The 72,089-nt window shown below is 42.4% G+C and overlaps 1 long non-coding RNA gene across 1 annotated transcript; it reads right to left on the reverse strand.

Annotated features, from left to right (window-relative positions):
* Positions 1-1,969: 1,969 nt before the first annotated feature.
* On the reverse strand, positions 1,970-41,405 carry LOC136009138 (uncharacterized). The gene is made up of 4 exons (XR_010610353.1): positions 41,254-41,405; positions 9,125-9,402; positions 4,255-4,361; positions 1,970-3,273 (listed from the first exon to the last, which is right to left on the reverse strand). It is a non-coding gene; the product is annotated as an uncharacterized LOC136009138 (long non-coding RNA).
* Positions 41,406-72,089: the final 30,684 nt, after the last annotated feature.

The raw sequence follows: 72,089 nt of genomic DNA on the forward strand, positions 1-72,089 counted from the left end.
AATATCGTGGACCTCTTGAAGGATGCCATTACAAGCACTCCAGAGGTGTATCTAATCTAGCAGGCTCCTGTCTCTGATTCAGGCTACCATTTTTGTCAAGGGGAGCTGAGACACCAAACGTTGAACACTGACATTGCTTATTATGTGTGGTTACTGTGCTCTGTACTTCGGCAAGCCTGGGGTTAAAAACACCCGGCGGCACACTTTAAAAGACCCAAAACAATCAAGCCCATCAACAATTTATCTACCTGTCCTGGCTTAAACCCAACCACACAGCTTGTTCACTCACTCCCCCACCTTTCTTGCCCTCCCCCTGCTCCTGGAGGGATGGGAAGGAGAATCGAAAGAATGCAACTCCCAAGGGTTGAGACAAGAACAGTCCAGTAAACTAAGGTGTAACACAAATCGCTACTGCTACCACCAACAATAATAATGATAAGGGAAATAACAAGGGAAGAGAATACAACACCCCAGCAGCAGCAGACCAATAACTCCCCCAACCCCACCCAACCGAGCACCAACAGATACCTACTCCAGCCCTGCAGTCCCTAGCCCTTCCGGGTCACTCTCCGTTACATCCTAGGCATGACGTGCGGTGGTATGGAATACCTCTTTGCTCAGTTTGGGTCAGGTGTCCTGTCTCTGCTTCCTCCCAGCTTTCCCTCCTCCTTGGCAGAGCATGAGGCTCAGAAAGTCCTTGGTCAGAGTAAAACATTTGTGTTACCAGCAGTGTTCTCAGGCTGAAAGTCAAAACACAGCGCTGCACCAGCTACTAAGAAGGAGAAAAAAATGACTGCTACTGCTAAACCCAGGATGCTACCTGTTTGTTAACACAATGGAACTTGATCCAAAATAGGGTACAGTGAAAGGATCATATGTATTCAAAAGAATTTCTTTGGACCACACACATAAATGTTAGATGATTCGATTACAGGAGTTGAGATTCTGCACTTAATTTATTCCTGGCCTACTGCAGGTCACATCACGGGCAAACGTTCAGGTCTTTTTGGGGGACAAAGGGAGAGGTTTTTGCTGTGTCATTCTACCCCCTATGTCCTTAAGCAAGTTGAAGAATCCTGTAGCTTTGCTGGGGCTTTGAATCAGGCTGCGCTAATCTGCTGATTTTATTGGGCAAATTGGGTGTTGCAACAATTTAAAATACGTAATAAAGTTGCCTCTCTTTGTCTTGCTACCATTGAGTGCTGCTCATATGGTACATTATGACATATATAATGCCCACGTCTGACCTGACAGCTCATGGCTGTAGGTGCAGCATTGTTTGGCTCTGGGGAAGGAGACTGCAGTGCACTCAGGAGCAGGGAACCCACAGCGAAGCTAGCTGAAAAACAAGCGTAGAGGTGGGGAGGATCAGGTTCATGGCATAAGCAAATACTCTACAAATCATCAAGAGACTAACTGGATGGCCACAAAGAGATTTTTGTCAAGGGTTTTATAACAGCTAAAATCAATTCATTCACTTGATCTATTTTGAACATACTTGGGATGCAGCTAAAGATGTCACAAATGGTTAGAGTTGCCTGGAAACCTTCAAGGTGTCAATTGACCATATTTCTAGGCTCAGGAATGTTACATGGACACTCCACAATTTCACCAGTGATTTCTTTAAAAAACGAATGGAGTCAGAAATCTACAAGGGAATAAAAATACCAGGAGAGTGAAGCTGAGTTGAAGCAGGGTAACTCAAAATCAATATTTTGCTTTTAAACTCTTAAGGGGAGGCCCAGGAGGGCTGCACTCACTTTGTCCTCCTTTCTTATTGTCCTGGGAGGATTGGCTGAGAAGTGACAAGGCTGCTCCGTACTTACTGCAGGACATTCCTCACTAACAAGCCACTTGTTAGAGTATCCGGCTGCTGCCTCCCTGCCCAGCACTAGGCTTTCACTGAGCAGCATCAGACAATGGTCAAGCCAAACTTGAAACCAGAAGTGGAAAAAGGGCTTTTGCCGTACGTATGCATCAAATGCTCCTCTGCCTGTAAGATCAGCTCTGTACATTAAAACAGGTCATCAAATCCCCAGCATCCCCAGCACAACCCCCAGGATCCAGGGGGTAAAATTCAAGCTGAGGTTGCTCTAAAGACCAAACCAGTGGTGAGAGAAAGAAGTGGTCACATAACCGTATCCTTTTATTTTTTATCCACATAACCCTTTTACTCGTGGTTATTTAGCTGTGGCTTTGCCTAAGACATCTGGGAAAAAAGGAGCCAAAAACTTGTTGGTGTTTTTCTAAGCAGAGGTGGACAAAAGGACAAGAAACTTCTGGGGTTCCATTTTCTGTAGTTGTTTACAGTGAAGAAAAATTTGGTCACAAAAGGTTATAAAGGCCTCAGGGTCTCGATTCCCAAAATGCCTTCTTAGGGCCATATGTTCTCAGAGAAAATTGAGCCACCCTGGGGTGTGGTTTTCCCCAGGTGAGAGGCACAGACAGTTCTCAGTGGTCTAACACAGACTTTGGTCAAGCCAAAGATTCTGCACTGAAATATGCAGAATCCATGCCCTCATGTGGTTGTTTGCTGGACTCAACTAGTCAAGAGTGAACTGCCCATTGCTGCACAAGGGTGAATGAAACAGGAGCAGAGTTTTATTTTCTCTTTAAACAGGACTATTTTAGAGGCCAGGTGAAGTTTTAGATGGGTTGTTACAGGCTGCAGTGTACCAGTATAAGCCTGTGCACTCCCCTCACCTCTGCAAGACACAAGTGGCTTGTGGTCCTGCAAGCTCTGATCTTGGCACCACAAAGGGGCTGTATCATGTCACTGCCTCTTCCCTGTCCTGTGAGGCAGCAAACACACCATGAACAGCACTACTGAGGATAACAGGAGGATGACAGGAGGATGACAGCAGGATAACAGAGCACATAAATCCACAAAGTGACCCAGCATCAAGCCTCAAAAACCATTTTATCCAAATCCTAAGGTGACGAGAGCCAAGGGCCTCAGGACTTTCAAAGCTCTGAACCTAAATCCCAATTAAAAAGTGGAGTAAGCCCTCAATCACTACTTCGGGCTCTTTGCAAGCCAATAAAGCAGAATCAGCACAAGGGCAGGGTAGAAGAGTCATGGTCCTTGTCCCTGCTCTGCTTGGTCCATAGGTATGCAGGTCAGTAGGAGCTCTGCCCTTGGGAAATATCTCCAGATACATCTGCTGCAGAAGGTACAAGCATTTGTGGACCTTGGGCCTTGAGATCAACACCAGAGCAGGGTGTGGAGGCTGGGCAGCATCCTGGAGAAGCCAAGTTTCTCATTTCCTTGCCCTGCAGGACAAAGACAGCTACAGAAAAACCCACCGGACTGAGTTCCTACAGACCTTCAGGCGATGTGTAAACTTCTTGGTACACCTGAAGCACAGAGCTATGCAGTCTTTTCGCACCCAAACCCTCCCCAGCTGTGTGTAGCTCAGTTGCCCTGCTGACAAGCCAGGCTGGGTCATGCAATGGAGCAGTCATTTCTCATTTGCCATGTCCTGGGGATGGGGGGGGGTGCCATGGGAGCTAGCTCCTGTCTACAACAAAGAAAATTCAACTCGGAGTGAGGATTTATGCTTTTCTAAAATAAGTGCTGCCCACTGGAGATCCTCAAAGGACCAGCCCAGGCAAGCCCCTCTGACCAGAGCTGCCAGCATCAGTGTCTGCAGGAGGACCTCACTGCTGCCTGGCAGAAAACTTGCACCAGCACACTGCTCTGAGCAGCACAGAGTGATCAGTCTTGCCCTGCTCTTTGTTCTCTTCCATGCACATTTCCACTCATTTTCTAAATGGTGCTTCTTCCCCTGGCTGCATACATCTGTAAAATACCAAATAACCTCAAAGCCTATAAAGTGCTACATAAAGCTTTGTTTTATTTATTCCAGTTTCATGCCTCTGCCAGTGACACTAAAACGGGCAATGCATTGGACTTCAGATATCCCAGAGAGGACAGATGGGTGCACCAGTGCCACCTCATTAAGTCGTTTGTTTAAAGCCCCCCAAACAATCCACTTCCATGCAGATGGAAATCCCAGCCTCCCTGTTTTCACTTAGATGTGGATTGTCCCGCTGCAGATATGTATTGATCTGCTCAGTTCAAAAACTTCAAACCCCTAAAATCCTGGTCTTTGACCCTACCCTAAAAACTAATTTCAGCTATTCTCAGCTGATCTGGAGTTGAAGGAGATCTCTTTTAACTGGAAATACCTTATCTTTAGACAAGTAATCGTTGTTAATTAGACTAGTAAAGAGACATTAGCCTTTGCTTACTTAAATTTTAGCCGCTGGATTAACAGGCAATCCACGATGTCCTTTTAAATGGGGATGTTCTCATGGAATTGGACAATCCCAGCACCAATACCTTCTTCCTGTGAGATCTGAAAAATAAACCTTGCAGCATTGGCTGAGAGTCAATGCTCCTGCACGAAGCACACATTTTCTAAAGCTTGCTTTCTCTGTGCAAAACAGACGTACAGATCCTACAATTAAAAAAATAATAATTAGCAGTAATGGCACAATAATCTGTAAGCAGTTGCTAATACAGGAGTTACCATCTGGAAACAGAAAGGGGTTGTGTTTGTACATGAAGCCTTCCCGCCCTGGCTCTCCTGAAATTCATGTGTAGCAACAATAGGGAGACTCTGCGGTAGTAACAGGGAGAGCTTGATAGAAAACAGAAAAGAAGCAGGCACAAAATTTAATAGCGCAAGAAAAACAATATGTATGTTAAAATATTTTACGCTGCCTAAAGCCCTCAGCTGCCCCACTGCTCACTTGTGGAAGGACAATGATAAGTGTGATAATTGCAAAAATGGTGATAATGCTCTGAGATAAATTGCTGGGGAGGTGGGAAATGGCTTGGAACAGCCCAGGTGAAATACACCCAGATGGGGCTGCCAAACACATTCATGCAACACAGGGAGTCCTTGAAGCACTCCTTGCTTGCAGTGTGGTGTGTATGCCGCTGCCAAAGAGGGGATGGATGGACCTTTGGACTGATCCAGCAATGTGCACACACATGTACCTATATAAAAATGAGGTTTGAACCCACCAAATCATGAGTCTGTGTTAGTCCACTATAGCTTCTCTATATTTAAAATTGCCATCCCCATGTCAAATGGTTCATTGTTGGATTTTTGTGAAACATGGAAAAAAATCCCCAATCTGTCTGCACAGAGGATTTTTCCTCCTCAGCCACTTTTCCTTTGTAACGAAGAAACAATGCATCATAGGTCAAGCTGAAAATTTACTACTTTATGGAAGTTAGCAAACTTGTTGGAGCTCTTCCCATCAAGTTTTTTTCCCATCAAGCTCTTTCACAAACAGTGTCAGTCTTTTTTCATTCTCCTCTCTCTCATATGCACACACACAATTCCTGTGATTAAATCAAGTTAGCAGAAGTACAGTATATTTTCTATGCCATAATAGATTTTAAAAGTGGCTTTTAAATTTCACATGTAACAAAAAACCTGAATGCTATGACTCCCCAGCTAGGATGTACTCTTCAAGAGCAGTCTGTGATTTGAGTTACTGAGGAAAAGCAAAGATTAAGAACACATATAAAGAGATAAAAGGATTTTTTTCCTCTGTCATTAAACCTCTTCTGTGTTTCTAGTAATGTTGCTACCGACTTTGAATGTCCCATCCTAGGTTCGCTAGAAGAAAGATACCAAACGTCTTTTTCTTCACATTTACCACCGTGGCAATTTTGGGTGGTCATGCTTAGGGGATGTCTGGGGAGGGAAAAGCTGGGGGGGGGGGAGTGGGGGGGGGGGCGGAAATCAAAGCTTTAAAGTGCACAGACTGGCAGCTGCAGTCGAGACCTTGACCTGTCACATCACACAGCTCCAGCCAGACAAGATGTGACAAGGAGATTGCACAGCACCCTTGAAGTGGGCACCTGCACCCAGGATCTGCCTCTCACTCTACTTAGGAGCCACTGCAGCATCAGGGTGAGAGCTGGGATGTAATATCAGCCCCCCAGATCCATCAAGTTCATACAGAAGAGAGGCATGTTGGCATTTAAAGGGGATCTGAAGCACGTTTGTTGGTTTTACATGTCTGGCTCCAATTATGATATCCTCACTCGTAACAAGCAATACCTTACTCCAGGGGAAATCTCTTTGATTTTTAATTTCACTTAAGTTGTCACATAGGTGTAAGAGACTAAGACTCAGAAGTTCCTGGAGAGTTAGAGAGTACTGGCATTTGCATTTGAATCTCAGCTGCTGGCTTCAAGTATGACAGAAGAGGGAGGGAGCAGAGTCTCCCCTCTTCCTACTTACACTTCTTGTGTATTTTATTTTAGCAAGAAAGATAATTCTGGAAGAAGAACAAACGCTGGGGTAGGTCCCAATGTTGTAAAGGCTGTTACATTAAAAACTAGCTTAAAATGTGTTCAGGTTTTCTTTTTTTAATTCACGCATTTACTTCTTCCACTGAAAGGCTTTAAAGAAGTGTAGTTACAATTTGTCATGAGTTACAGAACAGATCCCAGGTAGTTTCTGTGTCTATCAGCCAAAGTTCCTGCAGAGCCATTCAGTTTTACCATTTTAGCAAGTACAACTGAAAATTACAGATGGGAACTGGGTGCATATACAAAGTCTCACAACAGCCTGTACCAGTCAGCAATAACATCCAGAAGTCTGCCCTCACTCTGCTTCCTGCTCCACCCAACAGAGCCTTGGATGCAGAGAGAAGTTTTTTTGCTTCTCAAGTTTAACACAAAACCTCGATTTTCTGTTTTAATTCCAGCACTATGTACTTTTGCTCTGACTTGCAGCATGTCCTGCATTCACCCCTACCCTACCTGGGTATCCCTGCACAGGCACTGTTCATACCTCCTGCTGCTCAAAGGCCCAGCCGGTGACCTGGCTGCAGCGGAGCTGTAGGTGGATGGGGTGCCTGTCCGGCTGCCACTGCTGCTTTGTGTCCACCACATTGACCGTGGTGGCTCTGCAGACTGAATACAAAGCAGAGAACAAGGAAATCAGTGCAATTATTGGAGACTAGCATGACTGCATAAATGTTTAAGAGAGTGTGCTTGAATTTGGTGGCCAATTGGCCACCAAAGAAAGAGGGAGAATGGATAAACTCTAACCACACTGCATCACAGGCTGCAATAGCTACAGATAAGAGACTGATTTCTATTCCAGTTTTTCCAGAGGGTAATAAGGATTCACCTGTTTGAAAAGAGATAAGCAGGCTGGACCTTCAACTTTCCCATTTGGGAGCATTACAGTTTAAAGTGAAATGTTTATTGGCCTTAATGAGGTTAATGCAAAAGGGTGTTGGATATTTCCATACCAATTTCTGAACCTCCAAAAAAAAGGTATTGGTGTCTGAAAGCATAGAATGACGCCCAGCAGCAGGTCTCTGGTTTTGAAATACCACTGTTCAGAAAAGTGACATATCAGATGTTTGTTTTTTAAAGTAAAGAGCAAGGAAACTGTCAAAGAAATTAAGAAGCAAATAACTTTAAAAGCTTTTAAGAGTTAAAATGTTGTTCTAGGGTTCTCTCCTACAACCTACCACTAAAAAAAGAATTAGAAATTTACATAGTGGCAGGCAGTGTGAGTGCTTTCTTTCTTAGACAGCGAGATATAACAGGACACAAACACTTCGATGTTACACCATAAACAACTCTGTAAATGCTTAGCCCAAAAACCAAATCTGATCAATTGTTTGACTGTTCCTTAACCATCCACTGCAAAGTATACAGCTATTGTCTTCTGCTAACGGAGCAGGGTGGTACAATAGCAATAATAAAGATAACAGACACAAAACCCACTACGCTATGTGGGTTGTGCACTTGGTCTTGCAAATCAATTTACGCATACCTTGGTTCATTTGAAAGTGATGTAAGGAAGGTGAAGAGACAAAATAACAGACATCTAAAATAAATGGAATTAATCCAGAAAATAGGCTCAATTCCATTTTCTGATCCAGTGCTTGCCTAATTAAAAAATAGCTTGGGGTCACAGTACATATCTTAGTGTATTACATTTGTCTGCACACACATGCAAATGACTTGGGTTCAGTTAAGCACATGCCCAGCTTTAGACCTGCACTTAAGTCCCGTTTATCACAACTAAACACCACTTACAATACTTTGCTGAATCAGGGGCTAGGTTCAGTGTTCCCATGGATAGGCAGCCATATGCCATGTGTGCTGTGGTATACAATGCTTAATATCCCAGGGGAAAATAAATCTTGCAGAAATTGCTCTTCATCAAGCCTTTTATTAGACACTGCTAGATCTGAGTCCCAGGAGAGCATGACTTTCTTGGCTGCAATGGCATGTATACTCCTAGAAAATACAGAAACTGGCCGGGCACACTAAGTACCAGAACTGGTACTAATCCCAACAGCCAGCTAGACTCTTGCTGGCATGTTTATTAACAAACAATGAAGAAAAATACAAATATAAAGAGCATGGATCAACCTTGTTGTGCCACAAGCTCGTCTTTCCTAACTGCCCTCCAATCCCTTCATTTCCTGGCCACAGTTGTCCCCATGTGTTGGGATGCTGCGTAAGAAGCACCAGCTTGCTGCTTAAGTGGGGCTGGCTCCAGTGCCATACTGAGGACAGACTCATGCCGCTACCTTTCCCTCCCCTGCACACCCCAACCTCTCAGCACATATACAGATCACTCATGAATGTATCCGTGAGCTGAAGGCAAACTGGCATGTCCCTGAGGTGGAGAAAGTGGAGCCCACACCATACTACTGCCAGAGCAGGTAAGCAGCAGAGCACATGAAGGGAAAATGCTGCCAGCATCATTGGAGCAGGCTCAAAAGGATGTTTCTGGGTGGGTCACCAGGTAATTAGTGGGAGGAATAACAGCTTTGGCTGCTCAGTGAACCCACCCGAGCACCCCAGGAGGAAGGCTGCTGGGAAGGAAAACTGCTGCACTTTTACATTTCCTCCCTTGCCAGATTTGTTCCCCTCCCATTTTCACCTCTTTCAGATATGCTCTTAATGTTTTGGTGTCTGAGGAAATCAAGGACAAATTAAAATACATCGAACTGATGTACCAACTAATTTTCTGAACAACTTCCTTACTCTCCACCCCGGGAACACTATAATCCTATCTAGGCATTACTATTACTACTTTACACAAGGAACAGCCAGACTTACTCTTAAAAGATGTTGTCCATAATCTGCTTTCCTTGAAATGCCAGGCACTCTCCCCTTACCACTGGTAAACAAGCAGCTGCTGCTGGTGTAGGAAATACTGGATAGAAAATCTGCTGACTGTTGAGACCTAGGTGCTTGTTCCCCCTCAGCATCACCTTTTTCTTTTTTTCCACCTTCTGTAATACAAATGCAGCAAGAGTTTTTGATCCAAGATTTTTCTTGTCATATTCCTCTGTAGCAGCTATGCTGGGTCCTGATGACACGTGTGCACCGGTGCCCTGCGTTCCCAGAGACAAACAGAAACTAGTTTAGTCCATGATGGTTTATTTCTTATCCTAATATTCAAGGAATGATTTGTTTTCCTGCTTTACACCGTCCCTTATCTTTTGCTCCACACAACAGAGTCCCTCTCGCACATTGCAAACGAGGTCAATGTATTGGACAATAGTTTTCTTGCCCCCATATCTCAAATGTGTCTAAAATAAGACATTATAAAATATGAGACTGCTTTATCTCTATAAAACCAGTTTCCTTCAAAATGACAGAAAAGACTTTGCAAAAGAGTAACACATTATATATACTGCAGGAATTTATCAATCTATATCACCAAGGGAGAGGACTAAGACAGACAAGCTCTCTATGTCTAACATGCTATAGTGAGAGAACTGTCGTTGTCTTTGGGTTCTTTTATAAATAAATAAAAAATATAAAAAACCAAGCAATTTTCTCACCTAATTTTCTCGTAGAACTGATAATTAAGTGTTGTTGGATGCATCACCAGCACACATTTGCAATAGTTGATATAGTGCCTCTGCATATTTAGAAGCTAAAAATCTTCTTTCACTGAGTAAAGATACCTGTTTCATGGCCTTTTCTCTCCTTCAAGAGGCCAGCTTTTACTTTTTAAAACTTGTCAAAGTCTTACTTTTTTGAATCTTTCATGTATCCTGGACCTTACTGAAAAGCAATTATTGTGTATATTGTAGAATGAGTCTAAATATATTAACAAAGCTGTACAATGCTACTACATGTACTTTTAAAATATACATTACAAAAACTGGTTCTAATACAGGGTCAAAGTTTGGAAGGACAAAACTCTGCTTGGGGTAGAAGTCCTTACTTCAGCTGTTGGCTTTACCTTCACTGTGTGATGTTTTACACATCCATTAATTTATCTTCTTACATGTGAAGTGATGAAAATACAGCTAAGACAAAACTGGACGTGGAAAAAAAAAATCACCACACATGAAGAAGTATTCGAGGCTTTCCTCACAAGTATATATACCCTCTAAGTGCAGTACATTCTTCACACAGAGGCTCGGCAATATAGTATCACAGAGCCAGAACTTCATGGCCAAGAACTATGCAAAAGGAAAATGAACAGATTAGATACAAATATGAGGAGACTTCATTTAAGATGCACAAGTTGGAGATAAATAGTTGGAATCTTTGACTAAAAGCTTTTGAAAACCTTAGGAATTCAGTGTAGCTAAGTGAACTCTTCTGCTCTTGGCTCTTCCTCTCTCACTGGCCACGGCACTGGGTCCTGAGAACAAATCCCTCCCACTGTGATGTTATGGTGTGTCTGGGACTCACCTCTGACCACACTGACTGACAGGAATAAACAAAAAAACTCCACATCTCTGGAAATCAAGGGCCCCAGGACCCGTGCCAGGGCATCAAGCGCAGTGCTTGCAGGCCCACGCCTTTCACTTTGTTTCACTTATTTTGGTAAAAAACCCTAAAAACCAACCCTCCCAAGAGGTGACATTAAAATAAACAGTGTTTAAAGTGAAACCACGTAATTGTACAGTTTTCTCCAGTATGAAACTTGTTTTAAGTTAAACCATTGAAAGTTCCTTGAGTACATGAAGCTTTGAAGAGTGAGCATTTACTACCCTTGACACTGCAAATTTCTCGTGATAGCCCATAGTAACTCCCACTTCAACTTCTATATCATGCGCACAGTAGCACAGCATTAGCAAAATTGCTGTTGTTTATCACAGTCATCATGTCTAATCAAAACCTGTACACACATACAAAGCTGTGGCTGATGCTGATGTCATGCCCCAAAGTGTTTTTTGCCACCCTGAGTTAGCAAGAGACATTAGAGGAGACATTAGAAGAGGCTCCCTCAAAATTGTCATGTGAAAATAGGGTTTTCTTAGTAAAGTGAACAGGGTAGGACCGAAGTCCTAAGTTAACTCTTCTAACAGGATCAATGCTGCTTGTGCAAACTCTGGTGTCTGCCTACTGCACCATAAGTCCTTGAGAACCTGTTAGCTCCTGCAAGTCCCTCTTGGGTGATTTAGGAGCTTTGTTGTTGTCTGCCTTTATATGGAGGCATTAGAAGAGGTGGGAACTGTGGGCAAAGCTTTGTCACCACAATCTGCAATCTGGAAAATTAAATTGCTATTGAGCCTGCCTTATTTTAATATTCCTGCCCATAGTCAATGATATTTTGAGTAATCCAGCAATTACATACATATATATATGGTTTTCATTTTGGCAAGTAAGCATCAGGGATTGTGAATGGAAGCCCACATCTGCCTGCAAGGACAGAAGCTATCTTGCCAGCAGTGACCTGCATGGACTGAGCATGGGAGCACCTTCCTGCTTGCCCAGCCTTTACCTGTCTCTTGCCTGTTCGCCTGAGCATCACTGTGTGCAAAACCCTGGTAGCAAACCAATACCCACCGGCAATGTATCAAACCCCAGTATTTCCAGGACCAACCATGCCTTCTTTTAAATTCCAGATAACATTTTAAAAGCCATATCTAATGAAAGGCGTGTTATTTTCCCAAGCACTGACAGGCAGCCCCAGCTTTCTCCTTTCTGCGTTTTCCCTTTTTCCTCATCACTGTTGTGTAACAACCCACAAGATACATGACATTTATCACAACAGTTCTCATCCATTCACCTGACAATTAGACATGCCCAGTGGGTGGGCTGTAGGCCATATATTTGTGTTTGTATTTTTGAGTTTCATCATTTCCGTAACCCTTTGTTACCACTGGTATAGCCAAAAGTCAGACATTACTTTCACACAACAGACACATCCACATCAATAAAATACATGATCTTTTCAAAAGATTGAAAAAGGAGCTCGGCCACAAAGTGTCTTTTGTGTGAAGAAAGTGCCTCCATCAGTATTTTCTGCTCAGCTGTTTCATTACAACCAGTAGCACTTACCACCAGAAAAGGTTTATCAACCTCTGCTTCCTCTTGTAAGACAGACATCAGTTGTGGGACAGTGATGAAACCTGCTATTTCTTTGCCTATGGACACCCTTGCAGCAAAACCAGATTGAACTACTGTTTATGAAAACACATACTGACTCCACTTCTAAACAAATTATAATACTCTAGCTTTATTCATACCTGCATAATTTTACTGATTACAACACCATCCCATTGGTATTTGCACATTACCGTCACATCTTCTGAGGTACATTGCACGGGCACACCACGCCTAACTAAATCAGGATAACTAGAATTTAATTAAACAGTTATTTAAGGCAGAATCAAAATGAAATAACACAAATTATGATGGGTTTGTGTCCAGACCTAGTGCCAGTAGAACTACTAGGATTATCAGTCCTGAATTTATTTGCAGAATAAAGAAAAGCAAGTTCTGACTTGCTTAGACATGTCTGCAAACAATGAAACATCATTAATAGTGCAGGAAACTTGTTATATTTCAGTGCATTTAATTTTTGAATACCAAGCTTTGTTTCATGCTTCGCAGTCTCCATAGCTCTGCCATCACCACTAGTTGCAAGAAAGGAGGTTTCGCAGGCAGTGGCATTCCGCTGCAGAGGCTGTAACACCACACTGCCTGGAGGCATGGCGTGTTGATTGAAGCATGGTCTCTATGTGTCATGTGTCAAGGATGATATGTCACCAAATCATTCTTGCATCTCTACACAAGGTGTTGAGATAACACTATCAAATCATGGTCTCATGATTGTTTTTTAGTATCTAATATAATAAATCACTGTAAACTCACTCTGGATTAATGTCTGTGTCATGAACGTGTTTACTAATGCATAACAAAGCTGGGATCAATGCAAGGAAAGCATTTCAAGCACAAATTTACAATGAAGTTGAAACACAGAGCTGACTTTCCCCCTCCAGCACAAATTACAAGCGAGTTTACACTGCATTGTGTAGGGGCAGAGGGCAATATTCATGGTACATTATTAAGAAAACAAAACGTCTCTTTCTTTTTTTCTATTAAGGAACAACTTAATGTTGGCTGTATTGGTTTGTTACTTAAAACTGTTGGATAAATCATGTTGAGAGCAAATGTGACCTCTGGCTTTTCAGTGGACTGGTTACCACATGTACTTACAACTCACACTGGCTGAGCTGGTATCATCCAATTGGACATCTTAAGTTTTCACTCATGTCCCATGATTGGACATGTCTTCCCAGACTCTTCAAGATGGTCCATGACTGTGCCCAGTGCTGGTGCAGCAGATGCAGCAGTGCGTCAACATCCGTGCTCGCAGTAATTCTTACCCTTTCCCACCAGGCTCACGCAGATGGTGTTTCACAGGGGCCCAGGGTTCAGAAAGTCAACAGCAAAAGATGCAATCTGAGGGCAGCATGCTGTTACTTTCAGTTTTGATGCTTTGCATTGCTGCTTTGAATAGCTTTGTGAGCTTAATAAAGTGCTTTTCTTCATCAAATGGCAATATTTATTTCAAAAAAAGGGGTTTGGGGCAGATAGGTTAAATGGTTATTCCCCCCCCCATTTTAACTCCTGTTTCCTGGAGAGATGGAGAAGATGCCTGCTTCTGCATTCATACCTTACCTCTGCACGGGTCATTCCTGATCTGCTGGACATCACAACCTGCTGCACAGGGTCTTCATCCCACTCCTCAACAGGCAGTAACACTGTGGGGTGTTTCATGGGGTCAAGGCATACAAGAGAAAAAAGCCTGATGCAATCCCCTTCCTTCTTCATGCACCCTCTCTGCAGCTGGGCAGTACGTGCTTTTTGTACTGCCATGTGCTGGATCTGACCTGAAGTGTCTGGTATCCTCCTGCCCAGGAGCATTTGTTGGCAGCATGGCCATACACCATGTCAGGCTGCACACAGGTGAGCCAGTGCCTAAGCCTCACACATGCCTTCAGGAAGGTGAGCATTTATGTCTCACTTCAGCCTCACCATGGATATATGTTTGTGCACGTGTGCCTTTTCACAGCCTCACACACAAACAAAAAGTATGGTTATTTCAAGCAGTGATAGTCTCACAAGAAAGTGGTAGACTTGGGACATCAACACTGCAGCTTCAGTTTAGCTATTGGCCTGGGAAACCCCCACCCCTTTGCATCACTATATCCATCTGATCTTGGCAAGCACATCCTGCTCTCCTCTTTGGTCCTGACAGTTGCAGCAAGGCCAGGACAACATACGTAAGCGGGACTGCTGGGAATTATGGCATGCTGGAGGTTGAAGGTGTTACTGGTTCTGCCTTTCTGCACCAACCCCAAAAGCAGGCAGCAGGATGCTGGTGTGCACCTCATCAGCTCCCTGGTTAGAGCCACCGAGGGCAGAGAAAACCAGCTTGCAGAAAAGGGCCGGACTGTGAACTGTGGGTGCAGATGCTGGTCTCCACCTAGAGCTGCTGTGGCCAATGAGCTACCCAGAGCAGCAGAGCAGGGCAGCAGCAGCCTGCGAGACTTCGCACATGGCTGCAGGCAGCTCTCCAAGCCGCTATCTCTCAGCCAAGTGCCATAGCTGGGTCTGGAGCAAGCTTCAGGCTGGTTTAAAACAAGACAATGCAGCAACAACTGAAGGTCCTGGCTAGCAGTGCAGCCACACACTAAGCTATTGCCCAGCCTGACCAGGCTTCCTCACCTGCTGCTGAATGACATGTGGTTGCTCCTGCCACAGCCTTGGTGTCCCCATCTGCAACCCAGGGACCACAAGACCTCCTTTCCTTCGCGAGGCACTGCAAAATGTTTGGACACAAAACTCTAAGACCCAGTGTTACTGCTGTTCAGCTGATGACGCTGAAGGGAAAATGGCAACATCTTGGGACTTGCAGGAAGGACAGAAGAAAAAGAAGAAAACATTTTCATGTGGTCCCACAGAGCAGCAGCACAGATGAACGCATAAATGAAAAAGATCTTCATTTGGAAAGGGTGGGTGCACAGAGGCCAGCAGAGGCAAAGCAGAGGAACTGAGCTGTGACCAACACTGGCAGCCACAACTTCCCCACTCACAGCAAAGCATTGATTATTGAGAGAAGCCATCTGCTAAATGGCCTCAGAAGAATCCAACAAACAACTGAGCTTATACCCAGCTGCCTTTGCCCCCAGCCTGTGCCACAGGACCAGCCAATGGCTGATGGGCCCTGGTGTTGGATGCTTCCGCACTGGGCAAGGGGGATGCAGTGCACAGCCCTGGTTTGTGGGAATCTCCATGATTAGGAATGCTTGTCCAAAGGACTAAGATAACCACTTTAGCTGCTCCTCTCTGACATATCATGGTTTCTTTTTCCAGTACCTGAGCAAACCAAGCACAGAGAGCACCAGAGGCTGTGTGATGTTTTTATCTATTAATCTATCTCTGGGTAAATCAGAGAGAGCAACTAACCTTTTGATTTCCAACATAACCAGCAGCTTGTGAACCAAGACTGCCTGAATCAGATGAGTACAAAACTTTAGCTTCAACCCCCCCACTTTAATTTCCTTCAGCAATTTATCACCTCTTTGCAGCTCACACATACAGAACAACCAGGAAAATTTCTTAACACCCCTTTGGCAAGCCACATGGAAGCAACTGCCACAGTATTTTTTATTAGTGTTTTCAGGGCCCACGGCAAAGCAGACCTAAAAAAACCCACCGTCACCCAAAACCAAACTAAACAAGGGGAAAAAAATAAAGTACCTAACTTCCACAGGCAAGACACATGCAAAGAGCGTGAGAATCCACATGAAAGGGCAAATTAGTTTTTCTTCCAAAGAGAATTATTCTGGAAAACATATTGAGAACAGTGTAATCTCCAGATATCTACTTACACTACCTACATACCCACCCGTGTTTGTATGTGCATGTATTATATATTTATACAAATTATTTTAAACACATTAGAGCAGAGCGTTGCCTGAAGTTTCACACAGAGGCAGGAAAATGGGAAGTAAAATTCACTTCCTGCTCCAAATCCACTGGCACTGCATATTTATTTAATAATTTTTCTCTTCTATTGCTCTCCTTTTCCATTAAACTGACAGCCAGCTTGTATAATTCTAGCACAGATGGATTTGCTCTTGTTATTTCCCATTCATACAGCAACTGATTAATAAGTGAATACTTGGGGCTAGGCATTTTGCTGCTCCATAGCCTACATTCTCATTTTACAGTTGTGTGAAGTGGTGGTAAAATGTTGCCTTACTAATTGGTAGTATTTTACACCCACTAACCAAACTCTTGGAAGGCGTGTTGATGACTACACAGAGTGCAAAAGCAGAAGAATCAGAGCTTAGGGGTTTCACTACCAAGAGAGGTAAAAGCAAGCACAGCTTGCTGGCCTTGCAGTGCTGCAGCCTTACCTTGCAGGAGCTTGTGCCGCTCATTTAGTGCTCTACATGACCTGCTTGCAACCACGTGGACATGCAGCCTTCTCCAGAATAGGGCTGTAGCTATGCCTTCTCTAATTTGCAATTTCATTGACAGATTCCATGGCCAGAGTTTTATATAAAGGCAATGGCTGTTATTCAAGAATCATTTTCCCTCCCCATGTCCAGCGCAAAGGCACAGCTAAGCCACATTAAATACCAGAGACACATCCAGACCAGATATGAGACCACCACATGACAGGCATGTCACTGCCTGCCCTGGGTCTTGTAACCCTTTCACCACTGAGATTCATGCCTTTCATTCCACATGAGTGTGACTAGGTTAATTAAACCCCCAGAATTCACCCTTACCATTCTTAACTGTGCTTTGATGAGATGCATTTCCACAAAGCTACAGTAAAGAGCAACAATTTCATTTCCAACCCATAGGTGAGTAGGCAGCTAGACCACCGAGCACAAATGCCCCACAGTTTCTGACTGCTTGGTGTACCCAGGTCTATATTCAGAGCTTCTTGTGCTGCTGTAAGACTGTGAATTCTCCAAGATGATGAGTGTCTTTCTGTGAGCTGGGCATAGACCAATTGTTATCTGTCATACAGAGAGCATTTAGAAAAAGAGAATTCTGCCCAAATCCTTCCAATTGGTCTTCTCTGAAGTGTTCTGTTACACTACATTTCACATGGGGCAGGTAACAGTCTCTCTTTTCTTTTTCATGCAACATGTCTACAGCAGAGGAGAAAAGCATATTGTGTAGCTGCATTTTGCTCTCTCAGTAGGAGGCAAAATCCTCTCACTTCTTATCTCTGTCCTTGATGGACTTGCAAAGCCCACCGAGAAGCTGACATGCAATCCACTAAGTGCCAACCCTGTCTTCTGCATGGGCAGTAGATATTTGCATGCTTATGGGCAGTGGTGTATTGGCACTGGGGTATTAGCTTGCCCTTTTGGAAATGGGAAATAGAATGGTCTGGTTATGTTTCTTCCTGGGACCACCTACCTATTGGTAGTCCTATGGCATCATTAATGAAGGATCTAAACACTGACAAATTTGCTTACAGAAAAGTTTTATGCCCCATGTGCTTCATACCAGATATGTTTGAGTTTCTGTTGATAATACCAGAGATATTAACATAAATAGAATCACGACGCTTGCATAGTAAACCCTATGTAATCCATAACTGAATATGGTATCAGTCATCATGACTCTCTTGATTTGTCTTATACTACATACAGTATACTTCCAGAAGGAGTTCTTCCATTGCACACAGGATTTCCATGGAGAAGGAGGATTCATCTATTTGATGTTAGGTATCTTAATGAGAATTCTAAGCTTTCTTCATAGCCACGAGAGAGAGGTTAGGTCTCACCCCACCATGAGAAACATGACTGCTCTCCACTGACTGCAGAGACACTCTGAGATACTTGGCTTTCACTTGTCTCTAAACATCTAAGACACAGCTTGATGCTGGAAGCAAAGCTGATCCAAGAGCTGCCAAAACTCCTGCCCCATTCACCCTGTGCAGGGGATCTACCAATCCTGTGGCTGCTGGGGACCCCATCCAGTGCATTCATGTGGGACAGGTTGCAGAAAAGAGGCCTTACCTTTCAGCAGTACCCTGCATGTAGAGGTAAGGACAAACTGTGCCCTAGCACTTAGATGAAAGTAATTTTACCTTTACTTCTACTTTCCTGCTCTATGTAATTACTCTTAAATATCCTTAAGATCTGCTTCTTCTGTTTTCTTCTCCTGTGTCTAGCCTATCCCTTTATTTCCCCCTTCCCTTCCTGCTTCTTTTCTGCAGTTTTTCTTCCCTCAACCTACAGCAGTGTATTAGGAAGACAGCCAAATAAACATTCTTACATGTGGGATAGGGCATAGCTCTTAACCACACATCGCCCTGGAAATGGTCTCACAGCAAACTTTTACCTATACTGAAATCTAAAATCCAACTAGAATTTAAACAAATCAGAAAGCAGTTGGCTATGCTATGGCTGAAAGCAGCAAACCGCCTTACTGACATTAAAAAAAAAAAAGTTTAAACTTTCAAAAGTGTTTCTAATTTGAATATTTTAAAAGGAGACTCTGATCCAATTTTTAGACCATTTCTGAACAACACTATACCCATCCCAAAACAAAGACCAAGGCCCTGCACTGGGCTTAGGAATGGGGTTGAAGCACAGTTTGTTGAGATTGAGGAAGTCTTCCAGGAAAGGATCCATACAGGCTTTCCCTGGTCTCATATCCTTTCCCTAGGCATCTGCTGCTGGGAAGAAGGGAGAGTGGCCTGGATGGAGCTTTGGTCTGGGGCAGAGGGTGTATCATGTTACCAGCACTTCCAAGAAACACCTACACCAGAATCTCCATCAGCATCTACCATGAGTGAAAAGGTTGTTCTTTGGAGAAATAAAATAATTGAAAATTCCACATAGAGTGTTTTTTGCAGCTAAGACTATGTGGAAAATGCTAAATGAAATGACTTAACCAAGTCAGTAATTCACACCATTATTCTAATTCAAATAATTATGTAGCTCAGAAATCAGGTCATAGGCCCTTATTTATTTAACAAAGAACTCTTAATTTTGTTTACTTTGGTCTTCACTCCAGCCTGATCTCAGAACAACTTATATCTGAGTTTAGAGTGAAAAATTAAACAATGCAATTTTGCTGCAAGGCAAATAGAGTAAATAACCCTCTGGGGAAAGCCCAGTGAGAGATTTGAGCCTATCTGCCCAGGGAAAAGGGATGCTGCCATGTGGCCAAGTGGCAGTGGTCATGAGATGAGGTATGGGGAGGCAGGCAGCAGTCCTCAGCACCTCCCTGCACTGAGACCATACCCATCTCTGGGTTGGCGGGGAGGGCCACTGGGACTGACACTACTTTGGGAACAGACAACTCCTTACAACCACCCATGGATATTCATGCAAAAATGCCTTATAATGGAAAACTCAGTGGTCCTGCAAAGAGTGGATAAAACTAGGCTGGAAGGAGAAATCCAGGCAACATTGGCCAGTGTACCTATGCCCCATCATGTGAAGAGCTGCTTCTGCCTATACCACCAGGCTTTTGACAGTGCAGCTTACACACATACCCCAAACTAGGCAAGCTATGCTGGTCAAAGCTTTTACTTTCCCCTTAGTGTAACTGCATACACAAAGGGGTTTTGCTAGTATAGAAATGTTCTAAAAAAAAAAAAAAAAAAAAAAAGAAATCACACTTCCAATCAAGAGTATTTTTCTGGTAAGAGTTGCTGGAGTGTGATCTTAAAGCACTTTACACTTGTGATTCTCCTCTGTCATGCTCTTACCACACCACAGCACTGCAGGAATCAGGAGCACTCACACAACATCAGTAGGTAATCTTCCCTGGTCACAGCATGTGCCCAAAGTGTATATTAAATACCCATCAGCATTTGGCATGAGAAACTATTCATCATCCCACTGTCAACCTAAGACATTTCAAGCCTTAAAGCTGTACCTGTACAGCTTTAAATTAAACCTGCACCTGTACAACTTTAAATTAAACCTGCCAGGGACTGCTCTTGGCCACTGAGGCCAGCCAGCACAGTACGACCTGCATCTATGCTACCGGCCACTCTTCTCTTCCAAAACCATGTGGCTGCCTCCGGTCTGGTCACTGGCAACAGCCCACGCTGGTGCCCAAGCACTGCCTGCAACCCACTGGGAGGGCTGCTGCCTGCTTGGACCAGGTACCAGCACAGATGACCAAGTTCCCGTCCCAGGGATTTTCCCTGCCACTGTGTTTTGACTCAGACGGACACAGACAAGGTGTCTGCACAGAGTGCAACATGCACTGAAGATCTTCGCTTAGGTTATGGCACAGAAGGATTTGGAGTTTATAGGCTCAGCTGAATGACAGTCTGCTGCCTTTGCAAAGGACATTTCAGAAAAGCATTTACACATATGCTTAGCTATAAATCAGCTGAAATGGTGATAAGCAAGCTGTTTCCGTCCTTCACCACAGCAAAATGGAAGGCCAGTAGAAAATGCAGGTCTTCAGGATGCCTCCAGCAGCCTTGCACCACACAAGTGGTACATCTCATGGTGTCCACATGGCATATAACCAGAACTTGCTCCACTTTGACAATGAAGGTGGTGGCCCTGCAGGTTTGTCATACACCTCCACTGACTTGACATATCTCCCAGTGACTTGGTAACTCTTCAGAGATGAGGAAACTGAGAAACCACTGAAGAATACAACAGCCACAGCTACTGTGAGCAAGGATAGTTATGCATAGCAGAGTTGTGATTTTTAATAGACCAATAATGACAGCTGGCAATAACAGGCTCAAAAAATAATTAAAAATAAAAGACATGTCCAAAAGCTTATCTGCTGTTTTTCTGACTACCATTTAAGCTAGTAACAGGTATTGCCTCCTCCTTTCTATTTTGCTTACACCAGTCTAGCTGCTACTGTTAAAATTATTTTTGCTCTCGGCAGAGGAGCGAATCACCTAAAAGAACCAAACCTGCTGCTTCTAGGCATGATGTAAACTTCTTCATAGCACTGTTAGAGTAATCTGCCTACCTTTCCATGGTGTAATTGCCGAAACCAGAAACTGAGGACTAACCAGCACAAAAAGCTATCAAAAGACACATGGCTAAAGTAGGGGGTAACTTCCTAAGCCATTGTGTGAGCATCATGTCTGCAGTTAGCATAACAAAGTCATACTGGTTGGACAGACGCAAGATTACGTTAGATCAGATCAAATCAGATTTGATTAGATCACAATTAATTCAAAATGTTTGCTTTATCCCTTGACAGGGGTCTTGCTCTCATGCTGGGATTTTAGGAAGCCCTGAAATATCTTGAATGGTTAGAAAATATAAATACATTTGCATTCTGTCCACAGTTTGTGATTTTGTTATTGTTAAAGATTTAAGAGGTGTCCTGTTCAGGACAGATGTACTGTATTACCAACACTGTTGGAAGTGCTAAATGACAATGTCACATGGATAGCTTCTAGCTAGGAAGGAGAGATGAAGTTTAAAAGGATAAATAAACACTGCATGTTTAAAGATTCTCACAGTAAAAAAATAAATACCTTCTGAACAATTCCTTTCTCAGGATATGGATACCTAATGTTCCCAACCCAAAATAGCTGCTACTCTTCTGTTCTGAAGGCTGTTAGACATGAGTTTTGCATACCCTAGAAGTCTGAATGCACCAGTGAATGCACAATTGACTTCCCCTGTGTTTAGCATTGTGCAGAGTAAGTGCCGAGTTCTTACTTACTCGGTAATGGGATTGCTCAGCCTCCTTTTGCCATAATTTTCTTCTGCTGAAATAAGGGCTTGAGTACAGACACTTGAGGTTCTTAGGAGTCCTGGAGGCTCTCACACCCCTTTGTGCATGTGAGGGGAAATACCACCCCTCCTGGTTTTTGTATGGGAACATTCAATGGAATGTTGAGGGAAATGGCAAACTGAACACATTTCTTCTCATTAGGTGAAGTAGGAACACTGAGGTTTCTCAAGAAAGTCTGCTTTATATACTTACACAACTGGAAAGCTTTAATTGCTATATATACACATGTGTAATAGCTTCATTCTTGAGCTCTCCTTATCTCCTAATCCTTCTAAAGCTTTTCCAGAGTTAAAAAGGGAATGGTTTCAAGGTCCATCCACAAACCATGGCTTGTACCAGGGGAGGTAAAGTGGCCATTAGATGCCTCTACAGAAAAGTGGTTCATTCCACTTTCATTCCACATTCCTTCATTGGACAGGGCTGGAAGGTCTCTCAAAGTTTCTCAGGCTCCCCCACTGTCTACATTGTGAGAGGGTATCACAAAATCAGCTTAGGCATGACTCAAAAGGTAAAGCAAAATATATTGTCCAAACACCACTGATGTACAGTGATGGAGCCACTTAATCAAGTCATCAGTGGGCTCAGGTTTATCCTGAAGGCATATCAGATTCAATCAGCTTCCTAACTGCTATTGCTTTTTACAGATTTCTGTAAATCAGAGGAATTAGGCCATGATGATGCTGAGACTTTTCTTTTGGGAGGTGCCTCTCCCATTGTTTGAAAAGTTAACTGCATGGAACACAGTGTTTCCTCTGTTCTTGGTAACCCATGGTCACAACCACAGATTTAACCGAGTTTTATATGCAAAGGCACATTGCATTTTTGTGCTGAAAATAATCAGTTAGACCTAATAACAGAAAAAAAAATGAGCCCAGTTTAGGGTATTTCTGCGTTTGCAGTGATCCATCATTTATTGATATTGGAATGGATAAGGCAGACTGCATCGTTACTCAACAACATTTGAGAGGAGAAACCACTACTGGGTTGGCACACCTGAAAACATCCATCCTCGCCTTTTCAAGCCCACTGCAGAACCACAGTTGTGGCTTTTGTACCATTCTAAACAATTTATTTTCTCATGAAAAAGATATGGAAGAGGGATGTGAAGGCTAACACCATTCGGGACACTAGTAAGGGCTAGTAAGCAATGTCAAGAAGCTTCATCTGGACTCCCTCCCCATAACCTCCTGGCCTGCACAGCTTGGTCCACGTCCAGTGGACACCTACATAGAGCTCTATCATCCATGCCTCATCTTTACTGATGCTAGTCATCTTGAGGAATTGTGTATTTAATACCATTTCCATGGACTTAGCTTTGTCTGCAACTCTCGCATTGTCTTGGATAATAGGATAAATATTTCTTGAGATGCATTTGACTGTTTTTGCATGTCCTGGTGAAATACTGCTGTCACATTCTCCCCTCTATCTCTTCTGTGTACGGTCCCAGGAGCACTGAAGAACAGCAGCAATGACAGAGGTACAGATACAGAGATGAAATATGGTCATCTCAAAATCTGGCATAGCTATTGTCTATTGACATCACAGAGGCTGCTTCCAATGAGTGTGCAAAGGATTTCAGATATGACATTTTAAAAGCAGAAGCAAGAAGCTTTAAACTATAATGTGTCACTAACACAGCTAAAGCAGTCCGACAGCCCCCAGAAGACATGAGGCAGCCTAGGTGCTCCAGCTCAGGTGCTTTCCTTGGTCTCTGCCTGACAGCTGCAGCCCCTGAGCCTCGATAGACACAGCTTCTAAGGGGAGATGTTACTGGGAATGTTTTTCTTACTTTATCTCTGCTTTAAGACAAAAGCTTTGCCTTAAGCATTTATGTTGGTAGAAGGCAGGTTTCCCTTAATTTTGCCTTAGGTGAGGATACCAACTGCTACATTTCAGAGGCAGCGGATCCGTGACCTGGGTCACCACAACAGCGCTGGTTTAAGGCTATTTTGTCATGACTGTGCTTCTAAACTCCAGTGGCATAGCTAAAGCCCAAGAGGCACAGAAGCCTGGCCCTAAGTAAATGAAGAGACTATGAAAGGCAAATTAATCACCCATTGGCACTGGCAACATGGAATAAGGCCACAGCAAAGCTAAACTCTAGACTGATAGTGCTTCTTTAGGTGGTTCATGTTTAAGAAAAGACATGCTGAAACTGATGCTGTGCTATGCTCCATTTACTTTTAATAGAAGTTATTTCACAGCTCTTTCAAGCCGTTTTGTTACAAGGCTGCACCTAGGGAAAAGGAAAGCAAAATCCAATAGAAAAATGGCCAGGATCTAAAGACAGATGTGACATGTAGTTTAACATCTGGTTCCAACACACCTATGAAGCCAGGTCTTCTCTCAGTTGCTCTGAACCTTGGTCTAAACCTGGAAGTGGTAACCATGCCAGAGAGCAGTCTTGTTTTTCATAGGTGAATATACCAGGAAGATCTCATTTGTAAATGATATAATATTTGCAGTGCAAGGTGAATTTATTTCCTCTCCTCAAATGGAGTCACCAAAAGATTTTTAAAGCCTGTATTCTGACCTGAGTCTCAACAAGGAGGCATATTACTTTAGCTATGCCAATTGACCTTATACTCAATACACTCCAGCAGTTTGAGCACCTTGTAAACTAGATTTTTAGCAACAGAGGGCTCTTTAGTTTGCAGACTCCTCACACAATGCTACAGCTGAGGGAAGATGCTTTTGGAAAATACCCACTGAACAAGACTGGATTAGCAATGTCCACTTTCACAGTATGCTTCACTTGCAAATGTATCACAGTTTCAGAGCCCTCTGGCCATGTGCCCCCCTCCATCCCCTGGCTAGAGTTGGAGGTGGAGCATGAGGTCTAAATCAGATCTACCCATGGAGGAGGTTTCCACTCCAGCCCCACTGGGCTAGTGGAGACAAATCCCACTGCTGCAGCAGAAGTCTCTGCTCCCTTGGTTGTGCCAAATCCTGCTTCAACCCATGTGTTAACTGAGGAGGTAGAAACCATTAGTGAAAGACTGGGAGAAGGGACACTTAAGTCAGGTTTTGGTTTTGCTTTTTTTTTTCCCAAGCAATAGGCAAATTGGTGGCTTTAATTCAATCTATGCACACAATCTTTACAATAGGGAAGGTAATGAACTGAAAATATACTCAGTTTTTCTCCTCAAAGCTTTAAATCAAGAACATACCTGAAAAACGCGCACTAGTTCAAACAGATATTAGAAGCTTCTGCAAATTAATATTGCTCTGATGTACCATTTTAATGTAAGAGGAACTAGTGGGTATGGAGAAACCTTACTTCTCTGATGCTAAACCAGTTTCTGCAACATTGAAGATGTGTGCTGATGAAGCATTGAGAAAAACAATTGTGAATTTGCAGGTAATGGCTGAAGAGGTCCATCCTAAACCCCTGGCAGTGAACATGAAGTGCAATGAGCCTAATGCTGCTGTAACTTGCTCCTTCAGAAGAAACCAGACAGCTGAACTTGCCCCACTTGAGATGCCTCTCAGCCACGCTGGACTAATTTCTGAATTTGATCTCTTACCCCAAGCTCAGCACAGAGCTGAAGGGTTTGAAGACTGGACAAAATTACCTGCAGAGAGTTCAGAAACTGAACTACCCCAGCAATGTGTGTGGGGTGGCATGGAGGGATGTTCATACAGCAGGATGTTTCAGTTTTATTACTGGTTTCAGTTAAAAGGTTACGAGTGGGTGTAGAACTTAGATTTGAGAAAGCTTGCCTTGTTCCTTTTCTTTCGTTATTCAGCAATAACCAGTAGGAATATATTGCTTTATAGAAGATTCTGAAACTTGTAAGAACTTTACATCTGTAACGGAGTAGTAATGGGAAAAGACCAGTAATGGAGGGGAAACAAAAGGACAGATTTCAGCCCTCCTTTCTCTTTAAGATAATTCTCATTGCGCTCTACTCTGGCTCACACTTCCTTGGGTAGGTCCCAGCCATTCTTCTTGGCTCATTCCCACCTTTCCCTCTCAACCTCTGAGCTCCCTTACAAAATAAAGCACTTTCTGATGACATCAAGCACAGTGATGGGTTTCCACAATAGTAAGCATTTAGTTATTTCAGAAGCCAACTTTCCAGGTCCCATGACCTCCACATCGAGCTGCTTAGTAGATGTTTCCTCAGTTATGTTTCAAAAGGTTGCTTTTGTATCAAAGGGAAGTTTTCAAAAGAAAACAAAGCTTTAATGGCATTGCAAAAGCTCTTCAGAGTTGTGGATATCTTCAATCACCAGTCCCTCAAAGATACAAGGATACTCAGAAAGCACGTCCAGGCAAAATGAATCATGATGACAGACTGAAAGGGTAGCAGGACTAGCATTAAACTAGAATCTGGATTATTCAAAACTCTGGGCTAGAAACTAGCTGTTCACAGACGCTTTCAGAGTCAAACAGCAGTGAAACCAGTAAAGGACTTGCTTTGGAAAACAGAAACACAACATCAAAACTATTGCAGTCAGAAGGAAGCCCATATATTGAGGAAAATTCGCAAAATTTGGGGTTTGGTGTCTCTTCCTTTTTTTTTTTGTTTTTTTTTTTTTTTTTTTTTTTGATCTGTGCTTAAACCAGAATCGAAACCACAGAGAAAAAAATTAGTTTGAAAGTGATTTCAGCTTCCAGAAGCTTCAGAACATGACCCGAACAGATGTGGAAGCAGAATTAAACCAGTAAAAAACCCCCATTGTCAGTCTTTTTAACTTAAATTGATCCCTTGCCTAAAGGAGTCTAAACCAAAGTAGATTTTTAATATTCCTAAACTTTGAAAGTTTCCAAACCAGTTTGCCACTTTCTCATAGAGACAATGAAGTTCAGAGCACTGCTGCTTGTTTTGTCTCTGACCAGTTAAAAGACAGACCTTGCCAGAAGTTTGACTTTTTCCACAACAAAATTAGCAACAAAAACCTCCACAGATTTTTAAAGTAGATTTAAAGCAATTAGATTTTGTTGTATCAGCTAGAACAGAAGATTATCAGTAATAGCATTGCACGTTTTTTCCCCAAAATCCATTCTTCATTACCACTTATATGTATTTTGGCTTTCTGCATGCAACAAAAGAAAAAAAAAAGAAAAAAAAAGACTATTTGGCCTCACATCCCGGGTTCTTTCAAATTACAGGGTCACTGAGAAATGAATGGAAGCAGATACCCACACAAGCCAAAGGGCTTAATGATCCTTTTGTGAGTAAGAACTGACATGAGAACATTATAAAGCCTGTCCTGGGTTAGACCGTATTTAGCTAATATCACAGACAATTAGGAAAGTGCATAAGAAGAGGAAAAGCATTCAGTGATATTTCCTGAGACTATTCTCCCAATGATCTGAAGTTCAGGGAATTTGTAAGCCAGAAGATGGGGCTTTCTCTTTAATAGGCTCAGATGGGTTTATACACTGTGCATTTGCCTGTCTCCCTTTCAAACTCATGTGCAAAAGAACATGTCCCCAGGACTGCATGCAATAAAGTCTGATCAGTAATATAAACACATACTTACTATGTTCACACAACAGCCTTGCCACCGAGTTACGACAAAATAGAATGCAATACTGGAGTGCAGGTTAACAACGTTCAAAACACATTTCTCTAAACCCTGAGACTAGAAAATTTTTATCATTCATCACAGGAGGCACAGGTGAACAGAGACACCCAATTCCTGCAAAACAGGACCTCAGTTAGAAAGTCTACAGTCTACCATGTTTTTACTTTTAATCCTTATGTATGTTTAATGCTAGATTAACACTTTGGAGAAGGGATATCTTCCTTAGAAATGCACCAGCCTTAACACTTTAAGGTGATCACCATAAAACATGTTTTTAAGTAATAACAGAGCATCCTCAGCCTATCTCCGGAGAAAGAGGCAATGAGAAAATAGGGAAAACTGAAAGTCATCTTAATGTATCCTACAGCAGTGACACAGAAAGATCATGTAGCTCAGACCCTCACAGCTAATGTTAATGGGTTGAAGATTAGCACAAAGGAAAAACAAGAAGTATTGAGCTCTAAGGCAGGAAAATGAAGTTCAAAAGAAATTTCTAAGTGCTGCAGGTGATGGGTATACAGTTTAAAAGTGGTCTTTGCAACCAGGTGACCTGAACAGCACCAGACACATGCATTAAGAGAGTGGTACTCAAGAACCCCTTTGACGGGTTGGTCAGCAATGCTCCTCATGCTTTTCATAGAGAGTAAAAGCCACAGCAGCTGGGTGCACGCCAGAGCTGTACTGTTCTGTGCCATACAGGCAAGGCAAAACCAAGGTAAAAGAGGGGGGAGGAAGGGAAATCATTAACCCCAAATGTAAACCATTTACAAAACAATATGTTAAAAATCCTGGTGTTAAAAAAAGCTGACAGAAACCACATCTCTTTCAACTGGCAGCATACCAAAATGTTTTTAAAACTCATCGGAGAAGTGCAAACCACAAAGGGGACCCTGCTGCTTGCGAACTGGAAGGGAGCTCATACTTCTCAGGATGTGACTGATTTCAGCCCTCTTGCATGTGAGCACACTTCCCACGAGCCCAAGATAGGAATCTCTGCAACTGATACAGCCAGGACCAGTCCCTACAACTGCCCGATTGCAAATCCAAAGTGAGCTTTCAACCACGTGGTGCCCAGTGGCTTTCCTCCTAGTCAGTGACGAGATGATGTTCAGAAGATGTAGGTTTTAGGCCATCAGTGGTGACCTCAGCACCTCTCACATTTCAGGCAGGGCTGGAGCTCCCCATGGGCACAAAACAGGATGATGTGGTCCACAGCAGTCCCAGGGCACCAGTGCATGCCATTTCAGCTATATGGAAGTGTTGGCTTTTTCCATGGCTTTTTCCCTTTCCTCCTTAAAGCTGCTCCCAGCAGGAGTATGTAAACCTAGGGGTGTGCAGTCTGCTGTAAAGGCTAAGCCCTGACAGGCGACCCAGAGCTGGGTCTCAGCTTCACTTACCACAGCTGTGATTTCATGGTATAGAATCATAGAACGGTTAGGGCTGGAATGGACCATAAGGTCATCTAGTTCCAACCCTCCCTGCCATGGGCAGGTCTGACGTGTTTGGTGGCAACACTGGGGTGGTGAGCTGCAGCCTCCCTGGTCTGCTGCTCCTCTGCCACCCTCACAGCTCCTGGGGCAATTGGAACTCATCTGCAGGGCTGGCAGAGTCCTCCTCTGCCCTTCCCTAGTGACCACACAACAAGGTGGTTGGGGGGAAGGAGCAAGCCCCAGCTGCAGAGCCACATTTTGGCAGACAGTGTGGCCAAGGCCAGCCATCACCACAACTCCCATCAGTCCAGACGCTGCTGGTCTTTGGATGTGCTCGGCAAAGGGACCCATGGCCAGATCGGCCTTCCTCTGCAGGTTCCCACGCATACTAGCAAAGCTGATGAACAACAGAGGATGCTCTGCTAGGGCTGTCAGAAACAAACAGCACAATTACCCTCTGTCGGATTGCTTCAAATTGCAAACAAAAGATGACAAACAAAACACACAACAGATCCCCCATCCAGGCCCGCAGGGCAATCATGAGGAGGCTGACAATGGCAGGGCCCCTCCAACCGTGTGCCAAGGACACTCACCCCTAAGGACAAGCACACTCTGCTGCTTCGAAGAGCCCTTGGCTGCCCACCAGCCCTTTTGTCTAGCACGTATGGAGCCCATCCATGCTTGCAGACCACGCTGGCTATGCCAAAACTGCATCTACCACCAGCCTTCTTGCCAAGAGTTCAGTGCCTCTTCCCACTGCAGTCTAAACCCTCCAGTACCAGCTCCTGCCTGTGCACCTCCTCCTTCCCCGGGAATAGAAACGCCTGAGCTGGATGTGACACGGCGTTAGCACCTGGCACCCAGAAATGAGTCAGCAAGTCCCTTGCCCCCCCACCCCGCCGCTGTCACCGCCTGGTTGCCAGAAACGCAGAGCGTTTCCAGATCACCCCAGCAAAAATGTGACTCTGAGCCTCAAGAGTGGAGGAGCACACAGCTAAAGGCAGCACTGTGCTCCCCAGGGCAAGGCTTCACAGGGGTAGAATGGAACCTGAGATCACTTTCTATCCAACACCAATTTGACCACCAAAGCTCTTCAGTTGGATGCTGTACGTCCATGCAATTACTGACAGTTATTCACTGTAAGCTACTACCATAAACTGCCCTGCAGCACCGCTTTTTCTTAAAAACCCACACAAAACAGAAACACAAGTTTTTGACTTAATAGTAAAATCACTGCTCTTCTCACACCTAAATATGAAGACGCGGTGGCCAGGGCTGATAGGATTAGGAGATTAAGGTTGGTCTGGCTGAGTACTGGGGCACTTGAGGACTTCTCCAAAATGCTAACCTAATCCCTCAAAGCTTCTAAGCAGCACATGAAGACCAAAGAAGAGAACACAATTTCTGTAAGATGTTGCTGTGAGAGAAGCAGGAAACACCGGAAGAACAGGTTTTCTCTGCATACTTCAACATGTCCACTTCCATACCATGAGGAAGTCCCCCACAGAAAGGCTTTAAGTTTAAATGTTCCATCAGTGCGCAACAGTTCATCAACTTTTATAGGACTTGAAGGAACACAGCTAATGGCCCCTGTAATATGGGTTTACCAAATGAGGGACACTTTTTCACTTGATTATGAGGAGCTAGGAGCAAATGTTCACATTACTATAATTTATCAGGCATATAAGCTCTGTTTTAGAGACAAATGCAAATATAAATACTCTGATAAAGAGCCTAAAGTTTGAAATGAGCATTTTGGTCCATTAGCATCTACATATCATAATCAATACGTGTTGACTTTAAGCACTGTCAGCCTCCACAGATTATCATAAGTTTCACAAATGTGGCACTTCTAAAGATCTACATCCTAAAATCATGTCACTTGATAACAAGCTCAGGGTTTTGGGAAAAAAGGCAAATCAAGCAGATCCACATTCACCCATACTAATTAAACAGCCCACCCAGAATGTCTGTAGCATAGCAAAAAGCACTGTATTTCTCTGTGTAATTTCTTTACTGATTTTTTTAATGAAGTTTTTGTTGATGAATTCTTTTCTTCCTCAGTTTGTCCATTTCTCCCTGCTTACTCTCACTCAAGAACTAGTCACCCACATTGCAACTGGTCCCTCATCTAACTTAACCTGTTTTACAGACATTTAGATTTAAATTCTGCTTATTAAAACTGATTCCAAATGATAATTTTCATTTTGGCTCACACATTCACATAAATTTCGTTTCTGCAACATTAATTTCAAGCAGTCCCTGTTTGTAGCTTATGAGTAATTCTTAATTTACTTTTACCACCAGTAGAAAAAAAAAAAAAAGCCCGCTAGTTTATTCAACCAAGTCTCCATTAGTCATCATGAACCATGTAAGTAACCAAAATGGTTTTCATTTCACATACTCATTGGCTGCCAGGGTGAGGGTGGAGGTATGCAAGCTACGAGTGGGAGAAAAGAGGTTACTGAGGTTAAAAAGAGGAACCTATGACTGTGTACGCCCCTGGTACCTCTGCAGCTTATTCCCTCTTTGCATCTTACACTGGTAGGCACACAGCCAGCACTCTCACTCAAAGGTCAGTTGCTTAAGTAGCATGTTTTAGCTAATGGATGTGGTTGTACATGTGGTTTTGTTCCAACATGTGCAAGTCCAATGCAACAAAATTTGGCATATGCTTGTATTTTACCCACAATATTTACTTAACACACTTAGCTGTATTATACGGGATGTGTGTTACTAGAGGTTCCCCTAAATTTGTGATGAATTCATTTATGCCTAACATACATGCACAAAGGCAAACACACCCAAACACATGCATATAATATATAAAATATATTAAAGATGTGGCTCTCCCCCCCATGTTTTCCCCTGAGCATTATCTGTATGGAGAGCTCTGCATGGCTGAGAAGTCACGCTGACACCACAGGCTTAAGGCCCTGGCCTGTCTGAGCTCTGCACAGTCTGAGAACCAGCAAACAAAAGCAAGGCAATTCAGGGCACGCTCAAAGTTATCCTGCCAGTTCTGTCATCTTCCTACAATAAATTGGTCACAGTCTTCAATATGCTGTGTGTCTCTGCTGCTGTCCCAAAGCATGGGTCTTGCTTTTGCAGAATATCTCTGGGCAAGATACTCATTGCCCTCCTGCAACCTCAGTGTCACCCACTGGAGACGCTATGATCTGAATTCATTGCTTTCTTCAGAGCCTTGCATGGAGGGGCTCCATGTGATGGTGACCTGCTCCTTTTTGACAGGCAGATCAGATGGTGGCTGCAGCTGCATCAGCCAAGAGAGGTGCCAGTCAAGGCTGTCTCTCACGGTAGGGTCAACCAACTTGTGTTGGTTGGAGGGACAGTTTTATTTCAAGATCAGCTGACATACTCACTCAGTACTAGCCCTAGCAGCACTCAGGGCTGTCTTCAAGCCCCATCCCACCCCAAAACACACAAACAGCAGCACAGTCAGCCCAGAGACTAGTCAGCACTCCCACAGAAACCTGTGGGAGGCACTCAGCTGGAAGGGCTGCCCCCATGGAAATCTCCACCTACACTGGAAAGAAGGGGCAGAGGCTGTCTTTTCCTTTTTTGCCTTTCCTCATACTTTTTCACAGCTCATCTCTGGTGATCTTTGTTCTTTCCCTGTTTATAATTAGGGAGTGGAAAGCACTTAGTGCCTTCCTGGTTGTTCATACTCTAAAGCAACACTTCAAGAACAGAGATAGAGCTGAGATGCAGGCCATTTCAAAACCAAATTAACCAGCAGCCCTATTTACTGCACCTGTCCCTGAATCTCCCCTAATAATGTTTGTGGTTTTGCATCACATTTTCCCATGTTAAAAAAGATAATATTAAAATTATCTTTTGTTGCCAGTTGAACAACCGCAAACAAATGGGCAAATCTGACTAAGAGGTTAAACAGAGAAAACAATGGAAATGTGTATGCACCAAAGACTGTCAACAGGCGGACAGAAAGAACTGGAAAGACAGAAAAAAAATTCTTTAAGCTCTTGTAACAACAAAATGTCAAAACCAAACAAATAACAGACAGAAGTGGGAGCTAAGTGTTGAACATGCCTCGTTAAGAGTTTAGCAAACAAAGCACTCCAGCTATCCTGCGGCTTCCAGAGAGCTTGCCCCTACAATACCCCCAGCACCAAAACTGTGATGGGTTTCAGAGATCTCCTGGCAAAGGTGCTGCTCTTCATAAAAGCAAGTAGTGACAGGACAAGGGGGAATGGCTTTGAACTGAAAGAGGGAAGATGTAGATTAGATATTAGGTAGAAATTCTTCCCTGTGAGGATGGTGAGGCACTGGCACAGGGTGCCCAGAGAAGCTGTGGCTGCCCCATCCCTGGCAGTGTTCGAGGCCAGGCTGGGTTGGGTTTGCAGCAACCCTCACTAGTGGAAGGTGTCCCTGCCCATGGCAGGGGAGTTGGAACTGGATGAGCTTTAAGGTCCTTTCCAACCCAAACCATTCCATGATTTTAGGATGGCTATCAGGTATCCTTCCTCCTGCCCCTCTCCTCCAACCATTGTTAATACATCTCCTCCAATTTTAAGACAATTTGACTGAAATTCTGTCCTAACATTCAGATGCTGGCATATGTAGTGACTTTATTTTTTTTTTAATCCCCTTTTTTATGTTTTTATGATCTAACCTAGAATAGGTTATGAACTTCCTGGCTTCTGTGGGTTAGATAGGAAACTCAATGTTTCTATTTTGATGTAGAATGCAGTAATTTTTGTGGTCATACTTATCATAGCTGAGCTAAACTCAACAGGAAATGGCATTTCTATTTGCCAAGTGGCTCAGAGTACATATTCCACAACTACAGTGTAGAAATAACTGATTGACTGATGGGAAACACATGGAGGCCAATTTAGACAGAAAGAATTGGCAGGTGATATGCCGGTGGTACAGGTACAAATCATACCAAGAAAATACACTGCTGCCTTGTATTCGGACATTTGTACAATGTCAGGACCAGCTACAAAGTCCTGGTTAACAAACTGAGGTTGTTTTTGTGCCTAGGGAAGGAGGCTTCAGAAGGGAGACCTCCGTAAGGAAGCTTAGAGCTTGCCCTCTGGTTTATTTCTTCTCAAGTAGCTGTCACAGAGGATACTTATTTGTCATGGTCATTCTAAGATGAAGGCATAGTTACTGAAAATCCATCCTAAGGAGTCAGAAAATGCCCATTTATACATTTACTTGTTTTCTAGGAAAACTCACATGTCTACATGCAGCAAGGGGACTGTGGGACTGCTGCAGCTTGGAACTTGTAAAGGACAGAAGACTGCAGGTAGCACAATAGGTCCCTTCTGTCCCTCAGTCCAGGAAACTGTGACAAGGATACTAGAAACCAGATATGGTTTGGGTGGGTATGGAGCCGGGTCTTGAGCTGCAACATTTTGAGGGCAATCTGTGAGAAATGGTGCTGCCCACCTTGCACTGACCCCAGGGAGGTTCTGGCCTCACCTTGCCACTTTTAAAAGGGAACAATTCTCTAAGCTTGTCCTCCGTGGTCTGTAGCATCATGATTAAACTCAAAGACAAATATAATCTGATAATGACAATACCATTGGAGGTTTATCTCATTCTTACTCTGTTCAACCACACTCATTCTTTCTCTGATATACTACAGTTCTGGGACCTCAGGAACTGCCTGTGCCTCCTTGCTTCGGTAGGCGGGGAGTGCAAGGGGCACCTGGGGCTGTAGTACAATAATGCTCCTCATTTGTCCCTTTCTGAGCTAAAACTCCCTTTTCTGAACTTGGAAGTCTTGCTCAGTATGAGGATCTTAGGAGGTTCTGTGCAGCCCTTTTTAGGTTTTATCTGGGTTGATACCTTGCTTTAAGGGCGAAGGACTTGACAGGCTTGAAAGTGTTGTGAAAAGTTGAAGCCCACTTTCTATCAGGCAATTCTTTATTCATAGCAATAAAAGGTAATACTGAATATTAGCCTCAGCAGGGGAGACTGTTAGAAGAAAGGTTTCCATTTGTGCATGCCGTGTATCTGGCAGCACCTCATGTACTGTCAATTTCAAGTTCCCCCACCCCAGCCGCTCCGTCAGCTTTGCCCACCATTCATGTGGCTTCACACAGCAACAGGGGAGAGAAATATGTATTAAAAATAGGAAAATGTGACTGCTAACATCCCAACCTTGACAGGAGAAAATCAGAGGGTAACAAATCTCCAACACTACACAACTTAATTTTGCAATGACAGTCTTCTAAATCTTCCTTTTCCCCCATACAATCCCTCTGTTAAAGGAAACCTGTGGTATCCCAGGGGTGTTTCATGTCCTGACCAATTAGTGCAATTTGATTGCCACATCATAACCACAGTTAAAAGGACCCCCAGGGAATAGATTCCTCTCCAAGAATGATGACAGGCATTGGGCAGCAAATTTAACTTGCATAGCCAGGGCCAGTTTTGTTTGCAATAGCACACTCTACACTAGTGTTTGCTGATCTCAAAATACAGCCATCTGATCCACTTATGAACTAGCTTCTGAAGGACCATTTTGGCCTATTAAAACACATCAGCTTTTTTCAGCCTTAATATACTGGTGGCACGGCAGCTAGTTGATCAAAATCAGATATTCCTGGGTAAATGCTTACACAGAGAGTCATAGAATACTTTGGGTTGCAAAAAACCTTTAAAGGTCATCTAATCCACCCTCCCTGCAATGAGCAGGGACATCTTCAACTAGATCAGGTTGCTCATCTGAACTGACCTTGAATATCTTCAGGGATAGGGCATCTATGATGTCCGTGGGCAACCTGTGCCAGTGTTTTACCACCCTCATGTAAAAAAAAAATTTCTTCCTTGCATCCAGAACAAATCTCCCTTCTTTTAGTTTAAAACCATTACCCCTTGTCCTATTGCAACAGGCTCTGCTAAAGTGTTTGTCCCCATTTTTCTTATAAGCCCCTACTGAAAGGTTGCAATAAGGTCCCCCTAAAGCCCTCAAGTCCAGAAGAGGGCCACGAGGATGATCAGGGGGCTGGAGCATCTCCCAGACAAAGACAGGCTGAGGAAATTGAGGCTGTTCAGCCTGGAGAGGAGAAGGCTGCTTGGAGACCTCATAGCAGCCTTCCAGTGTCTGAAGGGGGGCTACAAGGATTTTGGAGAGAGACTCTTCATCAGGGACTGTAGTGACAGGAAAAGGGCAGTGGCTTTAGGCTTAAACAGGGGAAGTTCAGGTTAGATATAAGGAAGAAGTTCATTACTGTGAGGGTGGCGAGGCACTGGAACAGGTTGCCCAAAGAAGTGGTAAATGCTCCATCCCTGGCAGTGTTCAAGGCCAGATGGGACAGAGCCTTGGGTGACATGGTCTAGGGTAAGGTGCCCCTGTCCATGGCAGGAGCTTGAAACTAGATGATCTTAAGGTCTTTTCCAGCTCTTAACTATTCTATGATTCTCTTCTCCAGACTGAATAGCCCCAGCTCTCTCAGCCTTTCCTTATAGAAGAGACGTTCCACCCCTCTCGTCATTTTTGTGGCCCTCCTCTGGACCCTCTCCAGCAGGTCTGTCTTTCCCATGTGGAGGGCTCCAGAGCTGGATGCAGTACCCCAAGTTGGGTCTCATCAGAGCAAAACAAAGCTGCAGAATTACCTCCCTCAACCTACCAGCCATGCTTATTTTGACATAGCCTCAAGATACAGTTGGTTTTCTGGGCTGCAATTGCACACTGCTGGGTCATATCCAGCTTTTTATCTACCAGTACCCTCCAGTTCTTCTTGGCAGGGCTGATCTCAGTCCTTTCATCCCCCAGCCTGTATTAATACCAGGCATTGCCCCAACCCAGGTGCACTTGCCATGTTAAACCTCATGATGTTCTCATAGGCCCACTTCTTGAGCTGATGCAAATCTTTCTGGATTTTGTCCCTCAGGTGTGTCAACTGCACCACTCAGCTTTGTTCCATCTTCAAACTTACTAGGGTGCACTCAATCCCACTGTCCATGTCGTTGATGAAGATATTTAACAGTACTGGTCCCAGTACAGACCTCTGAGGGACTCCACTTTTCACTGATCTCGACTTAGACACTGAGCCATTGACCTTCTGGATGCAACCATCCACCCAGTTCCTCAGCAGTTCAGCCAAACCTGTATGTAATCAGTTTAGAGAAAAGGATGCTGTAGGGGACTGTACAAAAGGCTCTACAACAAACATCCATTAGAAACGCAAGATATGTGTCTAGGAGAAGCAATTGCTTTAGGCAAAGTCTAGAAGCTCAGAAATACAACACTATAACTCTCCTCAACCACCTGACCTGACATGCAATTTGTACAGCAATGTGATAAACCAGATGGGTAAACTGACCCCTCGGGGGGAACCAACTAGAAAAAAAAAAAAATGCTATATTGATTGTGCTGGGACTTTGTTCCAGGTAATTGTGTTCCTGTGCTTGAAGCCATACCAGGACAATCCCAAGAACAGCATGGGAGTAGCAATGAGGCGTTGGAAGTAGGGACGGCTTTGATGTCCCTGCTGCTGAACATGCAGGCTGCCCTTGGTTACACTACTAGACACTGCAGCAGCTTCACTGTGACTTGACGCAGTGTAAATGGATCAGCATATACACCATCATTTTAAAATCCAGAAAAAAAACAGCTTGTCAAGAATTTTTTTGGACAATGCCTCGTATCACAGGATGCCAATTTGTGGACACTAAACTTTTCATGGAGATCTTCTGGCTTGGTGAAACTACCTACTCTTCCATTGTTCTAAAGTCCTCAGCATTTTCTGTTACAAGCAGCTACATACCAATTAGCTGTAAATTAAATTAAGCAGATTCTGCTTGCCTTGTTGAGAGAATCAATATTATTATCATTCTTGTAATTTCTCTTTTCCATGTCACCTTAATGGTGGCCACTGTGGCAACGTTATTAAGTGTTATGTTGGTGATTTTAAGTCTTTGATATCTTTTTTGTATGAAGAAAGAAATCCATCTGCCCTTTTTGATCCCGAGCTTCCCTTTGTTTCTCACATTTCTTGTCTTTGTAAATCTGCTTATTAACACTTTCATTATATTGCCCTATATTCAACACTGTCTCAGTCGCACTTCTGCTGAAAGTCTTATTCACACTTTTGTCTTCTCCAGGCTTGATTATTGTAATTTTCCATCTCCATGGCCTTTGCCAGGAATTTGCTTTCTTTAGAAAGCACAAGAAAGATAAAATAACAACTCACACTTTGTGTTGTAGAGAACAGGAAGAATAAGATGATAAAGAAGTTACAAATGCGAGTTCTCAGCTTGCTTTAAGGGGCTGTACCATAAGCTCCTCAAGGCACAGCAGTGGGTAGTGCTGCAGCCAAAATAAACAGTGTACTTTTGCTTTTACTTTGAGCTATTCCCTGGAAACAAAGTTTGCCCGTTTCTCACTGCCCAGCTCGAGCACCCAACCCTTATTCATCATTACACACCATTTGTGTTGAAGACCATAGTGCAGATGAAACTGAAGTATTTTGATTGGTAAAGTTTCTGTCTCAGAGACAGATTATAGTTTCGAATCTGCCAATAGGATGGCAGAGGCCAGATACCAGATACACAGCATCCTGAGAAATACAGTGCCTATGGGGATGTGGGTCCACATACAGCTGTGTATACTGTGATGCCCCAGGTTATGGACATGTTCCTGTTGAAGGTAATTCTCAGGCATCATTATGAGCAAAACAACCAAGAATAGGCCTGTATACTGTTGCCACAAATTGCAATACACTTGAGAAACAAATAGATTAAATGTGGATTCCCACATCTACCCTAATATTCATAGGGTCTTCAAATAGTCATAACTACACAAACAGGATCATAATAAACTCATTCTTTTGCCAGCCAGAGTGGTTCCAGCATTTCAAGTCTCAATGCAGTAGATTAGACTCAACTGTGGCAGAACTGCAGAGGAGCATGGGTCAAATCCCATGCTGAAGTAAATATATTCATGAGATCTTTCAACACAGATGTAACCAAAATGGTTTACTCCTGTCTACACATAGTCCTACATTTGCAAAAGATAGTATGAGGCTATTCGTCCAGCTGAGAAGTATTTGAAATAGATTATTTATTGATTTTAAGGCTATCATATCACACAAGTTTACTTTCTGTATAACATTGCTCAGAGTCTCATAGTGTTACACCGAAATTGACTCCAGGAACATTAATTTGACTAAACAAATCTTCTAAAGAGACATTTGCACTTGGTATGAAGACACCAAGGAACTGGAAGTCCACAGCTGCTGCTGGTGGGTTCCACTAATCAATTATCCTCTTCAAAATTCAACAAAACAATGCATCTTATTTCTAGAGGAAATGTACTTGGCTTTACTTTTCAGTTGCTGAATCTTTTTACTTGTCCCCATCAATGCAGAGATACCTCTGACCTGAGCTTAGCTACACTTTAGCATTTCCAGCTAGCCATGACACTCAAGAGCTTAAAGCTTGCTTTTGCTTTCCCCACTTGAGTTAGCAACCTGCTCACTTTGCAGCAAAGCTGCCTAGTAGCCCACTGGAATGCTAACAGCCCTCCAGCACCTTCCTATGATTTTCCCCTGCGAGTCAACACCATGCATGTTTTCCAGCAGTTTGCTAGCAAAGTCTCCCAAAGCAGAGCAGACCAGGTTCCAGCAAGGCCAGGGAGCCTGGGACAGGCCCCACAGGGCCAAACGGGTCCCTTGCAATACCAAGGAAAATTGAATTGTTTGTCTGGCCTTTTGTAGTGCGATTGGTCATATATGAACAAACTTGAGCCCACTGCCCAGATCATGGTTACTGCCACTAGGAAGCTACACTTGGGAAAACTGGGACATTACACACACATAAATGAAAAGTCTATTGTTTACAGATATTACCTAGAATCTGGAAAAGGGTTCTCAGTTAGTGTTACCAGTAAATTACTTCTGTTAAGGATGCACTTAAGGATGCACTTAAAGATGCAGTATTAAACAGGCATTCAAAGAGCTAGTTCTTTTTTAGCCTCTGTTGAAATAAAATTATAGACTGCATGAAGTGCTGTTGCCTGAAAGGATTAAGAATAGTAAAAAAGTCAGTTGAAGCTAAGATTTTTTAGCCCGCCTCGTGTTCTGTAGTATTAACATAGAAATGATATGCTGTCTTACTGGATACTGTTCTGATCATCAGTATTTGTTAGAAAAATCTGTTTAATAAAAGAGAAATTTCTGTGTATTAAACATGAAAACGGCACTGTGTTGGAATTGTGCTATTTTACTAGCACCATTTTACTCTAGTCTTAGGTAACACCTAAAGTTACTTAGAAACATATGGCAAGTATACTGAGTACTGCCCAATTTTCACTCTTCTGCTTTTCCTTACATAAAAAGCAAAATATTTTAGGTCTCCCTCATCATGAGTTTTCTCCATTTACAAGGAGATTCCCTAATTAATGTAATTATTTCTTTAGAGAGCTAATGACTTATTTTATTTTGCATAGGGATCTTGCACAACAATGGAACCAGTCTGGTGGAAGATGAACATTACATCAAGGGCTACACTAAGATATAATATTGTAAGACCTGGTTGTTTTTCCTTTCTTTTCATGTAGTAGTCACACGCCACTGAAAGCGATTCATGTGTACCCATAGTGATTCAAGAACCATTTTTAACACTTAGCTCAAAATGCTACAAAATGAAAATGAAACTAAATGCTTTTGATAGCAGGTAGACTGTAGTTCAGTTAAAACCATTGTAAGAAAAACAAACAAGAAATGAGAATTATCAGCACTAAGCTACTTTGAAATCAAGAGAGCTCTATAGAATACCACAGAGGTGTGAGACAGTGCACAGAACACAGCTTCTTCTCTGTTTTTTCCCCCTCCTCATATTGGTAATATCAGGTAAAATCCTCTCTTTCTCCCTGTTATGTTTTTCCTGCCACACTATATTTGTTAATGTTTAATGAATTTTAAAGCAGCTTCACACAATCAACAATGTGTTTATAATTCCTAGCCTGTAACGGAATATTTTAGGATTCATGGTGGAAGGGAAAGTAAAAAAAATATTTTAAGGTCTTTTTCCGTCAGTTGTCCAGAAAGCAGAGTTCAGAATGTCTTTTTTCTGGGATTTAACAAATAATATAACAGTGATTTAAACTACCAAAAAGGAAATAATAGCATCAATGTCTAAGGCAAGGTTATACATGTAATATCACTACTCTATGGCAAAGAATGTTTCTGAAGAAAAAAGACTTATGCAATGAAAAATAAAATGGCATAACAAAGTACTCACACAATTTCAGGCATCAAACTGAGGCTCTTTGCATGTTCAGTGGAGAGATACATGTTCCTCCAGTGCTGCTGATTTAGACGTCACAAGAAATGACTATCATTCACAGGGGGTCCTTACTGCAAGTAAACTTTTTAATCTTCAGTTTAAAGTTAAGCAAGCCAAACATAAAATTAGCCAAAAAAAGAGAGCAAACAAAGTAATACTTTGAAAGGAAAGCCTGGGAAAGCTAAGCTCTGTTCCTGGTTTTATGTCAATTTCCCAGGTGATCTAAGTTTGAATGCAAGCTGCACTTCACTTCCACCTGCTCATCAAGGAAGGGTGTTGCTTTTCCTTTTTACACCTTGACAGGTGTCCTAAGGCTAAGCTGCAGCTATTACAATGATAAGGCTTGTATTTGTATCTAGAAAGAACTGATCCCAGGAGTGCATAAGCATAAATGAGCCATCCATTGCAAAAACTGTATGTATTTACTAATGAGTTTGTAATTACACCGCCTCCTGTGTTTCCCCATCTATTTCAGGACAGATCCCTTTCTGTGGAAGTTCTCCATTTTCATGAGAGACTTTGTATTGAGAGCGTGGGAGAATCAAACCATCAAGCTATTACTGGATGATCAAAAGCAGATCTGTTGCCAGAATTCTACAAAAGCATGTACAAGCTGATCAAATCTCTCTAAAGATGTTAGGATGTATTATTTATAAAATAATTGTGTTATGTGTGACTAGTACACATAGGTAAAGAGACTTCAGTCCTAATGAAGTCTTGCACTCTTTTGCATAAGGAGACAACTGAAGTACAAAGATGTGACTTGCCCAAAGACAAGAAACCTCAGGGATATCAAGAAAGCAAACCCAGATCTTCTGAGCTGGTCCTTATTGAGTGTCATAACCACTTCCCATCTTGTTGCTCCCCATCTTGTTGCTCAGTTTAGTTTCTCTTTTATTTCTTTGCTAATTTAGCCGTTCCCTCTCTTTTACAAGAAATCATAATTTAAAAAGTAATGTGTAAAGATGTTTCTCCTCCCCAGATTGTACCCCTGCCCTCAACAAACCATATGACCATGATTACCTACTTCTTGATTATATTCTATACCATAAAAGATTCATCTTAAATCTCTTTTCTCTGCTTTATACTTTCATGCTTTTCCTGCTTTGTTATTAGATTACAAACTAATGTGATAGTCTAAACATTCCTGAAACAGCTTTTCTTACCAAATTAGTTTAAGAATGGGGAATTGGCAATTCACCAAGAGAGAAGAGATTCCTTAAAGATCACTTACACAGTGGAAACTTTTCTCATTGCAAGACTAGCCATATTCATCTTTAATTCAATGAAGGTTGTGCACACAACTGAAATCTAAGGAATACTAAATCCTTTCCTTAGTGTTTAGGGATCTGACTGTAACTCTTAGTCATACAGATGAATACTGAATCACCCAAAGGACCCTTCTAGTCAAAGAAGATATTACACAGACACTCCCCAACATGAGTAAGAACTGGAAAATTGTACCTTAAGTGTTAATGACTAGGAACTAGTCTAAGCATGGTTTTACCATACTTCAGTCCTAAAATCCCTCATATATGAAACTCTAATTTCAAAGTGCTTGTTCTTTTTAACTTACTTTCTTTCAAGGTCACTGGGGTTAAGTGAAAAATATATGCAAGTAATAAGAAAAATCCTCCTGGATTATTCCTTGACAACTGCTGTTGTAGGTGAATTCCAACCTATATGACAGCAAATAGCTAAAGAAAACAAGTTTCTTGGCTTGTCTGGGCCTTTTTCCATTTGCTTTATGCTTGCTATAAACTGCTGTCTCTGAACTGCTTCACTTTTTACGTCCAGCAAGTAAAAATACACCTTACAGTGCAGAGAAAACTGCAGGAGGTGAGCCTGAAGGAACGTTTTCAAGTAGGAAAATAAAAGAATGCACTTCAGCTAAGCTCATTTCAGCAATGCAGCTACCTCATTGCTCAGTTCAAAGGGGAGTTATGTCAGTGGCACATGTTAAAAGCTTTCACAGCTATGCCTGTGGATGCCTGTGTGCTTGATTGTTTAAAACTCCAGCCCATGGTCAGTCACTGTGAGCTGGAAAAATGGAAGCTATGACTATAATACCACAACAATAGCTAGCCTATTAGCAGATTTTCTTTTGGGTTTGTTTGACATTTTCCTTATGGGAAGAGGAAAATGGGATAACCCAGTCAAGAAGCAACCTTCCACTGTAAGAAACCAGCTATATACAAGGTCATTTGTATTTGAAACTTGGTCTGTGTACAGTGTCAGAGGGATTAGTGGTCCCTGTATATAACCTCATATATCTGCTTCACTCTTCCCCTTTCTACTTCTCTCCCTCAAAAATATTCTTAGTAACTGATGCTGTTTGGTTTCTGTGTTAGCAGAGCCAGCAGACAAGCTGACAATTAGATTGAATAGAATTACTTTCTGTTTACGCTAGATAAACTAGCCAGTGCTAACAACAGGTGGCCACAGTACCTGTAGATGGGGAAAAGCTCACGCTGGAGCACAACCCCAGGAAGCTGTGCTACACACCATTGTTTCAAATATGCAGGAGTTGGCATGGTCAAATTGGCCTTAGCCAAATGTAACCAACCTCAGTGCCTGCAGGATACGACTGTTCACCTGGGATAGTCACTCTGACACAAAATGTAAGAATGGTCTTACCAGCTCAGACCCAAGTTCACTGAGCCCACTGTCCCGGCTTCAGTAGTGGTTACCTAAGGCAGTGTATAAACATCATGAAACAACCATCCTTTCCCCAGCAATGTGAAGTGCAGGGACTCTCTGAGCCAGAGGGGCTGTTTGAATTTAAGCAAAGTGCCATTTGCAGGTAGATGTAATGCACTACACCTATTTGAATGCAAACTAAACAATTTGGAGAAGCAAGCAGTGAAAAGGGCAAGCTGTTTTGGTAAAAAGCTAGTATTATGGTATTCAGTTTCTCTCAGACAGCATCCAGATGCTAGCTTAGATGTGTTGTTCTGTAGAAATGCAGATGGACAGGCTACCCAGAAAGAGAGCACTTCTGGGACAAGCAAAGCAAGTGGGGATTGTAAGAGATCTTATCTGTCCATCTGGTTATTTAAAGGCAACTAATGAATTTCAGTCTCCTAAACTGTCTACCTAGGCATTCGTTACACACTGACATTGATGGTATCTGACTGCAATTCGGGGAATTCACAGTGCAGGAATTCACAGTGCAGCTACAGTGCAGGTGTTAAGGGCCTGGCACTTTCCTTGCTCAACACATCTTTTCCCCTTTCCACCTTAGATCCCAGGACTGCTTGGCACAGTTCAGTATTCACAGGGAGCTGCTTCGGACTCGTCCTAGAAAATCCCCAGAGCTGGGGACTGACTAGGGCTGAGCTCCCCAACTTTGTGCCGCTTGGTATCGGTTCATGCTCAGAGTAGCAGGATTATTTTCTCCCTAACACTTTGGTGACACTTGGGTAGCTTGTGTGCCAATAAAGCCTAATTTTAACTGAGCCAAAATCACACTAACAAGATGCAGAGGAAGAGGTTAACAGTACCTATAGAAATGACTCTTCAGAAGGAAAGACAGAGAGAAGAAATTCCCTAGTCAAAATTACACATCACACTTAATTGCATGAAAATGTTAACTAATATTTCTTACAGGGGTACTGCTGTGATCCCAATGACAAGCATTATGTGGGTACAAATTCAATATGGGATAAACCAAAGTTAGATCTATATAACAAGTATGAAAAAACCCCAACCCAGTAGGAAAGAGATAAAGACTACAAGCATGGCTAAATCCAGCTGTGGACCGCCAGCCTTAAAGAGCACTTGACCTGTGATTCCAGTATTTAGATAGCTTAAGTTTGAAACCTACTCCTCCATGAAGACATGCCAGGGCTTGTAGCCTAATTAAATATGTTAGGTACAGGCTTCTGATATGATAATCAACAACAAAACAGCATTTAAACTGCCTTAATGAGGTGTTAGAACCGAAGCCCTTTGAGGTGAATGGGGAAAGTTTATACACACTGCTATTGTTCCAGCCCAGTCTGGCTCTCCTCCCGAAACAAAAGTGCATTTTACCAGTGATTACCTTAACAGCCAGGTGGATAAGAAGTTGAATTCCTGGGCTGGTGTTTTTTCTTTACACCCTCCTAATTTTCAAATGCTAGGAAATAAAAAGACAACGAGAAAAATATTCTGACATTGGAGGTAGGGGGGAGAGGGAAAAACACTCCTTCAATCACCATTTTATGCACCTTTGGTTTTGGCTAGAAGTTATTTGAAGCTCCAATCTATTCAGACAGTGGGGGAATAAATGGATAGTGTGGTTTTAATAGTTCTTCATTATCGTTGTTTTGGGGGTTTTGTACAGAACAAAAAGCTTTTTTTTTCAAAACGATGGCCTATCAGGCACTCATCAGTGTGATTAATCGGCTAGTATTTGCACAGGACTTTGAAGACAGAGAAGGCCGTAGAAGTGCTGCGGGTTATTAGTGCCAATGTAAAACTCCCTGAATTCCACTTCCTCACTAAGCCAGTCTTGCAAACAACCGGCATCAAACAAACAATTGAAGACATAAGTACATCACTTCATTCCCCTCAAAGAAATATTAACTTCAAAGCCAAGTTAGGACCATTTAAATGCAAGTAATTCTAAAAGGAGCAGAAGGCTGAGCAGAAAACAATGGTGTAGTCCCACCCGAAGGGACTGCTGCACACAAGCATCAGCCGAAGTTGTTTTTCCACCAGAGCACAGAAATCAGACTTATCTTCTCATGCAATTCCACGGTGCTATACATGAGGAAAGTTTCAGAGGGATAAAGACTCCCTCTTTTTTCTCATGAGATCACCTCATGCTACTCTGAGAGGCAGATATCCAACCCTCTTTAAGGAAAAGCACACTGTCCTGGTGTTCTCACGCACCACTCGTTGTAGCCAAAGACCAACATCTCCACCCAAAGACTTTTAACTAACAAATCTGGCGCCCCACCTGAAGTCCACAGAAAGTTCTGAATAACTTCATTTGCAGCCCAAGTAGAACATACCTTCTTTCAGTTGCGCAATCAGTTTAATTGTGCTGTTAATCTATTTGTTGGACAATTTGCCATTAATAAAAACACAAAGGACAATTCTGGTGTATGGCTAACCCTCACAGAGAAATGAATGCTTTGACGTTAGGCATATATTTTGTTGAGCATTAGTAAAAAATATTTACTGGTGTCCTTTGCCCAGACACTGTGTAGGCGGAAATGTTACAGGTATCTCCCAGAATAATTTTTCCCTTTGGTGTGCTGTTGTTTGGGGTTTTGTTTTGATTAAAATTAATTGACTGACTTGAAGCAAGCAGGTGAGTACCATAAAAGGGCTTAAATGTTATCCTTAGAAAGGAAGAAAAGGAGATTATACTGATTTATTTAGATCATTGAAGGCCTCAATAAAAGACTTCCTGTTTTGTGCAAGCAAGAGACCAGGTGATTCAGAGGCTTACCTGTATCCTTTGAAATTGCTCCTGGAGGAAATTTTGCTGAAGCCTTTGGTCCTTATCTTATGTTTAATATTATGAAAACAGATCTCTGTACGCATACATGGTCTAATTGAAGTAATCAAGATTGTACCTTTGTCAGATACTGACAACTCTGATATATTTTCAGTGCAAAGATTTCCTCTGTCATCTAACCCTAATGTTATTTCTCTTCACAGTCACCCATCCTGCAAGGCTCAATTGAAAACAGTAGTACTGGGACCAAATCCTTCAGGAAGGTCTCCAGGAGAGTTGGAGTATTGGTTAATTCCTGAAAACACAGAATTAATTTTCAGGCTCTGGTGAAAATACTAATACTAATACTAAGAACCAGCACTGCACAATTACTTGGGCAGGTTTGGTACTAATATAATTGTACTGTGCCTGACTTGCCAGACAAAGTGGGAGAGATTAGGCTCATTTTCTTTTTGTAAGCAGATGTATTTCATATGACAAGTGTGGGGAAAACCAAAGGAAAAAACAAGAATAATTGAGGTAATGTAGACAGTGAATAATTTTACAATTGCTAATGACAATTATATATCTTTGGTTGAGAAGAGAAGGTATTTCAGAAGTATTTTCCTCTCAAGTTTTCCTGCCAGATAGAAATTCAATTTGTTGGGCTGGAGCCACAGCCCTGCCAAGAAACAGAAGCTGAATGTAAGAATGCCAGTCAGACAGTGAACACTTCAAGTCTGTCTTCCCAAAGGAAAACTACCAGTGAGACTCGGTGAAGGCATCTGGGTGAGTACCTCCTCAAGCAACTTAATGTGATTGACTGGAAGGAGAGGGGAAACGCTTGCTCTTGCCTCCTGGGGCAGAGGTGCTGTGCCTCTGTGGCAGTTCTGCACCACAGTTTCTTCTGCTGCATGGCAGGACAATGAGGTGCCAGTCCCAGCTGCTGCTAACAACAGTTATTCCAGAAGAAGGGTTTGCTGAACAAAGTGTGCACAGCTAAGAACGTGTTGCAAGCCAACTATGAGGTTTGACAGGCCTTTGAAAGGACAACATCCATGTCCTTGCACCTTCACTGTGTCCTCCCTCCTTGTCATTTTCCATTTTGACCTCTAAGACAAAGAAAAACCTGTCACAAAGTCAACTAGATGGCTATGTGTTTAGCCAAGCAATCGTAGAAGACTCCAGAAGCTGCAAATTAGGAAAATTAAAAGAAAGTGAAGAAAAGCTATTTTCTTCAACCTCACTTTTTTTTTTTTTTTTTTTGGCTAATTTTGAAGTCCGTGGAAGAAAGATGGTGGACGTTTTGCTTGTTTGTTTCAATGTGATGAAGTAGTCCCTCTTTTTTTTTTTTTTTCCCTATTACTGGGGGAAAATGAGTGGTTAGCTCATTACTCTGAAACCAGAGACAATAGTTTTGGTCTACTGGTTTATAGCTTCCATCTTTTCTTATTTACAGCCCCTTTCTTCTAAAATGTTCTGGCTGAGAAAGTAGCTATGGCCCTTTACATCACCTGATGCTTTAAACACAAAGTGTTTGCAGCTAGCAAGCACAGGACCTGAAGCAAAAGTGTACTTGCTCGTATTCCCACTCATCTGTATATCCATCCACTGGTTGAGGATGTTCACTTAAGAGGAGCATTCCTACCTAAGGAAAACATGTATTTTAACACCATTATGGAAGCCAGTGTTGATGCTGTCAGAAGTGATAGGAGCAGTGAGTAATTTTCATGCTGTCAAAATACCCCAAATGAAGGTGTCAACCACCTTCAGCTACTACTGAAGGGAGCTGCCGAGGGGTGCTGCTGAGACAAAGAGGAGACTGTGGGAGTTTGTTCAGTTTTGACAAAGGTGGGCTTGAATTACCCTGGAAATCGTGACTCAGATGTTTTCGTGGCCCCAGCTTGCATTACTCTGAGGAAACTCTCTGATGCCGAAGTCACAGCTTAGTTACATCAGTGACTCAGAAGTGTGAAGATTCATATTTTAGCACTTGGCAATCAGAGGAGGCATTAAACCATTTAAACATGAATACTGATGAAACGAAGAACTTACAGGTGCTGCTGACCATGGGTGTGCATTAGGATCCTAAACTGAGATGAATGATTTTATTGTTCCCTGTCACTTATTTTCGTTAATAGTTCAGGGATAAAATGAGTCTAGTGCTGTAAGAAAGGTACTTGTTTAATCCTGTCAGGAGAACCTACATTAATTTTCACTTTGCCTTATGTGCTAGTGTACAACTGAAAGAAAAATCTTGTCTGTACCCTAGACTGCCTTTCTTTAGCTAATAGAGAACTTCCACTTTTCTTTAAATGATGCTAAAGATAGCATTTTTTATCTCTCGTAGGAGAATCTTTTAAAGCAGCAACAGCCCTCCTCTTCTATAACTGGATAGCATCCAGCGCAAATGAGGTCAGTCCTGATTGCCTTCCAAAATGAAAATGTAAAAATTATTTGTATTAACAGATTTGCCAAACTTTACAGTTTTATCACAGATCTAGTATTACTGGTTATTTATTAAGTAGTGATTTCTCAGGTCTTGTGATTAAATGGAGATTTTGGTCCTATTTTACTCTTTTCAGTGAAATAATTTTTCTACCTTTTGCAAGGATAGCTAGAAAAGGTGAATGTGACAGGCTTAAAAATGCCAAAGGAAACCTCCTCCTAGGTTTGTAAATATGTGTCTGTATTTATGTGGGTGGGTGGGAATATGTCTGCTTATGTATTTTCAAAATGTTGTGATTTTTAACTGAATATCATCCTTTGTTGATTATTTGTGAGTAACTGGTTGAAATCACCAAATGGCAATCAAAAATATTTTAACTGTTTTTTCAGTTGCTCCTTAGTGTGAACTAGGTTAAAGCAAACATATTTATGCAGAAATACCCATTTACCTGGTGCCTTGAAGTAGATACAGTGTGATCCATAAGGTTTGTCTTTTTTGGCCTGAGGCATTAAGGTTAACGCATTTTATTAACTGAGAGCATGTAGCACAAAATGGCAAACTCCAAAGAAGTAAAGAAAACTTCAGGTTTCTCTGTGACTGTTGTAGCTTTTTGGAGTTAGGAAGCTGAACGAAATAAACCCATCTCTAATTTACAGTGACAGAAGCAAGATAAATTCTTAGTAAATATAGAATCATAGAATAGTTAGGGTTGGAAAGGACCTCAAGATCACCCAGTTCCAACCCCCCTGCCATGGGCAGGGACACCTCACACTAAACCATCCCACACAAGGCTTCATCTAACCTGGCCTTGAACACTGCCAGGGATGGAGCACTCACAACCTCCCTGGGCAACCGATTCCAGTGTCTCACCACCCTAACAGGAAAGAATTTCCTCCTTATATCCAATCTAAACTTCCCCTGTTTAAGTTTTAACCCGTTACCCCTTGTCCTATCACTACAGTCCCTGACGAAGAATCCATCCCCAGCATCCCTATAGCCCCCCTTCAGGTACTGGAAGGCTGCTATGAGGTCTCCACGCAGCCTTCTCTTCTCCAGGCTGAACAGCCCCAACTTCCTCAGCCTGTCTTCATACAGGAGGTGCTCCAGTCCCCTGATCATCCTCGTGGCCCTCCTCTGGACTTGTTCCAACAGTTCCATGTCCTTTTTATGTTGAGGACACCAGAACTGCACACAATACTCCAGGTGAGGTCCCACGAGAGCAGAGTAGAGGGGCAGGATCACCTCCTTCGACCTGCTGGTCACGCTCCTTTTGATGCAGCCCAGGATGCGGTTGGCTTTCTGGGCTGCGAGTGCACACTGCCGGCTCATGTTCATTTTCTCATCGACCAGCACCCCCAAGTCCTTCTCTGCAGGGCTGCTCTGAATCTCTTCTTTGCCCAGTCTGTAGCTGTGCCTGGGATTGCTCCAACCCAGGTGTAGGACCTTGCACTTCTCATGGTTGAACTTCATAAGGTTGACATTAGCCCACCTCACAAGCGTGTCAAGGTCCCTCTGGATGGCATCCCTTCCCTCCAGCATATCAACCAGACCACACAGCTTGGTGTCATGGGCAAACTTGCTGAGGGCGCACTCAATCCCACTGTCCATGTCAGCAATGAAGATGTTAAACAAGACCGGTCCCAACACCGATCCCTGAGGGACACCACTCGTTACCGGTCTCCAGCCTGACATCGAGCCATTGACCACAACTCTTTGTGTGCGGCCATCCAGCCAGTTCTTTATCCACCGAGTGGTCCATCCATCAAATTGATATCTCTCCAATTTAGAGAGAAGGATGTCATGTGAGACAGTGTCAAATGCTTTGCACAAGTCCAGGTAGATGACGTCAACTGCTTTACCCTTATCCATCAGTTCTGTAGCCCCATCATAGAAGGCCACCAAATTGGTCAGGCAGGATTTCCCCTTAGTGAAGCCATGCTGGCTGTCACTAAGCACCTTGTTGTTTTTCATGTGCCTTAGCATGTTGTCCAGGAGAATGTGCTCCAAGATTTTGCCAGGCACAGAGGTGAGATTGACTGGTCTGTAATTCCCCGGGTCTTCCATTTTCCCCTTCTTGAAAATGGGGGTTATATTTCCCTTTTTCCAGTCGTCGGAAACTTCACCTGACTGCCATGATTTTCATGATTTTTTCAGTTTCACAAGACCCTGCCTCCAACGTGAAGCTGGTGGAAGGTGATCCCACCCACATCCAACCCCACTCCTAATGACGCATTGCCACTTTCGTGCTGCAGTTCACCACCTATCACACACGTCTTATCACTGTTTAGGAGGCTGTGCTGCAAAGTAGATCAGTAAAATCATCCCGACTAAAAATAAAAGTGTTTGGTTTGTTTTTCACCTGGATCCTAAAGGAATGTGGCAGCACAGCAGAGGGATAACTGAAGTACGAAGACAGGAACAGGCTATGGGAACCAGAAGGAACTGGAACTTCTAAAACTGGTTGTGCCACCAAAAATAGCATCTTGTGAAACCACACCAGGATCTACACAAAGGGTCTGTATTTGCATCTTTACAAATTTCCACAACATAGGAAAGCCCTTGATGTCAGCTCTGTTATCAGCAATAATGAGTGCTGTGTGCCAGACCTGCACATGCCACTTCAGAAATATATGCCTAAGAAGGGAAGTTCTTAATTTGATTATTCAAGTAGGTTTGAGACTGGTCTGCAGTCTCTTGCAGCAAGATCCAAAACATCTCCTGTCAGAAAAGATATCTTCACTTATGCCCCATAGCTACTGCCAACAGGATCAGAAATGCTGGTTTTAATTAAAAATGTTATTTCTAAATACAGTTTGCAGTGTATATGCTTGGTGAGAAGTGCTCCTCACCTTGTGAACTTTCAGACTGCTGTACTACTTATTAAAAGATTGCAAGCCTTTCTCTGATGCTTTTTCTACACAGGCTAACCAAATGCATTTGGGTTCCACTGAAAGACTTTGCTGGTGTAGTTGTGCTGGCTCAGTGTTGAAAAACCCATGTTGGTAAAAAGCTGGAAAACAAAAGGGCAGAACTCCCAACCTTTTGCCATCATAGCTTATTTAATTTAATGTGGGCAGCTACAACCACAAAAGAACTCTCCTATGAACATTATCTAGGCTTTATCTATCTTCTGTATTAGAAAACTGCCAGTCACACCCCACACTCCCAACTAGTGTGCTTATAGGAGAAAACAAGTAGCATATTAATTAATGGCCTCAAATGATTTTAATTGATCAGGATATGTCATCACTCAGGCCCTTGGACCAAAATCATTCTTACTGTTCCATGTGTAAGACTGAACTCTTAAAAAAACACTGTTTTGTACAGGAACTCTTGCTAATATAGGCTCAGTTTCCACTGAGGGCTTTATTCTATACTTCTAGCAATTAATGTTTTCAAGGGTAGACAAGCTCAAAGTCTTGACAAAAGTTGTGGCTTGGACCTAATAAAAACCAGCCTGGCTTTTCTTTGTCCTGCATCTTGTACAGTCACACCTATGGGTTTGAAATGCTACCACATGACAGCAGTCCTGTCTTACACCCTCCTTCATTTACTTGTGATAGATGTAAATAACCAGATTTGTTTCAGAACAATAGAGGTTCAGACCCAACATGCGCTGGACTAAACCACACAGATGAGGGTACTTCATTGTACAGTCAGGTTCAAAGTGCTCTTCCAAGCCCAATCAACCAAGGCTTTTCTCTATGAATCTCCCACCATTCTGCTGCTTAAACAGTAACCCCCCCAACAGAGAAGGTGCATAAATAAAATGTAAAATACGGTCAGCAGCATTTTTTGCCAGGCACACAGCTGCAGAATTAATTCACACTCTCTAATATGGCATGTCCTCACCCCCACCTAGAAAGCTACTACCATGTTACACCTGGGGTAGTTCAGCCCAGCCTCCTTGGCCTGCCTTAGAGTGTGAACTCCCCAGCGAAACCCCCAGTGATGGGTCTCTTAACCCCCTCACGTGCAGTGATTGTGAACATGAAACCACTCAATGTGGCCACCAGCCCTCAGACATCTTCTGAAGCTCTCTGTGATGAGATAGGAAAGATAAATTCCTTCACAACAGACTAGAATAGGATCACAGAGCACTTCAGTTTACCACACTCATAAATTTCCGGGGACAAGTCCTCAGAAGCCCTTGCTATGCACACAGTGCCTGTGCGTGGTTTTGCACTGTGACTGCTCACCCTCTACAACAGCTTAAGCTCAGATGTTCATCTACATTAATGCTGCAGCAAATCCATTCCCATACTGACAGGCAGTAAGTCAAGAGAGGCAGCACTAGTTACACCATCCCTGGCTAGTCTAGCTGCCTTCTCTGGGATCAGAGAAGAGCTGATATGACAGAAGAAAGAAAGGTTTATATACAGAAGGTCTTAGAAAGCAAGCAAAACAAAAGTGCAATAGAGTCTTATCCACAAGAAGTCAAATCGCCATAATAAAAATGGTTTCAGTGTTTGTGACTTTGCTGCAACACTTGTCACATTTGATCTTTTCTTAAAGGCCACACTCTCAATTTTCTTCTTGAAGAAGCTGAAGGAACAGCTTTCATGTAAAAAATACAAAAAGTATCCCCGTGGTTGCAGGGCAAACCGTGAGAACACAACCCACAGCAGTTAGAAAAAACAGAAAGCAAATCACAGCAGTACATCATTGCCCAAAAAAGCCGCCCAGTATTATAATAGCCTCATGACTCTGGGAGGCAAAACTGAGTGCGTTTTGAGTGCTTGGTATGGGTGCTACACTGGTTCCACTGCAACTTTGCTTGACAACATGAACTTGCCTGTGGTCCTTAGTTTGAGCCTGTGTGCCACCAGCACACTTAATTCCCGACATTGCCAAACGCCTTTTCCTTTTTACACAGTGCTGCTTTTCCTGCCAGTTGGTAAGTTCAAGCAGACAATAAGATGCTTAGAAGCGCACTGTAGACCTTTCCCAAGAGCAGGCTATCAATTCGCATGAAAACAAAAAAAGCAGAAGGACTCATCAAATTGTCATTGCATCTATACAGAGCTTTAAAAAAATACTGATTTTTTTTTTGTTTGCCTCTTTCCCTTCCTTTTATTTTTCATAAAGGTTTTCCCTGAAGCCTCAGCTCTCATGCACTGTTCAGCTGTTGTTGTGTTTCTGACAGAGGCCCTGTGGATTACAGGGGTCCCTTTCTTGCTGAGCCTCTCTGATACTGCTAAAAAGAAAGCTTCCAAATGTTACTACATGCTGCATTATTTCTCTTTTTCTCATCTCTCATGTGTTTTCACTTATGTGTGTATGTTGTTGTTTTTTTGAGACTCTTCTGAAAGCTTTTAACTTCTCAAGCTCTCAGGCAAGCGCAGAGACGAACACTGAACATTGTACAGACTCCTGTTCTGACAGATCCCGGAGAAAAGGGACTGAACCATTCGTAGCAACTGGGAGCCCACGTATGTGGGCATGCACACAGACACACGCAGGGCTCCAGGAAGCTTTGCAGGACGAAAGGCTGCAGGATGGACCCACGTAGGCTCGACATTTTTGCAAGCATACAATGCCTTTCCTGCAACTCTGGTTTCACAGTTTGTCACTTCTAATATTAGTAAGTGACCAGAAGAAAACAGAATGGCAACCACCATGTCTGAGAATATTTGCATTTCTATGCGCATTTCACAAGGAACTCATCCACATAAATCTCAGCCCTTTTCTATGGGAGAAGGCACTGCTGTCCATTAAATGAACTGCAGTGTACGTCTATTGTAGTATCATTGTATTTTTCTGCCAGCAGTCTGTCATTCCTTTTTCTTCCTACTTTGCAGATGCCTAGTGCAGAAACATGCAGTTTTGAGACTGTCCTAGATCCATCCACTGCTGCACTGTTAAATCACACATTTGATGGAAAAAGACAGTCTAAATGTTCAGTTATGAAGATTCAAAAATGACACCCAGCTGTTTCCATGCAGCATGTTTTGATAGATGATACAGGCTTCAAATACTAATAATAAACCCCCCTCCAGCTCCCAGTGCTGCAGTGCATTTGACTAGAAACAGTTTTAAAAGTGTAACTTTTTAAGTAAAGAAGAGACCCAGAACTTTAAAATATGAAACTTGCCTTGTAAGATCTGTGAAGTGTCTGCCTCTCTTCTACAGCCCAAGGATGAACCACATGTCCCCATCTTCTTTTGTTGCTAGCAATAGTGCAAGATCTCATCCGAACAGCAGCTTTCATGGAGCAGCTTACTCTCCTCAGGGCTACACTGCATATCTCTAAGGACTATTCCGAAATAAACACTGTGAAAATTATCAGCTCTGTAATCTTTTCTAGAGCTTATTTTCCCAAGTCATAAATGCTTGTTTACCTTTTTTTCTATCTGAGCCAGCCATAGAAATATTGCAGGTGCAGGGGAAAGTGTTCATACAGGCCTTGCCACTAAACTCTCAGTTTCAGCGGCACAAAGGATGGTACAACAGAATTCCATATTAGAGCCTTAGTTAACCATATACATGTTGATTTGGAATGATTTGCAAGGGGTGTCCAATTATCAGTTTAGAAATTGCAAAATCTTTACAGCATTTTTTTTTTTCCCTCCATTGAGCCAGTTTGGGAAGCCCCTCAAGTGAAAAATTACTGAAACCCTTTTATGAGCAGCATTCCCAAACCTGGCAAGAAAGGCCCAAATGGACGACATGATTTGATCAACTCAGTCATTAAGGGTGTTACTGCCAACAGGGATATTGCACCCTTGCCTGCCCTGAAAGAATCAATAGCCAAAACAAGCTCTAAGGGAGTCGTCAATTAAACTCCTTATCTTCCTGAGGAGTCAGAAGCCGCAGGTCCTCACTGCTGCTTTGATTCCCAGTTTCCTCTGAGCTTCTCCATTGGGTGGCTTTTAAGCTTCCATTTGCAGCACCAGCTGCAGGACCAGCGTGCTCAATAAACTGGCTGGCGAAGCAGCACTCCAACGCTGCTGCAGCAGAGGTGAGCCCAAAGGAGCCTGACCCTGCCTGACAGCGAACCCCAGGAGCACTCAGTGCCATAATAAATAATGCAGGGCAAGTATAGAGAAGGCATGAGAAGTGGGAAATGTGATATCTCAGTTCTGAAACCCAGGTGGACCAAGTTGGCAGTCTTGGATAGAAACAGAGTAAGTGTGAGAAATCACTCATCCTTAATAAATACTAGTTTTATAGGCCCTGCTTGTTGTGAGAAGCATTCAGCTTCAGCAAGTCATTGAAAACAAAATGTGCATTTTTTCACTTCAGAGGATTTAGGATTTGATTAACGACAAAAGGAGGGGAGCTCAGTGAGTAAAAGGACTAGACTCTCACTTCAGGGAATTCAGGTCGAGCCCTCTGTGAAACGAGTTCATGTCTCAGCTCAGCATCTCCAGCACATACTAGCTCACATCACAAAACCACTGAAAAGGATCTGGTACAGTATGGCATGTTCGAGGATCTCTGCTCAGAAAGGGTGGAGAGAGGAGGCTTAGGCTGTGTTATTACAGGACTGTATTGTCCCTTAGCTGCAGAAAGCAAGCCTGGGGAGGTCTGGACAGGAAGGGCTTGATCATCTGTCCTTGGAATCATATCTGCCAAGTGGGGAACATTTGAGTTTTATTTTAAACTTGAAATCAAACCCTTTCCTTTCTCTCTGGAAATGGCAGCACTGAAGAAGAGGACTAGGGTTCCCTGTGCAGGACCCACTCTCAGAGAGGAGAAGGTCTACACAGAAGGGAAAACAACGTGGGTAAATCTGTAGCCACACTGACGTGTTGTGTCCAACTAACCTCCTGCCACTTGTGTCCAGGTTCTCCTGCAGTGTGGCTCAGAGACAGCTCTGCTGCTACCAAATTAGCTCCCCAGGGTCCATAAAACCTAGCCACAGCTGCACGCAGTACTTGGAAAAGGAAAGGCAAACCAACAAAGCCTAAATTAAAATATGTAAATGATGTAATTCTTAAGTTCTTAGGAAGAATTAAAGCATAACAGAAAAAAAGCCACTGTATTAGAGAGTGAGAATGCTTTCCTGACTTCTCTCAGCATCTCTATATAGATGAATTCTAGGTGTATTCATGGGGGACCTGGGCAAGCCTAGTTCCTCCCTTTCTCTCTCAAAGGCCGTTTTCTCTCTCTCAACCTATTTTCTCCACAGTGAAAATAAGCAAACATCAATTTTTTAATGCTATATGGTTTTTCTCAGACCGCATACCTTGGTCACTTTCAGGTTTTGATATACCTTCTTAAGCTTTGCTCATTAACACGTCTCAGTGTGTTCTTCTTTTGAGGACATGAAGCAGAGGTTTGCGTTCAGTAAGAAAAAAAGTAAATTATATACAGCATGCTCTGTACCTTCTAACTTTAGCTGTAAATGCTCCACTCTTACTTGCAGTTGTGAACGTGTCTACATTACAGCCGTGAAGATGTGTAGATGCCCTCTAGTGGTATATTTCTTTTAATTTGCTACTGCTGTGCCCTAAAAATGGGAGACTATGTGTCCTCATCCGCAGTGCTCTGCACAAGGGAGCCAAATCGCAGTGCAGTCACGAAAGAGAGAGGATAGCATATGGAGCTTCAACTTCATAAAGCCACGCTGAGGTGTGACACTGAATCAGACAGCACTGTTTCAGGCTTGCTGACCTTTCAAACCAGTAGGCCTCAAGATATTAAAAGCACCTCCAGCTCGACCAAATGCAACATCATCTCCAGATCTCAGAAAAGGATACATTTTCCTGTCAATTTCAGTCTTCCTTGCAAACCTTCACCCTCTTCACCTACCCATTCCCTTCCAGTATTGACCTCTTTCCACAGATTGGTTCTCCTTAAGATACAGTCTCCAACAGTTAGCTGCCAGTGTGCTGACTTTGCCAAGAACTGGGAACAAGGCATTCTGCCCTGTAGAAAAGACAGGTTTTGAGAAACCTTCATACAATGCAAACCAACCTAAACACCATCAGTGAAAAGATGGGAACTTGATGGAAAATTCTCAAGAAGTCGTTGTTACAGGCCAGCCGCTGGGTGGTATTACTGTCTGGCCCTGTTTTTCTGTAGAGCAGCTAGAAAATGGTATAACTATAGGCAAAGTATTTATCTGCTCCAAGCAGTATAGAACAGACTGTAGTTTACTGTATTTACAGTTCTAGCTATAGAGGCATATATAAACCAATCTGATGTGTTCATCAAGAGTTTAATTTATTACCACTTCATGATAGTGGATGAAAGGCCTAAAATCCCACCTTCTTAACTTCCACTATTGCAGGCAGGTGCCACTCACCAGTGCACGTTCAGGAAGTAGTTTTTCCTCCCTTCACAGGTGAACTACTTTAGATGCTTGGAACACATTAATTACTAGTTGCAGCAACCGCAGCCAAAAACCAAAGACAAAACCACCCGTCTTTCTGTGGCTGTTTCTGATCCTGTCTGGTCTATCCCAGCGACAGTGAGATGTTCTCTTGCAACTATAGCTGTAGCAGTTTCAGAAGTTACTGTGGATGGAGGCTCCTCTAATGAACCTGGCTTTGCTGGCACTGTGAAACAGAAGAGGAGTGTTAGATCAACTGCTTATTTAAATTCCGCACAGGCTTTGAATGAAGACATGGGTTGGTGATGCCCTATACTATATGGTATTATAAGGTAGCCTTGCAAGAGGACCCTTAACTGTGGCCTTAGACTTTAAACCTTATCAGTTCTTGGAAGATATAGACTGGCAGATTAGATTACATTTTTAGCTAAGTTTGGCTGTTCCCAATATATTTGAAATAGTTAGACACTGCAATTTTTTTCTCGCACAACACAATCATTTCTGGAGCACTTACAGTAAAGAGAGCCAATAACACTCCAATCCTGGAATGAAGATCAGTGGTTTGTCCAGCCTAGCATATTGTTACATTATCAGTCAATCAGCCAAGCCATTTAAACTAGGAATGTAAAATCTTTTCTAGATAAGCCCTAAAGGTTTGTGTAGAACCTAGCACAATGACTGGGGCCACTAGAGTTATCAAACTATGAATAAGAATTATAGAAGAGGGGAGTCATGAGACTGTGTGACAGGCAGAGTGCAACTCTGAAGCGTATTTTGGAAGAGTGGTGCCGTAGAATCAAGAAAAGACCCAATAGAAATACATTGCAAACAATGTTTCCATTGAAAACAGCATCCAAGTCCTAATGAGATCTGAAGAAATGCTGTCCTCCAGATATCCTCAAGTCTTAAATGACACATCCTTGGCGATTTGGTTACAGTATACCAAAAGAAGATGGATGACATGGTGAGGGAGTGAAACCTACATGGATTTAAGAGTTGCACCATGTCTTTCAAGGAATGAATCATTACTGATGACCAACACATGGAGGAGGGTGGCCAAGGGCCCCCGAGGTCGTCTGACACTCAAGGAACAGTGTTACGAAAGCAGACATCTTAGAAATAATTATAAAAAATACCTGTTCCATCCTTTCCCACTGACCCCAGATGAGCAAGCCAGCCCCTGAAAGATGCTTTTTCTCTGATCAGTCAAAAATGGTATGAAAATGAAGCATTTGGCAAAGAATCTGTGCACATTTGCAAAATATGTTTTTCAAGTCGAGCCTGAAGTACCTGCTTGATAAAGCCCTTCTGTATCTAAGCTTCAAGCCACTTGCCAGAAAATATTACTGTACAGAAAGGTCATTAGTTCTTCTTCTATATTTTGCCTTTTACAACTATTTCTGAAGAATCAATTTTTGAGAAAGGAGCAGAAGGGAAAACCCTATAGTGCTCATTACAGCAGGGCAAGAAGCTTTGCCATTAACAGACTTTTAACATCAGTTGTGACTTCTGCCAAACAGGCTGTGCCAGTCTACATCTAATTGGAGGATCCAACTTTCAGTGTTTGGGGTATAATTTAGAAAAAAACCATTTCCTACATCTCTGTCTTACTGCCAAAAAGAGACATCAAGGCTACACATTATGCATAGGGATGCACATTCTTTTGGGGAAAATGAGTGTCCCAGTCATCTACTTTCTTGGTGTTAAAAACACCTACTACAATGTTTTATTTTGGTCTTTTGCCTAAAAAAAACCCTTTCTAAACCTTTTTTCTCTTCTGCATCTCTAACCTGACTTCCTCTAGATACCTCTTGCACACCTCTTGCGCTCTTTCTGCATGTACCAGCCTTACTGAATGGAACTGCATCAAGGCTAAGAAATTCTTGTTTCTTCCTGGGTCCCATCCTGCTACTCATGGGGCAGTACTGCATAGCCTATAAGAAATAAAAATACAGGATTTGCAACAACAGTGTGCCCTATCTTGAAGCACAAATGAAGCACTGCTCAGCCCTAGCTCCAAGAGAGCAGTCTACAGATGGTGGCTTCAAGGACACAAGTCAGGGCTGGTTAATAGCAAGTAGGATTTTTCCCCTGCTTCAGAATAAGCTCTCAGGCCTTGAGAGAAGACACTAAACTTGCAGAAATGCAGACAAATTATTTGAAGCAGTTCCTATTCTTTGGTCTCCCACTGGACTTAACTGCAAGCAAAATGCAGTGTTATGTAGAGATAGCCGTGCTGCATTTAAACATGTTAACTCAGGCACCAAGTAGCTGTGTAAGCACAGCAGCACGCAACTCAGTGCAGGGCTAATTTGCCTTCTGCTTGTTTAATGCCAGCTTGTCTAATTCCACGGTGGTTTGCAGTAGCCATACCCAATTTCCACATCAGTTACAGCTGGGCATAGCCTTCTCTCCAGTAACTGAGTTACATACCTTCCTTGTGCACTTGCAGTTTTAATGGCTCTGATCTATGGTAATGGCTCAGGCTAGATGGGGAAGAGGATTAAAATTTGGGTTCTTGGGGCAGTCTAGGGACTGCCAATAAGGGAGAGATAAATTGTCAAATTAATCTAATTAGCAAATAAAACTGGTTTATGTCAGTTACTAATGGGAAGGCCTGTGATTAATTCTGTGCCAGTGTAGATCTATCTGCAGTATCCACCCCTGAGAAAAGAGGGATTTAGACCTGCACTGTGCTGTGTACCATTTCCACACTGGATCAGCAGAAGTCAGGGCACACAGCACCCACAGAGCATTTTCTTTCTTTGGCCTTGCTAGCGATTAAAGCCTCATCAGGAGTCAAATCCTTAAATCTTTCTTGTTTTACTTCCACAGAAAAACCCCAAACCATGCCTTCGACATCTGTATCTTTGTCTTGTGTGCAATTTCTCAAAGTTCCTCGGTTAAGAAGGAGCCGTAAGAATTGCGATTTGAGTTACAAAGTGAAGGAAAATCCAAAGCAATTCTATCAGACGAGCTCAGGAACACAGCACTGGGAAAAAGCTGTGCCCCTCAGCAGGCTGAGTCTGGTGTTTACAGTATTGCTCTTGCTGCATCCATCTGTAGGAACAGAAAAGGCTGGGAGGGAAGGACAATACTTCCCCTAAAGGGAATGGTCACTACAAAAACAATTAAGAAGTGCAAACTGAAAAGTCAAAGCAAAGCAGCATTCAGAAGGACAGAGCTACCACAGAGCCCCATCAAGCAACGAACACAACCACATGTCAGAGCCAGAGGCAACTCCATGGCCACCAACACAACTGACTGCCTCAGGACTCATACAAGGAGCCAGATGCTTTGTCTGGAAATCACTCTTCCACAGCTCGACATCAAGATCCCAGGACTGTCATCTTGAGAAGAGGAAGAGCAAGTACAACATGGTGACATAAAACAAAGGTTGGACTGGACTATATTAGGTTTTGGTTGGTTGATTTTTAATGCACTGTGTTACAAACAAAACACCTATTTCTGGCATACTTTTGCTTTGCTGCACGACTGGCTTTGCTTATAAAAAGAAAAAGTCTATGTCTTCTTTATGAATATCAAGAATGGACCCCAATTACATGTTTCCCAGCACCATTGCCTTAGGCTTGGGAATCCAAGGAAACCATATACTCCTTTGCAAAACAAACACTTGGATCACAAGCTGATTAGGCAAACAAACCCCTCCCTGTCCTGCACAAGATAGGCCATGGGGAGAAACATTTACCTCGCTCTCCACCCTGCACTTCATAGATAAGAGTCTGAGCCATTCTTGATCTCTGTAATCAAGAACTCAGCCAATGTCAACTGCAAAATCTAACTCAAAGGCAATATCCATCCTTGGAGGCATATCCATGTGGGGAAAACAAACTTTGAAGTCAAGTAAAAAATGACAACATCTTTACCACCAAACAAAAACACAACAGAATGACCAAATCCAGTTCCCTTACCCTGATATTTTAACAGAATTACAATTGGAATGAGAAAGCTTGGAAATCTGTTTTTGCAATGACTTGTTTTTTAATAAGCATGTCCCCACAACCTTTTCTGTCTGCCGTTAGAAAGCGCACAACACCAGATGCACTCCTCAGGGTGAAGTCTGGCTCAAAATTTAGGAAATTTAGGCCATTGACAATTTAATCGATAGATATCTAAGGTCTGGTATTGGAAAGCAGCTGCAGTTTGTTAGCTTCAGTTCTGTTGGGTCATTTTTGCCATTGTAGCTGTGTGCTGCTGTTGATGTGGCTCAGCACTCCAGCACAGTGAGAAGAAATGCAGGATATCTTGCAAGAATGCAGGAGACATCACGTGCCTGGCATTCGGGCAAAATTTATTCATGTTCCACACCTGTGTTAAAAAGAGTGCTTCCTCAGTAAGGGAATGACCTGGCCAACCTTCTTTGTATAAAGTAAAATGTTGCTTTTCCATAATTACACCCAGTATTTTGTTGTTTATGGGAAGACATCTGCTGTATATATATATATTATACCAGACTGTAAGCAGAATTGCACAAAAAGGGATTTGGGGAGATGATACCCTCCAGCATCTCCATCCAGCAGGTGGTACAGCTGGCAGTGGTCTTTGCTCCAAATCCCACAAGAGGAAAAGAGAGATCCTTTCTGTCCAAAACAGAAATATTCATCCTAGAAGCAAAAAGTGCTTTTGCTTTGGTAACCCCACAAGGATCCCCTCAAGTGACTCTGTAGCAGCAGGCTGAATCAGACTAGATCAGAGCTGATGTGGCAGAAGTGACAGCACTACCTGCTCAGTGACTCCCGGAGCTGACCTCCCAGGGCCAGCTGTGGCAGGATGCGTGCTGCCAAGCTGGACTGGTGGCTGCATATTGAAATGGGGGCTGGCATAGTTGAATGTTTTGCACCCGGGCAGACAGACAGAAGGGAAACCTCCCTGACCACTGGATCTGTGGGTGCACTTGAAGGGAGTGTGGATTGACAGCTTTTCCAAACTGTAACAATGACTAGATGCACACACTGGTGTCTATGGGAGAGCTCATATTCCTAATAGACTGACTGGGTTTTGCTCAGCTTGCTTTTTGGTCATGTTTATCAATGTTGGTCTACTTTTCCCCCATTTCCCTGAGGCTCCTGGGGTTCCACATTCTGAAGCCCTCCGGGGTACTTGGGTGGTGTGATTCTCCTGAAGAAGAGGCTAAAACTCTTAGCTTTGAATTTCCCCAAAGCACAGTTAGAGCGTAGCTTTACATATAAGCTCGAGACATTGTGCCATTTCACGTTATGAGAACTTACTTAGGGAAGGTTACACTCACCCACCCTCCACCCTGTATAGAGAAATAAAGGCTCTCATGTACAAATGCCTATGACCACTTGGCCCTCTGCACAGACAAAGAAACAGAGACCTTTGCCCACATTTCTAGTTGCAATAATTGACTGTACAACATAGTACTTTATAATGTTAATATATAGTATTAATAATAACCTGTATTATTAAATATTAGACAAAACTGACTATAAAATTGTCCTTGCTGTTATAATCTAAGTTACTGAAGACAAGGTAAGCAGCAAGCGAACCTGGGATCAGCAAAAAGATAGGGAAGCTGAATTAAGAGAAAATCCAGGTGAAAGTTTAGAATAGAAAATTAAGAGGGAATTCACTGATAGATGATTATTTTGTTGTCATTAGAAAGTGTACAATGATGCAAACACAATGAGTTGAGGCAGGATGTGTGATCCATATTTCTGTATGCTGTATTATTTAGAGTAATTGCCAGTGGAGTTAATTTTTGTAACTTTTATTCCGTGCGAATGAAGCTATTTTATACTCTTCAGCTACAATTACAAAATAATTCTGTTTTCTATAGGTTCAAAAATATTAATCAAATTCTTTACCTAAAGGTTCAGGAAACTAAGAGATGATAGAACTGCCCTCCTTACTACAGAAAAAAGAGCATCACTTGATATGATAAGAATAACAAAATGAAAATAACATGAGTTTTAAAAAGCAAAACCAAGAAAACTCAAAAACAATTACAACAGTCAAGTTGAAAAATGTTGAAAAAGAAGCAATTACTGGTAAATGCTCTGTGTCAATGCACCTCAATGTGGAATCATTTTTATGACTATAATCACAATAAGAATCACATAGTTAATTATTATCTTTTTTGTTGATATTCCTTGTAATGTCCTTCAAACTAACAGATGCTACAGAACTCTTGGCATTGCAAACCCACACAATTTACCTCTCCGCACAAAGATGTAGCAGGACCATTGTGAAGTGGATCTTAATATGAACCTTTAATGAACCACCTACACAACTCCTTCTGACACGCTGTGTCCTGGAAATGAAACTGAATCACCAAATCTGGTTTAAATGTCAAATACAGCTTCAAAAACTCCAGGCAGGTGGTATGACATTTAGGGTTTTCTTTTCTTGTTTCACTCATAATTTTACCCACAGTAAATTTCTATGAAAACAATGGCATCTTTCACTGCATTCGCATCCCCTCATTAATGTGATGTCTTCAGAACATCCATACATGCTATCCATTATGTAGGAAACACCATAGGTCCTAGATCCATATTCTACATACGCTTCTTATGTGTGCACTTAAAGAATTTTAAGGTTTCTCATCCTGAGTTAACCTATCCTATACAGATGAGAACAAATGTGTGCATTTCAAACCCATGATACTTTCAATACTGTTTTATGCAGCACCAATCAGGTTTAAAAGGGTCATTTTAGAACAGCAAGGCCAAGAAGAAATCACAGTAATAAACTCTCAGTCCTGGAGTGTGGGAAGTGTCAACACCCATCCAGTAGAGGTTTGATAGTAGCAAAGTTAACTGCTTCAACTGTGCTACATTCACTACATTAAGTAGTCATACCTAATGACTCAAATCAGCTTGAAGTTTTTTATGTGAGTGTCACACAGGGGACTACATGAATACACCAGTCCATAGAAGCAGAGAGTCCTTTTTCCCCATTATGGAAGTGTTGAACGACCTGTGCTTGCAGAGCACTGGGGGACGAAGAGTGCTCCATCTAAAGGGTGGAGGACCAAACAGTTTTGTCCCCATCTCCAGTGGGTCAGCTATTGCACCCCATCGGCCACCTGCCTCTCCTGTCAGTGGTCACAGCCCACCTTGGAATTTGCACTGCCACTTAAAATAGTGCTGTAATATTTATGTAATGCACCCTTGATTTTGCTTTAGGTTAACACACCAGGGTGCGAATTAGGCTGAGGAGCAAGCCCTGTTATGCTCTGGGTCGTAATTTCCAGTGGACAGATAGGAAGGCAAAGCTAACAACACTTTTACCCATGACAACTGACTCACCTTGGGGATATCAATCTCAGCCTTTAGCACTATATGAGGAGCCATTTACACCACAGGAGTTTTACTGATAATGACAGTCCATTCAGCTAAGTATCTATGTCACGTGTGGTAGCAGTTTATAAACTGCTTATCTTGGCCTTGCTTATATTGCTGTATACAAAGATTGACTAACTGGAGTTCTTATAGCCTCAACACAGTCCAAGTGAGTGGCCACAAAGCAATACATAGGGTCTGGGGTACTCCTTATTGACTAAGTCCTGCACTCTCAGGTTATTGCTCAATGCTGATGAACACAGAAATACATCCTTTGTACCAAGGCTGCTAAAACATGGTTATATATCTATGCTGCACCACGAGCAGACATAGCTCCACTAAACAGCAGAGTATTCAGCAGCAGTGAAGCTGACCATATGCACTGAAGCAGACATGTTTTCTTTGAGCTTTTCTGTGCAAGTGAGACTGGAGCTAGCATAATGCATACACTAACTCACTCTGCAGTCACATCTCTATTTCCTTTGTAGGCATTTTTCTCAGTAAGCAAGAAGAACCTAAATTATTCCTTCAGATTTTAAACACAGCTCTCCACTTTCAAGAAGTAAATGTTTCTAAGATGTTCTGGTAGTCAGGCACCTTTCATTAAGATACTTGAAGACCATAATTTGCAGCTCTGAACCCTTCCTTTAATGAGCAAGACTCTCAGTTTCCCTCAAACACTTTTATATTGAATCAGTCACAAGATATATTTGAAATGTCAATGAGGAGTTCTGTTTAAGACTCCATCATCAGAAGGAACATGCTTAGCTGAACAGCACAGCAAATACTTACTAAAAATTAACAGGACTGGGAACATAAAATTTGCTGTCAATTCATAAATGGTAAAAGGGCTAAAATTATTACTGTAAATTATTAGGAATAATAAGTTAATGATTTTCAGAAAGCCAGTTCTATGAAGTACAGATCATTCAATAACTTTAAGCATCATTGTCAATTCAAAGATATATTTGAGTCTTCTCTTTACCCCATGCTTTGTATTCCCTTGGCACTTTACCAAAAGTAATTCTACTATTTTAACAATGCTCATTTGTACTACCTGTTACGGATTTAACACAAATCTCACTGTACCTGGTGTTCCATCTATATATTGAATTCTCAGTGTCAAGTGATCATCTGGGAACCTCAATATTCTTTTATTTGGGGAAAAAAAAAAAGTAAAAAGAGAACATTTCCACTCTGCAACACTGTGACAAAAAAGTCTAAACAGAAAACAAGTCTTGCCATTGCCCTAAAAAGGTCTCAAGATTTACTATTACTTGAAATCTAATGATGTGGGGACCTTCAGTCATGTTTTTGAGTGCTGGGAACCATAAAAATGTACTTCACTATTTTTAACTTTTTAGATAGCCCAGAATAACTGATCCATCTCTGGATTCTCTTCTGCCTTTAGCATCATTCATGAAAGATCTGTAACTTCCTCCTTGTTTTTCTTTACAGTTATGTGTCTCTATTCTTGTTTCCTAGGTCAAGAAGATTACTTGTGTAGGGCTTCCAGTTAACCTCAGTGGAGGTAATCCTATAGGATTGTAATGGGCCATATTTAATACCCACTAGATTTACTGTAGCCCCCAATGACTGCATTAGCTTTCATTGACTTCTTTGGATCGGAATCACACTGAAACAAGCCAAATTATTTTCTCTGAAGACTCAGCAGTCAATGAGCATGTGATATAAAACTATTCATTATCTGGGCTATTGTTCTTAACTAGCTCCCGTTCCTGTACATAATTTTAAAAGGATGCTACAGCAACACCACTGAAGTGTTCAGCCTGGAGAACACGCATTTTTCATATCTTGAATATTCTTAACTCCTAACAGTGAAAGCTAGAAAATTTTCTTGTTATCACTGAGCTTAATTATGTTACTCATAGGCTGCATCCCTGATTTGTGCCAGAATGTAACATAGCTCTCAAACCCAGCCAAAGGTATTTAATCACATGTTGGAGGTGAGCAGAGGAGAGTTTAGAAAACAAACTTCGGAGAACAGAAGATAAAATAAAGGACAAAGATGAGACACGCATTTTGTGCAGGAGATGAACTGCCTCTAAATCATGGATTGGTGTTAAATCCTGAACTTTAGTGAGCAGGCGATGAGCTGGGTTCATCTAACACCAACAAACATGATATAGCTACAGGGCATTTCACCCTGGTTAAATACCAGATGAATTAAAGGCTGTTGCCAGCAGCTGTGATGAATGTCACTGGCATGCCATCTGATTGCTCCCTGAGTTTTATGAGTGAAGTATGTTGGCTCCTTCTTTGTTAAGGTCAGCATGTATTTCTAATGGTTCATGTGCAGGGCTTTGCTGAAGGCATCAGTGAGAACACAGGTGCTGGAAAATGTCTCTTCAATGCAGCACAGACTGGAACAAGCAGGACTGAATAGTGTCAGGAGAAACTTTTGCATCAACATGTTTGCAGTGTGGAAACAGGACTCACAGATCAGGACACAAACTGTCAGGCATTTGTGGATGGGACTACTGGCATTGTAGGTGGAGCAAACTTACTGCCAAACAACTGGCATTTTTATTTAACTTGCACAGACGAATCATTTTCCTTGAGTTATTTGCTTCTGAAACTTAGAGAGATTTGCACAACTTTCACAAAAAGATGCTTAAAAAAAATTTCTCAGCCTGAGAAAGGACCAAAGTGCATCTGTTTTCACAGCTTGCAAGGTTTTAGCTATTGGATTTTGAGACAGTAATTCAGAGAAGGGGTTACGAGCTTTGTAACCCTCCTCCGCCATTCTGGATGTTCCTTTTCCTCTGTTCTTCTTTATACAGGATAATGTGAAGCCTGGCTTTCACAGCCATGTGAAATTCCAGGTCACTACCTTCCCACCCATTCTCAGCTCTTCCTCCTTCAGTCTGTCTCTACAGACTACTGGCAGAGGAATAATTCCTAAACTTTGGTTGTGGTCAACAGCTGTATAACAAAATAGGCACCCTACCGTGTCTTATTGTTCCTCAGTGAATAGAGAGATGTGCTCCTCCCCTGGGAACTTTCATTCACTTTTTAAAAAATGATTTCTTAAAGAACATTTGATCATTTTGCCAACAAGCCACATCATCTACCTGTCCCAATGCTGAAAAAAACTGCTCCATTTAATTTCTCCAACCTCCTCACTAGCCGCATCCTGACCATCTCTTGAGGTAAGAGGATAACTAAGATTTTGCCTATACCGAAGAGTAACCCTAATCCTGGATGTTGATAACAAGTACTGAAGCTTGCATTGACTGAATGAACTCATGCATACGTGCCAACATCTATTATGACCAGAGTGACGGGAATCTGACCACATCCAGCAGAGACCTACTATGCAAGCTCTGTTGATTAGCTCATTAAGACTAACACTTTTCTGGATTCACTTGGCTTTCCATGAATCAGTCTTGCTGCATGCATGCGTGGACCCTGATGCTCTCAAGCATACTTTCCATGCTCAGATCACTCTATTCCACGTGTGCTGTGAATCTCCAGTGTCTGAGACATTTTGACAAGCCACAGATGCTTCTCTGCATGTATGCAGTAATAACTTCTCTGTCCAAGTGATCTAGCAGCTGGTTACTGCCAGAAGTGGGCACTGACCTATTACAAGATGGTTAACGTTGCCATTTTAACATTAGAAGCATCAACACAAGTCCCTTTACCTTCCTTTCATTTTGGCACTACATTTCTTTTATGTCAGGAGATCAAAGGAGGACAGAATGGATGCTTATCTGGAACCTCTTAAGGCATAGCAAGGTTGACAAAATGCCATTAACTCTTCCTGAGATGAAAGAAAAGTTGACTGTCAGACACTCAGACACACCCCCTTTAAAATAATCCAGAGAATTTCAGTGATATCTATAGGAGGATACACTGTTAGGGATTGGTTTTATGAGACAGGTGTGTCTCTGTACCACCTATTCTGCACATCACATCAAGTCTGATGTGAGCCAGTCTAAATCACTAACATGTTAAAAAAAAAAAGATAGGGAAAAAACCCAGGACAGTATTCTGGGTTCAGCAGTAGCAGTCAGTTTTTCTCCTTCTTAGTAGCTGGTGCAGCGCTGTGTTTTGACTTTCAGCCTGGGAACAGAGCTGATAACACCAATTGTTTTTAATTGTTGCTAAGTAATGTTTATTCTGGCCAAGGACTTTCTGAGCCTCATGCTCTGCCAGGGACGAGGGGAGGCCGGGAGGAAGCAGAGACAGGACACCTGACCCAAACTGACCAAAGAGGTATTCCATACCACAGCACGTCATGCCCAGGATGTAATGGAGAGTTACCTGGAAGGGCTGGGACTGCAGGTTTGGAGTAGGTATCGGTCGGTGCTCGGTTCGGTGGAGTTGGGGGAGTTATCGGTCTGCTGGTGCTGAGGTGTTGTATTCTTTCTTCTTGCTATTTCCTTCATCATTATTATTGGTGGTAGCAGCAGTGATTTGTGTTATACCTTAGTTACTAAACTGTTCTTATCTCAACCCGTGGGAGTTGCATTCTTTTTGATTCTCCTCTCCATCCCTCCGGGTGTAGGGGGAGGGCAAGAAGGGGGCGGAGTAATTGAACGAGCTGTGTGGTTGGGTTTACTACCAAACATTTACCCACTAAAAAGAAAAAAAGGAAAAGAAAAGAAAAGAAAAGAAAAGAAAAGAAAAGAAAAGAAAAGAAAAGAAAAGAAAAGAAAAGAAAAGAAAAGAAAAGAAAAGAAAAGAAAAGAAAAGAAAAGAAAAGAAAAGAAAAGAAAAGAAAAGAAAAGAAAAGGAAAAGAAAAGAAAAGAAAAGAAAAGAAAAGAAAAGAAAAGAAAAGAAAAGAAAAGAAAAGAAAAGAAAAGAAAAGAAAAGAAAAGAAAAGAAAAGAAAAGAAAAGAAAAGAAAAGAAAAGAAAAGAAAAGAAAAGAAAAGAAAAGAAAGAAAAGAAAGAAAAGAAAGAAAAAGAAAAGAAAAAAGAAAAAGCTCCAATTACGGACACATTTTGTAAGCTCAAACAAATGAGAAAAATGTGTGATGAGCAAATACCCAACTAGAGAAACCTCACCACAAGTAGTTTCTCCTACACAATGTCTCTGTAGGTCCCCTTCTTTGTCCCCTTCTCTGTTCTTCTTGCCCACCATGAAATAAAGGTGAAATATTCACAGCCCTGCCACTTCATCATGCCTTGCATTGCAGTGAAAACAGAATTCAAGGTAAAGATAGACAAGTCTTAATAAAAAAATTACTGACCTTAATCCTGCAAGATTCCCAAGTGACAAATATCACCAGAGTCAACCAAAGTATACTGGGATTTTTGCAGCGATGTGAAGCTTGTTGTGTTCCCCAAACAGGACTGTGCTCAAGAAGCTAGTTCCCACCTTCCCAACTCCAGTAAAACTTCCACCAAAACTCAGTGAGCAGATAAAGAACCATATGTTTCAGGAGGAGATAAAGCTCCTACCACTAGACTTGGTTTTGGATGCTCTCTTGCAGAACTGTTTCTGTGACAGTTTACAGTCCTAGTGAGACTCTTGCCATGCTTCTACAGCCATAAGGGCCAGAACCAGGGCTGGCAGTCACTGCAACAACTGCCCTGCTTCCCAATCACACAACTTGCTCCTTTCTGTAAGTTTGGCAGTTAAGGAATGCAACAGAAACCATCACCAACTTGTTTCCGTACCAGTATAGGCTGATAACACTCCAGCGGGTCTGTGTGGGACTGACTCACCTATCTTTAAACCATATTGTGCTGAAGTAAAAGAATAACACTGTTGTATGACTTGGCCTTTCATTTAATTCTCTCTGTTAAACTGCTCATTTACACTTTGAAGAATATTGACACTGAATGCCGAAAGAAAATTACTAAGCACACATTTTTCTTCATCTTCACAGCACAAAATTGTTCTATTTCTTTTCTGAGAGAAGTAGGGCAGTAATTTAAATTACTTTCCTTCACACCTCTTGCCTGTCTCTCAATCTTCCTCTATTCTTTCCCATTTGCTCTCTTACCAGAAGAGGTGGGCTGGCACTCATCTGCTGAACTGAGACCCAAGAGAGCTGATGTACAAGCAAGAGCTCCTTTCTGTTACCTACAAATAGAGATACAAACTCAGCCAAAAAGCAGAATTGGTGTTTGGGTCTGTAGCATCTTAAATCACCTTAAATAAATCCATTACAGCCCACCTACCAAAAGGTCTCAATCTTTCCCCCATATCCTCTCTTCCTAACAGTTTCACTGTTTTCAAGTTATGCTACTTTCAATTTTTGTTCCTTAGCAAAGGCCATCACTAACAGAAAATGCAACCAATTTTTATCTTAAATGCTTGTCTGGT

Source organism: Lathamus discolor, chromosome 2 (assembly GCF_037157495.1).
Source record: "Lathamus discolor isolate bLatDis1 chromosome 2, bLatDis1.hap1, whole genome shotgun sequence".
In the NCBI taxonomy this organism is placed as follows: domain Eukaryota; kingdom Metazoa; phylum Chordata; class Aves; order Psittaciformes; family Psittacidae; genus Lathamus; species Lathamus discolor.